At 37.7% G+C, this 72,089-nt stretch overlaps 1 protein-coding gene and 1 long non-coding RNA gene across 2 annotated transcripts; both read left to right on the top strand.

The window, feature by feature from the left end:
* The first annotated feature begins 35,168 nt into the window (after positions 1-35,168).
* Positions 35,169-43,475, top strand: Tmem74 (transmembrane protein 74). The gene is made up of 2 exons (XM_028867954.2): positions 35,169-35,297; positions 37,292-43,475. Exon 2 carries the CDS (start codon positions 37,691-37,693, stop codon positions 38,606-38,608), a length of 918 nt encoding a protein of 305 aa, XP_028723787.1. The 5' UTR covers positions 35,169-35,297; positions 37,292-37,690; the 3' UTR covers positions 38,609-43,475.
* Positions 43,476-55,899: 12,424 nt separating this feature from the next.
* LOC114692274 lies at positions 55,900-64,254 on the top strand. Its single transcript, XR_003734389.2, has 3 exons — positions 55,900-57,246; positions 58,396-58,486; positions 63,924-64,254. It is a non-coding gene; the product is annotated as an uncharacterized LOC114692274 (long non-coding RNA).
* Positions 64,255-72,089: the final 7,835 nt, after the last annotated feature.

Raw genomic sequence — 72,089 nt, 5'->3', positions numbered from 1 at the left:
TAATTAAGAGAAAAAGCTCATCATTATGATGGGAGAATTCTAATATTTTTCATTACCTTGAAGTACAAACATCATCTCTGTACTAGTCTTTTCATGTTGCTAAAACAAAATGCCGTAAATGCTGTGTGGCTTGAACACAAGAAATGTAGTTTTTTCATAACTCTGCAGTCTAAAAGTGCAAGGCTAAGGTTCTGAACAATTAGGTTTCTGGTAAGGCTTTGCAGAAGGACACGTTTCCACATAGACAAGATGCACAAACAGATGGCAAAAATTTGAGCACTACTCTGTCTCTCTCTCTCTCTTTTTCTTTTATTCATCTATTTATTTTACATTCTGGCTGCAGCCTCTCCTGCATTTCTTCTCCCAGTCTCCCCACCCATCATCCCCACTCTCCAATCCCCTCCTCTTCCAAGGCAGGTTTCCTATGAATATCAACAAAACGTGGTATATCAAGTTTCAATAAGACTAAGCACCTCCCCTTGTATTAAGGCTGGGCAAGATGACCCAGTATGAGGAATAGGGTCCCAAAAGCCAGAAAAAGAGTTAGAGATAGCCCTTGTTCCTGCTGTTAGGAGTTCTACAAGAGGAGCAAGTTACACCACTGTAACAAATATGCAGAGTTCCTAGGTCAGTCCCATGAAAGTTACCTGGTTGTTTGTTGAGCATCTGCAAGCTGCTATGAGCCCAGGTTAATTGATTGTGTGAGTCTTCTGGGAACATGATGTTTTCACCCCTCTGGCTCCTATACTTCTTTTTCCTTCTCCTTTGCAGGATTCCCAAACTCTGCCTAATGTCTAGCTGTGGGTCTCTGCATCTGCCTCCTTTGGCTAGGCACCAATCTGCTCACAGGAGATGACCAATTCAGGATATCTATCCACTATTGCCAAGAGTCCAGGCTGAGGCCCTCTCATAGACTCCTGGGAGATTTTCTTGTACCAAGCTTCTACCCCACCCTGAAATGACCCACCTAGCAGTCCTTCTCAGAACTCTCTTCCTCTGTGCCTACCCCTGCAGCCTGATAGCTCATGTTCTCAACCTCTCCCACACTCAGTCCATGGTATTGGCATAAAAACAGAGAGGTGGATCAATGGAATTGAATTGAAAACCACATGTAAATCCACACACCTATAGATACCTGATTTTTGACAAGAAAGTCAAAATTATACAATTGAAAAAATAAAACATTGTCAACAAATGGTGCTGGATGTAGAAAATTGCAAATAGACCCATATTTTTCACCCTGTACAAAACTCAAGTGCAAATGGATCTAAGGCCCCAACATAAATCCATATACACTGAACCTGATAGAAGAGAAAGTGGAGAATAATCTTGAACGTATTAGCACAGGAGACAACTTTCTGAACAGAACACCAATAGCACAGGCACTAAGTAAGATTGACAATTAATAAATGGAACCTCCTGAAACTGAAAAGGTTCTGAAAGGCAAAGGATACTATTAATAGGACAAAATAGCAGCTTGCAGAATGGGAAAGATCTTCACCAACCCAACATTTGACAGAGGGCTGATCTCCAAAATAAAGAACTCAAGAAACTAGATATCAACAAATCAAATAATCCAATAAAAATGGAGTACATATTTAAACAGAGAATTCTCAACAGAAGAATCTCAAATGACTGAAAAACAAGGAGATGTTCAACATCCTTAGCAATCAAGGAAATGCAAATCAGAACCAGTCAGAATAGCTAAGATCGAAAACAATGAGTGACAGCTCATGCTGGAGAGCATGTAGAGCAAGGGGAACACTCCTTCATTGCTGGTCAGAGTGAAAATTTGTACAGCCACTTTAGAAGTCAGTGTGGCATTTTCTCAAAAAACTAGGAATCAACCTACTACAAGATCCAGCTATACTGCTCTTGGGCATATACCCAAAGGATGACTAATCATACCACAAGGACAGTTGCTCAACTATGTTCATAGTAGCTTTATTTGCAATATCCAGAATCTGGAAACAAACTATATGTCCCTCAGCTGAGGAATGGGTAAAGAAAATTTGATACATTGATACAATGGAGTATTCGTCAACTGTTAAAACAATGGCATCATGAAAATTTCAAGCAAATAGATGGGAATAGAAAAAAAAATCACCCTGAGTGAGGTAACCCAGACCCAGAAAGACAAACATTGTATGTACTCATTCATAAGTGGGTATTAGTTGCAAAATAAAGGATAACTATCTACAGACCCAGAGAGACTGTCTCTTTTTTAAGGACACAAATCTTTCAACCTTGTGATATCATTTAATATTAGTGATTTCCTTAGAATTTCCAACAGAAAATATAGACAGTAGAGGTTTCAGTCCAATGAATTTTGGAGATGTAAACTTTCAGACCCTAAAAGTCAAACAGATTTTAATTTTAAGTTACTTAATTCAATCAAATGTAGTTAAAGAAGAAGAAATTTAAAAAAAAAAAAATCTCCATTTTTGAAGCTATGGTCTACCCTTGAGTTAACTTCAGAATGCTGGGGCTTTGTTTCAAAGGAGCCAATTTTGTTCTCAAACACTAAACACAAGACAGTTTGCAAGTAAGATTGCTTTGCTACTGCAGGCCCAGTATTCTGCCAACGTTGCTTCCATTTCCATTACAATGATGGAGTCAGATATATTTATTTCCAAGTTAGTTCCAACTCTAAGTGGAGAATTGTGGATCTTGAATTTTGATTCTTTGGAATAATTCAGTAGATCACTGACCTCTGTGCAATCCTTGTCTTCAACCCTTGAGTCCAATCACTGAGTCCAGCTCAGAGGTCCTCACTTCTCCCTCCATCAGGATGAATTTTCTTTCACAGTATTGGTTTATATCGAGTTATAGTGAGATTATCTCCACCCTTCATCATAGTGCTAGGGCTTTGGAAGAGGCAATGTCCTCATGCACATTTACTTCCATCTTGCCTGGAAACCAGAACCACAAAAATTCAAGAGTGTTATTTACAAAGACATGCCTTTGAATGCCCATAAACTCCTTCAGGGTAATGCCCACTACCTTTACATTTATAAAACTGGAAATTTTTTTGGAGTAAGAATGACATAGACAAGAGGCCACTTGTCTATGTCATTCTTACTCCAAAAAATATTCTCATTTATATCTTCATTTACTGTGACTCTCAGTAATCAAGAATATTTTCCATAGCACTCAATCAACTGGAAATGGGAGGTAACTAAGAGTTATGAATGTTTTATCTGGGCCTAATGACACAGGACTCTAATTTCAGTTACTTGGAAGGTTGAGGCAGAAGGATCACAAGTATCAGATCTGCCTGGGAGACAATGTGAATTCATTAATTCATTTCTAGAGAGGACAAATTAGAAAGATCTTTCTTTCCTCAGAATAAAGTAAACAAATAAATAGGGCTGGGAATATGGTTCATTGGTAGAGTACTTCTAACCATATGCAAGTCCTTGAGCTTAATCTTTAGTACCACAGAGTTTCAATAATTATAAATTATTTTCTTTCATCAATCAATGATTTTTGTAATTTATTAAGAAATAGAAATTAGTTGGGCTTGGTAATGAGCGCATTTTATCCCAGCTTTCAGGAGGCAGAGGTAGGAGTATCACTATGTGTCCAAGGCTAGCCTGGTCTACATAGTAAGTTCTAGACTGGCCAAAGCTACATAGCTTGAACCTTTCTCCAAACAAAGGAAAGGAAAAAAAGAGAGGGACAATGATAAGGAGTTTGAACAATGGCACACTAAAAATCTACCTAAAGTAGCAAGACATAGAGTAAGTATAATCCAATTAGACATTGGGATGATTGCAGGTTTGGGGCACTAAACCCTAGAAATATTGGCAGATTATGTGAAATATTTAAACTATGTGAAGGATTGACTCAGCTGCACAAAAGTGCAAACACAAAAGTATACAATCCATTTTATATAGCTACATACATGCAGGGTACATCATATATGGCCCTTTAAAACTAATGCAATGACAAGGGCCCTGCCCAAATTGGAAATACACCATTGACATGAACAGTATGTTAAAATCAGAGGAAAATGTGTCTTGTGGGTTTTAACAGGAAGCTCTAGCTCTCAGAACAGAGGATAATTTCTAAAGAATAGTATTGAAAACACATTCTTAAATGTTCTGATAAGCTATGAAGAAAAAATTTTTTTGTAATACTCCATGATTTTAGGAGTACTCCACGAGAGGTCTCAGTTAGATTTTCTTTGTATCCACACAATGTTTAATCCATTTTAAACTTGTACCCAAGCCTCTGACCACGCTTCCTTAGCACAGAGGACTCACTGTCTTTGTTACTTTCCTATTGCTGTGATAAGACATCATGACCAAGGCAATTTATAAGAGGAAGTGTTTACTTGGGGTTCACAATATCAGAGAGTTACGAGTCCATGACAGTCATAGCAGGGACCATGGTGGCAGGCAGGCATGGTGCTGGAGCAGCAGCTGAGAAGTTACATCTTGAGACACCACTATGAGACAGAGAGAACTAACTAGGGATGATGTGGGCCTTTTAAAACTCAAAGCCTACTTCCTGTGACATACCTCCTTCAACAACGTCACATCTACTTATCCTTCCCAAATAATTCCACCAACTGGGACCATGAATTCAGTTATAGGAGCCTATGGGGGTCATTATCACGCAAACCACAACACTACCTAAAACACACTATTTAAAGAAATCAGTCTCATGTTAATGATGGAATAAGCAAGCCTCCAGATTTTTCTTATCCTGACTTCTGACATGGCTCTGAGAGATGGCTGTCTGTCTTTCACAAGATGGTCTTAACTACTTCACTAAAAATATTCTGATTGCCATAGGGTCTTAAAACTAATGACTGATAAGGGATATGGAGGCTCAACTATTTAGACACCAAGCAGAGCTATCTCTGGTAGACTTGCCATTTCTGCTGCCTAGCCTACATCACAGCATGAATTCTTCACTTTATTTCTCTCCTTACCTCCAAATAGAGCTGATCATGACAGAGATAGGAGTTGTCTCCCAATTTTCATTAAACATATTATGTTTAGTATTATGAAAAGTTTTAGGTGGAAATATTTCAGCTTATGCACACTTACAGGATGGTATAGTCAAAGCATTATGTTTTAGCCGAGGGAATCACTTGTTGGAGGAGATTTTTAATGGTTATAATGAAAGCATGATGGCTAGAATGTGGACTATGATGCAACATGGAAAGTATGACAGAAGGACAAAGTCAGACGCTGGACATATAATATTTGTAAAGACACAATATCATCCAAGCTATCTACTACAACATTATTTTTTGGTTAACAAAAATTTATTTTGTTTTAGCACTTCAGGAGCATTGACTACCTATGGTTAAATAAGAGATTAAGGGAAAAGTAAACTAAGAAAAGTTCTATAAATTATAAATTCTTAAATGAAATGAAACAATTCAAGGGGGAGCAATGTTTACCCAGCCCAGAGAGTGACCAGATTAGAACATGGAGACTATTTCTACTGCATATGGTGGAATAGTATCACCAGTAACATGCTTGGTGCCTAGGAAAATTCTGACATATTTAAAGAGCCACTAGAAAAGTTAGGTGTTCGTAGGAAATGTTTAAAACAAACCAAATAGGGATGCTCAAAGCTGAAGAAGATAAATTACATAACAAAACTGAAACTTACAATTATTTTCTGTTCAGTCAATATGTGTAAAGTTCATGTTGAACATTGTTTTAACTAAATATTGAGCTACTTGATGAGCAAAAGGAAAGAAAAGGGTAATATGGGCAAAATCATTATTATATACAATGTTAAAATATAAGCTTTTGATAAATTGAATTTCAGTGCATTTATTTGAGCAAAGAACAATTCATGTGTTGGGCAACACATTACATTTCACAGTTCTCCATCATCAGTATGAACAGGGATGTGTGGAAGCCACACAGAGATGTCATGGCTTGTGCATCAGTGTGCACTTGACCTATTTGGGAGTGTGACAATGAGCATCTGCATTATTTGTATTTAGATAAGATCTGGGACAAAAGTGTCAGGCATGTAAACAGTCAAACAATTATTCGTCATTTGCCAAGTCTCATTTTATTGATTTTTGTGGTTGTTGTTGTTGTTTTCAAGACAGGGTTTCTGTGTAGTTTTGGTGCCTGTCCTGGATCTTGCTCTGTAGACCTCGAACTCACAGAGATATGCCTGACTCTGCCTCCTGAGTGCTGGGCTTAAAGGCGTGCACCACCACCGCCCAGCTTCATTTTATTGATTTTTTAGCCAGTTTCAGGAAATGTTTTTAAGTTAGTTTCCAGTGTGCTTACAGAGGAACTCTGAGTTCAGAACAAACTCCAGGCTAATGACTATCTGTATTATTTTTCTATGATAACAATAATCAAAATGTTTTATTGATGAAGAGAGATAGTACACTATGTATGCATTTCATATCAGTAATAACTGCCTATAAAATAAACTAATGAATTAAAAGCCCTGGTTCCTGAAGAGCGTACCAGGAAAAGATCATTTTCATGCATCTTAATCTATTTGCAATTAATGTTTTACAACTATTTCTTTGCACACATAACACTGATGAAAATAATTCTGGGCAAAAAAATTGAAAGGGGTTTTGAGGGATGCCCAAAAGACACGAGAAATTATTTTCAAGAAAGACTGAAACAAAAGTCTGAATATCTGAGAACCAAAAATTTCTTTGTAGACTCGCTTCTCATCACAGGATGTGTGTATAATGTAAGCCATGGTAACTATCATTATTGCTCATATCCTAAAATTTCTCCAGAGAACATTAGCTTTCTGGCAATTCACATAAGCTAAATATCCTGAACTTTCATTCTCTGAATTAATGTTCTCCCCAGAAGGAAATATCTATGATGCCTTCATTTCCAGAATTTGCCATATTGTGATCTGCTTGAAATGTCAAAAGATATTTAAAATTAGGATTGCCAAGGGAAAGGTTTTAAATATCTGATTACCAGACTCCACATTAAACTGCTATGTAATGAAAAAATAGATGAGTCATCCGGTTTTGGAGACTTTGTAGGGCTTAAAATTTTTATTTGGCTTTTTGGATGACTTACTTTTTCTTTCCTTCCCTGACCATGGATGACCTCTTGAAAAACACCAACTTCATAACTGTCTCAGCAATTACTCCAGGAACACAGGAATACCTACTTAAATACCTACTTAAATTATACTTTTTATATAATCTCTGCTTGATGGATGAACTAACACTTTTTACTAAGTTTTATCTAAAGTATTTTATCTAAAATATTGTTTAATGTAAATGTCCCACCATCACAAATATCCTAAGCCTGATATTATAAGATAGAAACATGTCTCCATACAAGATGGGAACTTTAATAAATTTAACCCAAGTACATCCTTAAGTTTATGCCAAAAGTTGAAATACAAAAATAAAGTATTTACAATTAATATTTTGTTCTATTCTGCTATTTAAAAATTTGTCATTAATACTGAAAAATTGTTACGAAATACCATTTGCCTCACCTTCCAGGTACTTTAAATAAACTTTGACTAGAGGTTACATAAATGTGAGTGGTCAGATTAATATTGCTGCATGCTTATATTAGTCACTTTTCTGTTGCTGTGATAAAATATCATAAGCCAAAGCAACTTGTAGAATCAAGAATTCATTTTTGGCTTAGGGTTCCAGGCGGGAGAGTTCATAATGATAGGGAAGGCATGGCAGCAAGTTGTCGGATAGGAAGCTGAGAGATCACATCTTCAACCACAAACATCAGGCAGAAAGAGTGAATTGAAAATTGACTGAGCTTATAAACTCTCAAATCCTTCTCAAATACTTGGTGGATCAGTTGCACATCCCAGGACATTCCCATGCAGCATCACTACCTGGGGACCAAGCACTCAAACATCTCAGTTTATGAGGGGCACTTCTTATTGAAATCTCTATGGTGACAAAACACTCCCAAAATTTAGCAGATAAAAGTCAGTTATTGGCCTAGAAGATTGAATTTTGGATATAGCCTTAAAACCATAGTCAGTAAAAACAAAATAGATAAATTAGATCATATCAAATTAAAAAAATCTGCACAGCAAAAGAAGTAATAAAAAAATGAAGGACGGAAATAAAATTTGAATGGAATATTTGTAAGGCATATATCCAAAATAAATAAAGGACTTAAACAATTGAATGGTAGATAAGAAATAACAACTTAAAAGTGAATGAAAGATTAGAATAGACATTTATCAAAAGAAGACATACCATACAAATGGCCAAGAGAGATAAGGGGAAAAAAAGTTCAACAATACTAATATAAGAAAATGCAAATTTATAACAATAAGATACCATCTTACACCTTTTAAAATAGCAATAATGTTGCCAAGAATTTGGGAAAAGAAAATTGGATATTGTTGATGGGAATGTAAAAGTAAATTAGCTCAATTTAATCGTTCTACAATGTAGGAATATTGCAAAGAGTCATTTTGTATGCCACAAATATACACTATTCTTTTCATTATTTATTTTCATCTTTTGAGTTTATTTTTATTTTATGTGGGTGGGTGTTTTACTTGCATATATGTATATGAAATACATGCATACCTGCTAGTTGTATAGGCCAGAGGGGGTGTCAGAATCCCTGAAACTGAGGTGATAGATAGTTGTAATTCATCACATGGGTGCTGGAAACAGAACTGTGGTCCTTTGTAAGAGCAGCAACTGTTTTTTAGAGCTAAACCATCTCTCCAGCCTTTATATACTCTTCTTATATCTCAATTAAAAAATAAATAAACTTTTAAGATAGCTATGTAATTTTGCTTAAATTTTTGTGGTCATAATTCAATATGAGTTTGGCCGGATATTTCTTACTTAGAGTTTCTCATATAGTAGATCACACTCAAGTTAATGATCAGTTTGTGTTTGTACAAAGGTTCATTGAAGCCCAACATTGCACATCTAACCCCTTAGCAAGCAATGGATTTAAGCCTTTTCCCGTTGTTCCTTGTTCAGTTGGAATTCACTGAACACCTCTATTCGACCTATCCAATATACCAGCCAACTATAGTCAGACTTCTTTGCAGAGCCTTGGGACTACATATTTTCCAACAAACAGTATGGAAATTGTATTGGGGTTTTACCCCCTATCTTTGGAAGTCATTCAGTGTGGAGTCATGGAATCAAAGGAGATGTTTCAAGCTCTGTGACCCCTATTTGGTTTTGGGTTCTGTACCCCAATATATGCAATAATGTGTTTGGAGGTCTTGTTACTTCATCTGAATGTAACACACACACACACACACACCTCCAAGTGATGCACCCTACAACCTGACTCCACCTATATTGGGATACGTGAGTCCCCATCCTTGGACATTAATATGAGTTTCCCTGGCCCTCATAACAATCAAGTTTAGACAATCTCTATTCTAATATATTCCCAATATCATCTGTGTCTGAAAAACATAAGGGCAGATCCAGCCTGAACTAGTTTTTGGTGTATAGGCAGTAAGGCAAAACTATGTCCTCTAGGAACATTTTAGGGAAAGGTCTATATTTACAATTTCATGCCTATGCATAATTGGATATGCATATGGTTCAAAGCAGATGCACTATAGGAAAGAACATGTGCACAAAAAGTATTATAAACCTAATCTATCAATTAAATAGAGCACCACCCAAATTATACCCCTTAGTAAACCAACTCTTTCTTCTGCTGATCCTCATAAAAGGAATCCCAAAAAAGTAATCAGGGCCCTACAGCATTTCCACTCAGGGGTCCTGCTGTCAATCTGTGCATTCTCTCTCTAGCCGCACTATTACTATGCTCCTTGTAAAGTGACCCCCTTGCTGCTTTTGCAGATCTGTTTGAGCCCTGTCTTGGTTGGGGTTACTTTTGCTGTGATGAAACACCATTACCAAAAGCAGCCTTGGGAGAAAATGGTTTATGTGGCATATCATTCCATATTACAGTTCATCAACCAAGAAAATTGGGACAGGAACTCAAACAAAGCAGGAACCTGAAGGCAGGAGGTGATGAGGAGGCTGTGAAGGGTGCTACTTACTGGCTTGCTCTCATGGCTTGCTCTCATGGCTTGCTCAGTCTGCTTTCTGATAGAACCCAGGACCACCAGTCCAGGGATGGAACTGCCCACAATGATGTGGGAACTCCCCCATCAATCACTAATTAAGAAAATGCCCTACAGTCCTGCCTATAGCCCCATCTTGTTGAGTCAGTTTTCTCAACTGAGGCTCCTCCTGTCCAGTGACTCCAACTTGTGTCAAGTTGATATAAAAGTAGGACAGCACGAACCCTTATTTTCAGTTTTTTGGCTAAGTGAGCAAGAACTTTGAAACACTTGGTCAGAGCCTGATCACCAGTAATAGTTTCACTTCTAGTATGTTCTACTTGCTAATGATGATAAATTACCCTTAGTAACTCAAGAAGTATGTAATGAAGAGCCTACTTCCTGGTCAATTCAAAACACTTATGACCATACTTTTATTACTTATCTAAAATGTCTTTATTATCATGACACGTGACAGAATTGAATAAGAACTAAGGATTTATCAGTGGGCAAATATTGAAAGAAAGGAGATATATGTGAGCTGGGGATGTGATAGAGTTCTAGACTACCATATTGTCAGTATCTGATTTAAATCACCAGCAGCCCCTCCCCTCCCCCAAAAATCCCTGCAAAGTCAATAATATAATGAAATTGTGGGAAAAAAATTGAGCTCTTCTGGCTCTATTTTCTCTAAAAATAAAACAAAACAAAAACCCATTTTTTTTTTACTCTTAACAGAATTACTTGGTTTAAATATAACAAATAGTGTTGCTAGCTATAAGTAAAAGATGATGTAGTAGAAATCTGGAACTTATTCATCCTGTGTAATTGAGACTTTATACCACTTGACTGGCAACTTCCTATCCTCTCTCTTTTCAGATCCAAGAGACTATGAAGCTCTCTGCTTCTATGACTTTGATTATTTTGTGTGTGTCACATAAATAATTCTCATGATATTTGTTCTTCTGAAACTAGCTTATTTCACACAGCACATGTCCTCAAGGCTCATCCTGTTGCCACACACTGAAGTATTTCTTCTTCTTTTAGCACTGGGAACCAATCTCTTGCATGCACTTAGGAAGTTTTTATCCACTTATCCAAATATAGACATTTATATCATTTCCACAGCTTGGTTGTTGAGAATACTGCTACAGTGAAAACAGCAATACTAACATCTCATTTCAGTTCTTTTGAATAAATATCCAGAAGTGGGATTACTGGGTTACATGGATGACTATTATTTTTAAGCTGCCATAGAAAGTCTAAATGCTAGAGTCAAATTATCACAATAAAACTGATAATGTTGTGGAGTTGCTTTGTTTTGTGGGTTTTGAGAAAAGATTTCACTATGTATAGTTCAGGCTGGCCTTGAACTCGTAATTTTCCTGCATTTATCTCCTGGAATCATAGACTTATTCTACAGTGTTTCAAGGTTTCCTAATAAATTAGCCCTCAGGCTCTCTGCATTTTTTAAGAGTTTACTATTGTGCATTTGAAGTAGTCTTTCACTCCTGAGTGTTTGCTCCTCTTTGACATGTTAACGTTTTAGCAGATATGACCATTTTGCTAAGTAGGTATATAATGGAGAGTTTTCATCTATCTCCAACAACATTCATTAATATAGCTTTGCAGATACTCTTGGTACATTCCTTACTTCCTTTCTTCACCCCCATTATTTTCATTCCTTTCGTATCTTTTTCACGTTTTTACTCTTTTCACTTCTAGGGAATAGAGGGATGAATAAAACTCATTCCTTGCTCTATAAGAACTCACATTTTGATCATGGGTGATGGGAACAAAAAGTGACAAATGTTAGTTCAGTGATGTGTGCAGAGGCTAGTAGAGTACTAAAGACTTCTTGACAACTAACCTATTCAAAAGGGAGCAGTGAAAATTTCATGCTCAATTCATTTTTTTTTAAAAGACAGAAGACATTCAGAGTCTGAGGCACATGGCTATCACATCCACACATATCTGGATTGTGAACTGCCAAACAAAAATGTTTTATGTAATAGATCATGACAATAAAATTCTTTTAAGTTAATAGTACCCACACTTACACAAATATCTGACAATATGTATTAGTTTGAAATCAACATATGTCTCACATTGTTAAACTGTTGAATGTCTGCCTCTCTTCAGTTGTAGGAAAGAGAATATGAAAACCCCTGGAGATATTGAAAAGTGCTAACCCACTCCAGTGATTTCATTCTCACAGCTCAATTAAAGGAGAAACAGCAAGCACATCTGGTCATGATATTTAAAATATTTATGAGGACAAGAGCCCTGTAAGAGTGTCTTTCACTCTTAATTCATGGCTAAATGGAAGCAGAGGTTTTTGTACTCTTTGCTTCCTTATAATTTCTAGGACAAAATGTGCCAACTATTTCCCATTAGGGCTAGCTTAGGTGTCAAATGAATGCTTCTACTTTTGATGATTTGTGGGTAGTTTCTTCTCACCCCGAAAGAAGTTCCATGCCAACTACTGAGAGAAGGCAGAGGAAAGAGAACTTTCCATTTTATGAAAGACAACAGCATGCTTTACGCAGAAATATCAGGCATTTAAGTGGATTCAGGAGAACCATTGAGTTAATTTTAGGACATGTTTAAGACATCTTTTAGAGAAATGATTTTAGTAGATAAATGATTTTAGTAGATAAATATAAGAACCTTAACACAGAAGAAGAATTGATTATAGACTGAAATGCTGGAGCTCCTTTGGCACTTTTGGGAAGACAGAAAGGGTAAGGAAAATGTGTCTTCCACAGATACTCTATACTCTATGGGGAAACACTTGAAAATAGAGATATTTTCATGTTCTTTTGTCTCTGAATTCCCAGAATCTAGCACAGAGTCTGACCAGAGTGTACACTCAATAAATTTCACTCAATGTCTGAAGCTATAAATGTGCAGACTGCAGCATCATCATAATAAAAGTTGCCAACTGTAGTTATGCAGAAGGTGGACAAACAAGGTTTCTTTAACTTGAAATTGGAGATCTCATTTTCTTTGACAATGTGCAAGAAATATCATCTAAATGTGATTGTCATTTTAAGTCTTGAAGAAACGCATGCAATATTCTCCAATGTTATGACTATGAAGACTATGTAAGACTTTAGAAGATGATTAAAATAGCAAAGCGAGGGCTCTGCTGTGTTAAGTGGTTTGGTAATGAGTTACATAGTCTGCCCCCACAATGTGGGAGAGATAGAGTAGTGCTTTAATGAGCCACTTAATTATTTCTAAAGTATTTTTGATAGATGTATGCCACAGCTTAGCAGATGTGACAGTGACATTGATTTTGCACAGTGTCAGATTCTGTCATTACATGTTTGAGAGTTCTTTACAGTGATTTCCCCCAATGTTTAGTCTTTATTTCTATTGCTGCTTAACAATACTGACTGAGTTTCTAAAGGAATGATTTGATCCTGTAGATGAAAGTGTTCAGTGCATTATAATTCTCAATAAATACCAAAGAAAGGAAAAATTTTCACCGTGTATGAGTACTGGCTCTGTCCCACAGATTTAACATTTCATATTGCCATTTGGTTCTCATTTTAACAAAGCATCAGTCTGTGCTAGTTAGTGTTTACAACAGTCACTGCCAGGTACCCCAGTTACCCTTTCCTGAGAATACTGACGTCAGGATGCTAATAAGAACTTATGGAATTAACTTTACCTTACCAATTTACAAGATGTGAATGTGGTGTGTGAAGAGGTCATGTGGATACTCATTGAAAACTTGTTCCCTCATTTCTCATGTGGTTTATCATTTCTCATTCTCTCATTCTGAAACTGTTGTTGAATTGTTCTTTTTGGTAAGTCACCATTTTTCTTTCTGATGCATCCAGCAATGTTTAATTAGAAGTCATTAATTTGCAACTCTTTCAGGCTATGGTTGTAGCAAAATGAGAGAAGTATATGAAATAATTGATTTCAGTCTGGTTTAAAGTCTTCTTCTTTTGCCTTACCTCCTCTTCAATGTTTCATGTATCGATTTATACATTTATTCTATAGACGTTAACTGAGCCATATTAATTCGAGTGTACTTATTGCCATTCGTTTTCTTGCATACATTTGCTTCTACTTAACCATATAAAACTATTAGATTATAGTAGGCTCCAGGGCAATAAAGGTCTTTAAATACATATTCTATATATGAAAGTCGGATAAATTTAACCTAGTGCTACCTCAAGGAGCCTGACGAGATTTGTGTGTTTTTACATGTGTCAGAACACCCAACTCAAGCTGGTTACCCAATGACTTCGGTCAAGAAGCTCAAAGGTAAGAGAAACCTCAAGAGTTGTTGTCTTAAACCTTTGCTTCATTTCTTAGTGATTCTTCAACTTTTTCCTCCTCTTGCATGCTAATTTTGCTCTCAGGGTAACATATCCCACGGAATATGCAGACAGAGACTACACACTTCTTTGCTCTTTGCGCATTGGTCACAATGAATTTTTACCTTGACTGAACTATTTATGAACTAATTATGGCTAAGGAAGTCCCTTATTTGATATGGCTTATATTTTTCCATTTCTTTTCTGCACCAATAGCTATAGTATGTAAAATGTGGTTAGATTTAATGATTTGTGCCTTTTAGCAGAAGTACAATCAATCTCCTTCAAACATACAAGATTGCTACACAAAAATGGAAGCAGGCTACCTCAAGGGAAATCCAAGTGTGGCTAGAAAAGATGATGGTAGGAAATTGATTTTGGTAAGGCAATCCATGCATACGTGACTGGAGTCCATTGATTGCACTATTTCCTACTTTAGGTTCAGACTCAGCACTTTACCACATTGATTGCAAAAATGGTCTTAGCAACATGACTTTGTAGCAATCCATCCCATCAAGAACTGCAGTTTATTCCTCTACCCCTTGGATCCTAAATGAGCTGGTGATTTGACTTGACAAAATAAGGTACTGGAAATGGCTATGTATCAGTTTTGAGTTTGTTCTTCAACAGCCTTTGGGTCACTGTTTTAGACTTCTACTGCTACCTTGCAGTGGAAGAAAGACAAGTCTTCTCATTGACAGACCAATGAGTGACCCAGTATTTGACTACAGAGGTACAAATTAGCCTAGTCAAGTCCAAAAGGCCTGGTGGGGAGGTGAAAGCAAGGTTTATCTAGGGCCACTGCTTTGTCTTTAGTCTTTAAACAATAGATTCTTAAAACCCAAAGCAGTATTTATATCAATCTTGGTAGCAAAACCAAATCTAGACTCCAGTAAAGCTGGTGACATTGGTTATGTCAGCTATTGTGACCTTTGAGACATTTTGCTAAAGAAGATATTAAGGTGTGTGATTACAAGTGTGCTGGCAATAATGTCATTGGGGATTTTACATATGTGCATGCAAAGCTTTAGCTTTACAAATGACACAAAGGGAAAACATTTAAAATAAAAACAAAAGCAAACAAAAGGCCAGGTGTTCAATAATAGGTGAATGGAAAAGAGAAAATGTGTTATGTATACACAATAGAGTACTATTCTAAGCCAGAGAAAGAATTCCTGTCATTTTTAAAAATATGGCTGAATCTAGGGGGTATTATGTTAAACAAAAATAAGACAGGAACCAAAGGATAAATTTCCATAATTTCAAATTCCTACAAAATCAGAAGAAAAAAAATTCAGTTTTACAGTTGGGAGTAGAATAGGGACTACCAGAAGCTGAAGATGTGAGAGTATGGAGGGTGATCAAAGAGTGTAAAATACAGGGATAAAGAGTGATTTCTGAATGCTGGTGTTCCCTTGCTGAGGTGAGTAACTATAGCTGCTAATAATGAGTTATATATTTCAAAATAGCAAGAAGGTTCTGAATATTCTCTTCACAAAGAAGTGATAAATTTTATCAAAATTGATATGCTCATTACCCTGATTTAATCATTGTCATACAATGTGCACATGTATTAAACTTTATGCATGTATTATATGTACAATCGCTATGCTGATTAAGCATGAAATAACATTTTAAGAACCCTATTTCACTTTTTATCATTGCATTAATTTGTTTTGAGGTGGAGGAAGTGGGCATGTGTGCACCATGTCAAGACTGTGGAGGTCAAAAAACAACTTTTGGGAATTGTTCTCTCTTTCCATGATGTAAGTCTTGGGAATAAAACTCAGGTGGTTGGTCAAGCTATCTTACTGGCCCTTTACCTGGATCTTCAAAAGTTGTAGATTCAAAAAATTCATCTTGTATTGAAAACTTCTTAATCTGTTTGATTTGTTCTTGTTGTTGTTCTTTGAATCTTTCTATCCACTCATGAAGTATTTTCCCTAATCATCTCTCCCTTTTGCTTTTGGCATCTTCTCCTCCTTCTCCTCTTTCTTCCCTTCTATTTCCTCCTCCTCAAACACTCTCTTCCACCCTTGTTGGCTCTCTAGCATTTGCCTTTCTCCAATTATTTTTAAATATAGCACAACATAACCTTTCTTGGCTTTTCATTTCATACTTTTTTTGAAGTTATTTCAAGTCAGCTTTATTTTACTTTATATTTTTGAAAGATGAAAACAGGGGGAAAGGTCATGAAGACCACCCAACACCTGCCAGTAATGCAGTTTCTCTAGACCCCACGTTTCTTCTCACATTTCTCATCCTGACACTTCCTCAGACAGACAGTGCATTGAAGACTAGATGAGTCAAGCCACTGGCTATGTGCACCCCAACGTCTTACTGTCTGGGTGATGGATGTGTTACAGGGATACATTTCACAGAGATAGTTTTCCCAACTCACTGTTGGCTACAGAGTTCGTTTCCTACTTTTATGCATGACCAAGCTCAAGAAATTGAAAACCATCCCTTAACATCTGTTGTCTTAAACGTGGAGTGGAAGGTTGAACATCAAGGGCTAAATTAGTACGGAAATTCTCCCCTTCTCCACAGGCAAATAAGGAAAACACTATGTCAGTTGTGCTTTGATATGAGTTAAACAACCAGGTCATGCTGAGAAACAATGTAGTGATCAGGGCAGAGAAAGTTGCTAAAACTTTAGAGTAAGCCACCACCTAGCAAAGGCAGTTAGCATGTAGGGGCTCTCTGGACTGACAGCTTTGAGGGGTAAAATTTAGAGCTATTTGTCCAAGTGGAGAAGACAGATTGGTAAGAGAACTTACTGACAAGTGGGAGATTGTGTTGCATTTCATAGTTCATGAGACTAGAGGCCATGCTGGCAGATAAGGAAGAGACAAGTCCTGGGTGGGACAGCCAGACAGTTCTCAGAGAGGAAAAGCTACTTCACAGACATGGAAGGATGTCAACAGGACGGAACAGAAACAACATCAAAGGCAAGCAAAGCACACGATTAAAGTAATATAGTCACCTCAAGGAAGCTTCTGGAACATGTGGAGCACCCAGGCTGAGAGCAAGTCTTGCTATGAGGCTGAAGACAACAAAAATAACCAACTCTCTGAGAAAAGATACACCTCGGAAGAGAGATTAACTAAAAGTTCACAGACAATTGTAGTAACAGAGCAGTAAAAATTGGTACTGTTTATGAAGTTGAGAACATATGTAGTCAATATCCATGGAAATTTAAGGGGGGGGGGCAACATATTTATAAGGACAGACACAGACGGTGAAAAAAAAGGGGGAAAAAGTAGAAAAGATACTTATTGAAATTGTGAAAATAACTGATGGGCTAAACAGCTAGAACAGTCAAAAAATTAATTAAAAACTAAAAGTTATGGAGTACAACATTTCATTGCTAGATGGATGTTAAACACTATTGAAAGTTCTTTGATTATTTTTACTTAATCTTCCTGAGTCATAGTCAGATAAACAGTATGATTATTACCCACCCCTCAATTACAATAAGGAAATTAAACTATGACACTTTCATATAAGTTATTCAAAGTCACAGAGCTACGTGACAAACACCAGCATAGTAGTGTGCCAGCCAATTCCAAGGCACTCGCACTATCCACCAAACTACATATAGAGGAGTGAATATAGCAATCCCTTTTATGTATGAATAAACTGACGGACATTTTGAAAGGAGTAAGAGTTGAAGATAGAAAGAATAAATCTTGGAGTTCTAGAACCTACAGAAATACACTTAGGGGTGTAACAATAATAAAAAGGAAGCAAGAGTTAAATGAGTAATACTTAAAATTTTCTAAGGATAGGAGACAGACAAGAGTTTTCAAAGGAATCTGAAGAGATTATTAAGTACTAAAGAAGTCAAATTTGGGCAATGACAACTAGATACACTATTTCAAGAACGATGTTGTCATGACCAGGTTTTATTTTCATAAAGATCAGTCCATTAGCAATGGGAGGTATTAAATACTCGGGATCAAAAGCAAGTTGTAACCAACAGATAACTGCAGTTGTACTAATGAGATGGTTAGAATCTACACTAAACAAACAAAAATAGGGAAAAGGGTTCAAGAAAGGTCAGCTGGCCGGCGGTGGTGGCGCACGCCTTGAATCCCAGCACTCAGGAGGCAGAGGCAGGAGGATCTCTGTGAGTTCGAGGCCAGTCTGGTCTCCAAATCGGGTTCCAGGAAAGGCACAAAGCTACACAGAGAAACCCTGTCATCAAAAAACAAAAAACAAAAAAACAACAACAAAAAAAAAGGTCAGCTGACACTAGGCCCTCCCTTAATAGAGAAATGCTGAAATCTGAGTATTGTAAAGTCTAATGATATTTTAAGAAAATATTTTTGGGGCCTGGAGGGATGGCTTAGTAGTTAAGAGCACTGGCTACTCTTCCAGGGAATCTAGGTTCCATTCCTAGCACCCACATTACGGCTTATAACTGTCTGTAACTCCGGTTCCAGGGGATCCAACACCCTCACACAGACATACATGCAGGCAAGACACCAATGCACATAAAATAAATTTAAAAAGAAAATAGTTCTGATACACTTAATGATGTAAGGTTTCCCAAAACATAATGGGTTACATGCAGAGATAAGACTGAGTAACCTTATAGCAACATACAGTAAGTCTTAAGGGCCCTGAAATGCACAAATCTAAATATGAAATGTTCTTCTCTGATATGACTTTGAAAAGTGTTTTATTTTGCAACACTGTGTCCCAAAGTTGATTTTATGTAACAATAGTTCTATAGTATGCTGAGTAAAATATGAAAAGTTCATAGTCCTAGAGGCTTGGGGAAAAACTAAAATCGCATTTTGGTCTTAGGGCATAAAATTATATATAATTAAATCCAAGCATCTCAGAAACACTCTTTAATAAGTTGTACTGAAATTTTAAAATGTGGGACCACTCCCTCGAGTATATTTTACATATACCCCCTTGCAATATTACACAACATAAACACACACACACACACACACACACACACACACACACACACACACACACTTCTCTAAAGATGTATGTTGTGGAGTATTATTTTAAGGCCTGTTACATTCGTTTATGCTGTGGAACATTTATTTAATGATGCAAATATGTGTTATATTCTTTTATGTTGCCTTTGTGTAACTCTGTGAAGCTGTGTTACTTTGCTTTTCTAAAACACCTGGCTGGACTAATAAAGAGCTGAATGGCCAATAGTAAGACAAGAGAAAGGATATGTGGTGCTGGCAGGCACAGAGAATAAAAGAGGAGGAGAAATCTGGGAAGAAGAAAGAAGAGCAAGAGAAGGACAGAGTGCACCAGGGGTCAGCCACCTAACTACACAGCCAGCCACAGAGTAAGAGTGAAAGTAAGATTACAGAAGTAAGAAAAGGAAAAAAGCCTAGAGGCAAAGCTGGATTTAAGAAAATCTGGCTTGAAGCAAGCCAAGCTAAGGCCAGGCATTTATAAGTAATAATAATCTCCCTCGTGATTTATTTGGGAGCTGGTTGGTGGGCCCCACAAAGAGCAAAAAAAGCAAAGAGTCAAAGAGTAAAAACAAAAACAAACAGAAAAAAAACAGTAGACATAAGTTTATGAATTTATAGGAACACAACCTAGACACTCATTCATTTAATGAGGTCCATTTACAATTATGAAATAAAGCTATAAAATGTTATGCTTTTTTTTATCTATACCTATTTTATAGGAAAAAAGAAAGGGTATGAGAAGAAAATGCCCAAAGAAAGACAGATTGCTTTAAGTATGGAAAATAATATCCAATGGATTAATAGTAATGATACTTATATGAAAAAATAAAATATTTATCACTTTAATATCGAAAAGATGATAAGATACATGCAAATTGTATAAGCCACTCTCTTTACTGGCCAATGAGCAAAAAGGGACCACTTTTTCTGATTTTCTTTTTTGACTACTGCAATTACAGAGCCAAGACACGCAGCTGCACTAAGCCTCAATTCTTTGCATGAGGATAAAATTTGGTTTAGGATCATATCTGAGGGTCCTGTGGATCAAAGTGGCTCCACTCTAGGTTGTGATTCAGTGACACGGGCTACTTTCAAATTGTGGCCTCAAGGCCATCTTAAAGTCACATAGAAAAAGAATATTTTAGGATGCAGATTCTGCAAATACTTTAATTCATCAGCCTTTAATAAGTTCACACTCATTATTCCCATGCCTATTCCAATGACTAGAACAACACACTTGAGCACACAATTAAGCATGGAGCACATCCAGTCAGCATTGCTCTGCATCTTCTGAACGTATTGATCTTTCTGCCTTTACTTTCAGTGTTGAAGAATGGACCCAAAAATTTGTCCATGTTAGATAGGTGCTCCATCACCGTACTATGCCACCAATCCCACTCCCCTCTCACCATTATCTCATTTTCCAAAGTAATATGTTTTTGCTCCAAAGCCGATTTTCACATAGCCTTTACGGCCCCATCCTGATTAAGGTTTTCAGGATGTACCTTTTTCTTGTAACTCACCTGTGTCTGTATATTTAAACTCCATTTCTGCTATTTTGAGCTTGGATGTGTATAGGTTATATGATGATGTTAGGCTAGCTCATCTTCAACTTTTTTCTCCAGTATAACTTTTTTTTAAAAAAAATTACAGTAATATTTTATTATTCTCCTACTTGAAAGCCAACGACTGTGCTTTGTAGGTTTCAGGGTCATGCCTACACACCTTATCTTAGAAGTCCAAAGACGATCTGTCTGCTGCTGACATTTGTACTCACATTTAATGTCCTGTTTCTTCCTTTATGTGTCTCGTTAAATGTCTCATTATGAGGAGACCTGCTTTGTTCTCCTGATTTAAAAACAGTTGTTGTCTAGTATGTCTCCTGTCTTAGTTAGGGTTTCTATTGCTGCAAAGAGACACTATGACCATGGCAACTCTTATAAGGAAAACATTTAATTTGGGTGTCTGGCTTATAATTTCAGAGGTTCAGTCCATTATCATCATGTCAGGGAGCATGGCAGCATGGTACTTGCTATATCTTGATCAGAAGGCAACAGATAGTAGACTGTGACACTGAGTGAAACTTAATCAAAGAACACCTCTTAGCCCAATCCCACAGTGACACACCTCCTCCAGCAATGCCACACCTACTTCAACAAGGCCATACCTCTTAATGGTGCCACTCCCTATGAGCCTATTTCTTTCAAATCACCACATTCCACTCACTGGCCCCCAAAGACTTGCAAGCATATCATAATGCAAAATGCATTTAGTCCAACTTCAAAAGTCCCCATAGTTGATCACAGTCTCAACAATGTTTAAAAGCCCAAAGTTCAAAGTCTCCTTTGAGAGTCATGCAATCCCTTAACTGTAATATTTTATAAAATCAAAATCAAAAAACAGATCACATACATTCAACATATAATGGCACAAAGCATATATCACTGTTCCAAAACATAGGGAAGGGACCATGGTGAGGAAATACTGGACCAGAGCAGGATTGAAAACCAGCTGGTCAAACTCTAAACTCTGCATCTCCATGTTTGATGTCAAAATGTTCCTCAGATCTCCAACTCTGTTCAGCTTTGTTGACTGCAGCATACTCCTTTCTCTTGGGCTGGTTTCACTCCCTGTTAGCAGTTCTTCTTAATAGGTATCTCATGGCTCTGGTATCTTTAACATCTTGGGTTCTCCAAGGCAATCCAGCCTTCACCTTCACAGCTTCATGCAATGGCCTGTCTAGGCCTCCATTCAGGGACACCCCTGACACATGCCTGGCCTTAGCAGCTTTCCTTAGGTTCCAGGGAAATTCCATAGCCCCTTTCTTCTATCCTTAACTCCTGAATCACATGGCCAATGCTGCCAAGCTCTGTTGTATACTGGGGCTGGGACATGTTCTCCTTGTTCAATTACATCTTCACCAATTTTCTGTTCTTCATTGCCTAAGCTTTGCTTTCCTAAAACTGGATCTCTAGATCAGGCTGGCCTCAAACTCAGAGATCCAACACCCTCTGCCTCTGGAGTGCTGAGCTTAAAGACGTGTACCACCACACCCAACTCTAAGCTTTTTCTTTAGTTCCTCTTCACAAGTTGGAAGCTTAGCTGGGTGGCATCTTTCATTTAACTTCTTTACTGGTTCTTGGGGAGTTTCACATCATGTACCCCAATTATACTCACCTCCTGGTTCCCCCATATCTGCCCCTCACTCCCATCACTGCACCATCCTCCCACACAAAAGAAAACAAAACAAAGCAAGCAAACAAAAAAAAAAAAAAAAAAAAAGAAAAAGAAACAAACAAAAACACTTCACTTCTCCTTCCTTCCTCTCCAACACATCTTTGTTCATACTGGCGGCACTGGGGGCCTCAATGTGTCATACACTATACCCTATCAGCTTTACTAGCAAATATTCATTGCAGTCCATCATCACTGGATTGTCACCGAACTCCTCTGGGATGTCCAGTGGCCACCCCCAAGTCTTGGAGATCCTGCAGGTATTGTTCCAAAGCACCAGTCCTTTTTATTATCTCCTTGAACATGGGATTTAACTGTATTCCACTTCCTGGTGCCCATTTTCTCAATCTGTACTTTTTATGTTTTTATTTGCTCATCTTTCTCCTTTTCATTATAAATATTTACTAGAGGTACCACTAATAACCGCATGTCAGAGTCTGTACTAGGCTGTTTTGAGGTTTCCTCTGCCAATGCAATTAATCCAAAACTCCAAAACTCTTCACTTTAGCAGACTCTTCAGACAAGGGCAAAAAGCAGTCACATTTTTCACCAAAATACCACAAGAATGATCTCTAGGAAGCATACTAAAATTCTTATCCACTGAAACATCTTGAACCAGCTCTTGGCCTTTCAAATAATTCTTAGCACCACTATCTTCCATGTATGGCCCATTAAGCTCTGCTTAACACATCCCACTGCTTTCCCAACCCAATGTACCAAGATCCAAATTCCTCCAAACAAAAACATGGTCAGGCCTATCACAATACCTCAGTCCCTGGTACGAACTTCTGTCTTAGTTAGGGCTTCTATTGCTGCAAAGAGACACCATAACCATAGCAACTCTTACAAGTAAAACATTTAGTTAGGGTAGCTTGCTTACAAGTTCACAGGTTCAGTCCATCATAATCATGTCGGGGAGTGTGGTGGCATATAGGCAAACATGGTGCTGGCTACATCTTGATCAGAAGGCAACAGGAAGTGAACTGTGGCACTGAGTGAAACTTAATCAAAAGAGAACTCAAAGTCTGTTCCCACAGATACACATTTCCTTCAACAAGTCTACACCTCCTAATACTGCCACTCTCTATGAGCTTATGGGGACCAATTATGCTCCAACTACCACATTTTCCTTTCATTATCTAGTTCTTTTACTGTAATGTTTATGCAATAATGTTTTGCTTCATATTAAATTTATGGACTTGTCATCAGAATGTAAGCACCTTAAGAATTGGGGGAGGGGTGTCAGTCAACTCAGCTCATTATTATATCTCCACGCTCTCAGCACAGAAACTGTTGACAATATTTGTTGAGTGGATAACAGAAGTATTAAATGCTGTTGATGAGCTTACAAAGAAATCAGTGCAACAACTGTCTCATAAACTCAACTGTATCTTCAGAAAAATATGTTGTAAAAATGCTCGTGCACTGGGATTGGTAGCATATATCTTTAATCCCAGCACCCAGGAGGCAGAGGAAAGAGGATCTCTATGAATCTGAGGCCGTCTTGGTCTACAGCGAAAGTTCTACACAGAGAGTTACATAGTGAGATCTGATCTCAGACAAACAAGCAGCTATGAGACAGAGTTGAAATGCTTTTACATAATAATAGTTAAAAAAAATCTTTGGCAATTAATCATAAGAGGTTACCCTGTTCATCAAAATATCAGGACAAGAAGGGAGTAGTTGTTTAAATAAGTAAACAGAAAGGCAATCAAACATAAACAGATATTTCAAGACAAAACCAAGCATAGATTTCTGTCTGCGTTGGCAAACTCTAGGTCTTCATGTGAAATGATGGAGATGAGGGATGGGATGAGAAAACAAAGTTTTGTTTGGAAGAGAGGAAGAGCTGAGAAGTCACAAAGGAAATGAAAAACACACAGGGAAGAACAGAGAAAAGACAAACAATAGAAGAGTAGGCTTAACACAGCTTTAGCCACACAGCTCCCAGAGGAGAGTCTGTGGTGGGGGTGGGGGGTGGAGGAGCACTTCCAAATGCAGTTTGTTTATTCCTTCCTGAATGGTTCTGGGGTTTGAGCTTCCTGGAGAGGGGTGTTCAATAAGAAGATACAATCCATTGAGAAAAAAATTATATGCATATATATAATACACACACACACACACACACACACTTTTCAACAGAATATAAACAAGTTACATAAAACAACAGAAGAGTAAATCACAACACAAAACAGATACAAACATTAAAAAGCAAAGTTCATTCTACCCAAAGATCATAACTCCTCAATGACCATGTTCTAAGAGAGTGTGGTTGGTAAAGTGAAATATTTCAAAAGCTTTCTGGTTTAAAAAAAAAAGTCTTAGGACTTCAAGATTGTCGGAAAATAGTTAAAAGAACGACCCATAGTGAACAATACCTTGGAGAACTGTGGAAGATGCTCCAAGAAAAAAGGCAGAGGGCCTTTACCTCAGGGACATTTTGTTTCCAGGATTGCTCTTGGACATGATGCCTCCTGTGATGAACATTTACATCCAATTTATATTTATTTTATGTTTTTATTCTCATTGGCTGTCAGAACATAGTTATAGAACCCAATCTGGTCAGTGTCCCTGAATCTGGAGATGGCTTTCGTGCTTGCCCAGATATAATCTATAGTCCATGCCAGGCATTGTGTTTAAGTTGGTCTGTCCTGAGAAAGTTCTAGGAAAGGGCTGCTCTGTTAGTATTTAGTGTGTGCTTACTGACACTCATTTACATGTTTTTCTGAACTTAAACAACTTTCCCTGGACCATCGTTTCCTGAAACAGCACACTGAAACAGAACTAAGGTTGTCTATAGCATTTGACTATAGTGCGCCCCATTCTTTTAGGTCCTCAGAGAGCCAGTCCAGTGGACAGGAGCTGCACAGGTTGATGAAAGTTGGCAAAGATGATACAAACCAACAGGTGAATTCAATCCATCACCTGGACAGGAAGGTCAGCAACTTAGAGGGGAAAGCCAGGAAAGCAGATGAAAAGAAAATCAGCGATATGAAAGAAAACCCTGTTAAGGAAACAGATTTTTGAAAAAAAACTAAAATGTTGGAAATGAAAAACACATTGAATCAAATAAAAACACAATAAAAGATGCCATTAAGTTTGTTTTGTATTGGCCATCTACTTCTCGGCATGGGGCCTACACTTAATAGAAGCTTGTTTCCAAAGTGAGACTTCCTTGGAGAAAACTAAATGTTCATTTGCAAGCAGTTATCAATAGGAGATGGATCCTGAGTTAGGGGTGGATCATGTGTCCACTGTTTTTTCTGCTCTGGGACCCGATCTGTTGCAGACCCACACATACTGAACATGCTGCATCAGTCTATGGGAGTTCACGTGAGCTCTGGTCATGTTAATTTAGAGGGCTTTGTTACTCAGTGTCCTTCACCTACTCTGGCTCTCACACTGTTTTTGCCTCCTCTTCTGCAGGTTTCCCTAAAACAGTAGTTCTCAACCTTTCTAATGCTGCGACCCTTTAATACAGTTTCTCATGTTGTGTGACCCCAACCATAAAATTATTTCTGTTGCTACTTTATTAACTGTAATTTAGCTACTGTTATAAATCATAATGTAAATATCTGATGGTCTTAGGTGATCCCTGTGTAAGAACCACAACCCAAGGATTGAGAACTACTCCCCTTAACCCTGAGGATAAAGACACTGGAATTAGGACTCAGTTTTCCAAGATCTCTCACTCTCTGTATATTGTCTGGCTGTGGGGCTTTGTATTTGTTCCCATCTGCTGCAAGAGGAAGCTTCTGTGATGGTGGCTGAGCAAGGCACTGATATATGAGTATAGCAGAATGTCACTGAGAGTCATTTTATTGCTACAGTCCTTTAGTAGAAAAGTAGTATTTGGCTTTACCCTAGGTCCCTAGTCTCAGATTCTTGATCACAGGTGTGGTATAATAAACGCTCTTGTTGATTGCATCATGACTGGTTGTCTTTTGGGGACTTCTTTGGGACCCTAACAGAGAGGAGGGAAGCTTGAAGGAGAGGAGGGAGGTTGCTAACTTGCTTTGCTTGCTCTTTGACAGGCTTGGTTGGTCAGTTCCCAGGGAATGCCTGCTGGAACTGGGTGCTGGGATGGAGGAATAAGTCACAGAAGGAAGGCTGGAAGAGAAAATCTGTTTGACCACTTGAAGATGGGGGAAGAAAGGAAGGGGAGTCATAACATGTGGTGTGCTATAGAACCGGGAGTGTGATCGTGGAATTGACTTTGGAGAAGTGAGGATCTATAGTTAGCCTGCATTCTTTTCTGGCTGGAGTGGTAAGAGGGCTCCCAGGGAATGCCTGTTAGAGTTGTGGATTATGAAAAAGGATGAGTATGGAGGAAAATTGAAGGAGAAAATTTGTATGATCAGCTGAGCTGGAGATGGAGGCAGAGAGTTTGGGAAGGCTGTAGCAGGTAGTTTGCTATAGAGCTGGGAGTTAGATTGAGGGAATGGATTTGGAGGTGAGGAGGAAGAGGTGAAGATATGCAGGTAGCTTACCTGTTTTCCTTGCCAGAATAGCCTGTGGGTTTCCAGGGAAACCCAACATATTTTAAAACAAAGACAAATTAAGGCAGGTCATGGTCACAGAATTAGCAGAAATATTATGTACAGCAGCAGAAAAAAGTTTTGATTAAGAAAAAAGCACAGACACAAATACATTTTTTGAAAGAAATAAATGAACAAAGAAGAGATAGAAAGGAATACACAATATCTAACACAGTAAACCAGAACTCCTAATACTAGTCAGGAAGAAAGGAAATGGCATACAATAATTAAAACAATTAGAAAAACCATCAATAAAATTACAGGAATTAACAAACATCTCTCAATGACAACCATCAAGCTAAATGGTCTCAACTAATCAAAAAAAGACATACAGACTGTCTAACTGGATTAAAGAACTGCAAATACATACCCATAGAAAACAGTGAATCAAGTGAATATAACCCAGAGATAAACTACTGTTGCTGTTTTGTTATCTCGTTAAAAAAAAAAAGACTTGAAATTAAAATTGTGAGAAGATAAAGCCACTACACAATTTATTTTATCTTCAGCTTCTTTTTCTGTAATTATTTTTGCAGACACACACACACACACACTGCTCAGTCTGTATAATGTTACCTATAAGTGCAGTGTTTTCAGGGCTGACAATGCAGTATAGGATGACCAATTGATGTGCTTTTTGCCAGGGAAGACTATTTCTTCTGTTCTTAGCATTCCTTAGTTGCTTGCAGTTCTTTGTGCAGGGTTAAGACTGTCTGAACTTTCATAAAACAAAGACTAATGGATATTAAATCTCAGACAGGTACTGATATAATAATAGTGGTTAATTTTAATATTCTACTACATAAGTCACATAAACATTCATAGAAAGCACACAGGTCCCCAACAGCTAAAACATTCCCTAGCAGAAAGAACAAAGCAGAAGGTATTGCCATACTTGGTCTCAGATTCTATTAAAGAGCCGTAATAGCAAAGTTATCCAAGTACTTTTCACAGAAAAAGACAAATGGAATAGAATAGAAGATTGAGAAATAACTCCACAAAACTAAAGCCACCTGATGGTTCATAAAAGTATCATAAATATACATTGGTTAATAAAAACCGATAGTATAAAAAAAAGTTGAGAAAATTGAGTCTCCCCAGTTTAAACAAGATTTCATTATTCACAAAGATCAACTCAAAATGGATCAAAAACTTTAATATTAGACCTGAAACATTGAAACTGAGTGAAAAACAAAGCAAAACAAAACAACAAAACCACAAAAGCTTTGCAGATACCACAGAAGTGGATATTTTCTGAAAGCCACCTCAGTAGCAAGGGAAATAATGCCAAGAATTGTCCAGTGGTGTTGTATGATGTAAGCAGCTTCTACATAACAAAGGGACGACCATAAGAATACAGAAGGAGCTTGCAGTTTGGAAGGGGAAAAAATTGTCACCTACTCATCAGATAGGGGATAGCTAGAATATATTAAAATAGCAACTACAAAATACCATAAAATCAAATCACCTAATTAATGAATGGATTCATTTACTGAACATACAGTTCTTGACAATGGGAAATGCAGATGAACAGTAAATGTTTTTAAATGTGCTCAATATCACTAGCCAGCATGGAAATGCAATTAAAACTTCACTGAGATTCTATGGCACTCCAGTCAGTGTGGCTATTATCAAGAAAACAAAACAAATTACAACAAATGTTGGCAAAAAGATGGGGAAATAGGAATCCTTGTTTATTGCTGGTGGGAACGTGAACTAATCCTGTCACATGGACATTAGTATGGAGGTCCCTCAACAGGTATAGGTATAGGTATGTACCCAGCTATAACTCTTGGTACATACTAGACAGATCCTAAAATCAATATACCACAGCAGTGTTTGTATATCTATGCTTATTACTGCTCTACTCACCACAGTCAGGAAATAGAACCACCCTATATTTCCATCACTAGATAAATGGATAAAGAACCTATTGTACATAATAAATTTTATGCAGTTGTAAAGAAAAAAATGTGGCATATTCAGAAAATATTGTATGACTGGAAATCATTATGTTAAGTAAAAATACCATATGTGGGAAGACACGTACATGTTTCTCTTGCATGAAGGCCTACATGTAAAAGTGTGTGTGTGTGTGTGTGTGTGTGTGTGTGTGTGTGTGTGTGTGTGTGTATAAAATTACAAACCAAAGAGGGCTTAAATAAAAATTTTTCCTTCTCGCTGTTTCTCTTCTAGCTGTGAGCTTCACTTCTTTATTCTACCATGCTTTGTGATGTGCTGGACTAACATAGGACCCAAGGTAATGGGGACCGCAATCACAGACTGAAACCTCCAAAGCTGGATCAACAAAAACCGACTCTCTTTACAACTTAATTACCTCCAGTATTTGTTACAGTGATAGGAAGCTAACAGAGTTCTGCTGTGCATGAAATCTTCAGTCTTTGTTTTAGGTGAGAAGTAAAGGGAATTTTATATTATCTGCTTACATTAAAAACAACAGTATGTTTCTTCTTCGCCCCCAATACAAATAAATGGTGAGGAAAATGAACTTTACTCCTTGGACACAAGAATCCTGGGTTCTCAAGCCTTTTTTAAGTTATAAATACATTTCCCAGTGTTAAACAAGCCGGGCTGTCTCCAGTTTTTCCTACTAAATGACACTTCTAAAACACTAACTTCTGGAATTCAAATGTCTATTGTTGAGGAACATCATTTTGTAGTTCTCTCACTTCTCGTGAGCTGTAAATTTACTATTAAGGCACTTAGTTCAGGGTCTCAATGTTTCTAAAATTTGCTTAGAAAAAAATCATCTTTATAAATACAAGCAAACTTCCTCTGTACTTCATAATTATGGTTGTGAGATTTATCCATTTTGGATACAACTCTAGTTTACTCATTGTATGTATTTCAATGTGCAAATAAATATTCTGTAATATATTTATTTGTCCTGTTGATGGTTGACAGTTTCTTGCACAAGTTTTGGCATTAAACCATGTACACACATTCCTATAGAGTAAAATCTAGGAGGATATTTCTGGATCATGTTTAACTTTTGTAATTAATTGAGTTTTCAGAAGTGATTGCTTCATTTTACATCTATCCCCCTTATTCAGAATATATGGTTTTGTTTGCTTTGTAAATTACTGAAATCTCATGTTGTTCATTGTTTTGACATTCATTCTGGTGGATGAATGTATCGTTTCACTGTGGCTTTAAATGTCAGTTTATTTCTTAGTCATGATGCTGTTCCTTCTCTATACATGTCTTGAACACTAATACCAACCTGTACATGATTTAACTTGAGGTATAAAGCTTTTGTAACACCAAACAAATCTTTCTCCTATTACCCTTTTATAGTGACATACAACTCCTCACATTCCATCCGCAATTCTGCCAGACAGCATTATCCACATCTATATCTTTTATTTAAAAATTGATAGGCATAAATTAATACATATGAATTATATGTTCTTATATATGTATGAATTCATATAATATGTAACCTTTAGATGTTGGTTTTCTCTATGGTTAATTTTTTAAATTTGCACACTGTTAAAACTGGTTGAAAATGATGCTTTCATTTTGGTGGATGACATCTAACTCTCTTCTGCTAGGAAAGTTGTTTCCTAGCATTTTTTACTCACTTGGGTTAAATTTTAGGGAAATTCATGAAGAGGGGAGCATTTCCTGTGAGGGCCTGACTGACTTCTGGTTCACACTTCTAGAAAGAAGCATTTCAGGCTTCAAACCAATGTTGAGGGAATAGAAACGATTTATTATAGCCCCATTCCTTGGTGAGGTCAAGACCCCATCTGACCCTCTCCTTAGCCCCATAGTCTCCCCCTGTCCCCTCTGGACACATCTAACAATCCATGTAAAATTAAGCTCTAGGGGCTTGCTTCCACCTTCTGACCTTTGTCCTCTGGACTTTAGTCTAATAATGCAACTCTAGTAACTTTGTAAGTATTCAAGGTTCTCATATTTTTCTCCAGATTTTCAACTTATACTAAATAGAAGTTGAGTATAAACTTCTTGAATTTCTGATACTCAAATGTTTCTCACAGTTACAGCTTTCTTCAATTCAGCCAGTGTTTAAAAAATTACTGAATAAAAATTGGGAAACGTGGCTTCTTTTCTTGAAATCTAAATTAACTCAAGAGAAGGAGGAGGAGAAGATGGAGAAGGAGGAGGAGAAGGAGGAGGAGATGGAAGAGGAGGAAGAGAAGGGGAGGAGGAGAAGGAGGAGGAGGAGACTTTGAGCAGCTAGGGGGAACTCTCTCTGTCGGGAAAAACACTGACTCTCAGAATCTGCTATTGTCAGCATCAGCCACGGGTCTTATTTAACAAACACGCACAGCTACTGTAAGCACATGTATTAAATTTACAATTTAATAATTTTTTTAATTCATAGAGTTTTCCTAATAAATGAAATCTCACTTTAAATTCTGGATGTCATCACTTTCCTATAACTTAGAAGCATTGACTTGCAGTATGAAATTAGTCATACTCCTTGGACTATTTCCAAACTTTAACTATCCAGAAATCGTCTTTTTCCCTTTTCCACTGCTCAGCATCTCATGAAAACATTAAGTCCTCTAAGGAAGTTTATGTGCAATTAGTCCTTATCGTTTCGTCTGAGGAGAGAAAATTTGATGACTTCCTTTGTAATTACTACAAGAGGACAGTTGTTAACAGCCCCAAGGACTACTCTTAACTTAGTCAATTTACTCAGAATCTATTTTATTACTATTTAATCTAGCATAATAATGATTGTTCCTTCAATACCAGAGTAAATATGAGACATATTAAGATTTATGTAAAATAGAAATCATTATATAGATTCTTAATGCCATGACTTAATTAAGGCCAGTGGCTTTGTAAGCAGATACTGTGGATCTCCTGCTGTTGGATATATGCTGGATTATGTCATGCTCATTGACTAACAAAAAAGGCTGTTTTTCTGGGAAGCTATGTTTTATTTTGGAAGGAAGAACACATAGAAAGCAGTGTCAAGTATACATGAAGTACTTTTTCATATGTAAAATGTCAGTTTAAAGGAAAGTGAATTATACCATTATAGTGTCAAATAGGAAGAAGTTTAGGATGTTGACTGAGAAAGACTCTTGAAAAGAAGTTCTAGCAGGCTTTGGGGAATGTTTTAGATATGGCAGTGCATGATGGAGACTGGGTGTGGGAATGTTTTACTAGCCAGTAAAATTTTTGCAAAGCTTATCTTTCAGGAACTCAGTCAACTCTCTTTTGCTATTTTTCTTCACAACATTCTGAAGGAAATTTTGTGGTATATTGACAAAAAATCAACTTAATTTTTGCTTGGATTTACCTAGTTTATTTTATGTGTATCAGCATTTTGCTTGCATGTCTGTGAGCTACACGCATACCTGGAACCTGTGGGGGTCAGAAGGGAGTCAGGTTTCCTAGACCTGGATCTGTGGATGGTCGTGGGCTGCCATGTGGGTTCTGTGAATTGAACTCTGCAAGCACAGCAAGTGTGCTTAACCACTGAGCCATCTCTACAGCCCCTAAATTAACTTTTTAATGTCAAAGAAAATGTGGAGTCTAATGCTTTGTTTTATTTTATGTGAGTGTGATGATAATGGGAAATGAGAGAATAACTGATAATCATCTCAAGTCTCAATTGAGTTTTGTCATCTGACTTCACTGAATGAAAGAGAAAGACTGAACTTTCTGTATTGTGTAAGATGTTCAACATGTCAATAGTGATCTTAGGTGTGCACAGTCGCCATTCAATGTTCAAATGCCTAAGTCATAGGTTAAACAACATTTAGTAGTTACTGTCAACAAATGTCACAAGATAGTGGCTAATAAATATTTAAAATCTGAACCTTGACAAACTTACAGGATATGGATTCCTCTGGAGCTGGCCTAGATGGGAAATACCTCATGTAAGACATATAGATTAGAATTAGTTCATCAGGGAGACCACAGAGGTTGCATAATCCAATTAAACAAATCCCTCCTTTAACACTGCTAATAAATGCCTCTACCTTTTTTTTTTTTAATGAAGCCTCTCTAGCAGTATATAATTCACTTTCTGAGACATTCCATGCCAAACTAATAGAATGACCTTATTTGAATCAAATGCCAAATCAGTCTCTTAATTAAACCTGACAGAACTTCCCAGTCTGTGTGCCCCAACATCTGAGGTGCACCAGTGTGTAAGTGAGGATAATGGCTTACCTAATCCATGAGCCCACAAAGTTTTCCTGTAGGCTCCCAAGATGCGGCAGCCTAGGGGTGATTGTCATGAGGAGCCTTCTATGTTTACATCTGTGTTTTACCTCTTACACATGACTTCCATGAAAAAAAAGCCCTGCACTCCTTACAAAGTATCAGCATCTACAGTGGTAACATATTAGCACTAATAGATACTATTACTGTCATTGGTTCTAATTTCCCTTATAAAACCATGAGGTGGAATACATTTGATGTTATTAACTTTAACCTAAAGCTAGTTTATATACTGCCCCAGTCTCTTCCTTTGGTTAAATACCCCAAGTCCCCGCTGCACCTCTTTATCTAACAACAGCTCAAGATATTTTTGACATCTTAGGGGTCCCCTTGTGGACACCTACAGTGTGTCTGGGTTCCTTTTCCAATATATAGTACTGACAGGTTCCCTCATAAATAAGGTTGTCAAGTGTGTCTTGGAAAGATGAGTTGGAGAGAGGAACAGAGAAAATGTATTCTCACTGGGAAACAGAATAGTGAGCCAAGCAAGTCATGGCGGTGCATTTCCAAAACTAATAGTGTAATGAGTTACAATAAAATTGTGGGACAAACAGATTTCAAAGAGGCTGGATTTTAAGAAGTCTGTGGAGTCATTGGAATGGCTTTTGTCACATGTTTGTGAAGTAAAATAAATAGGATAGTTATCATTTGCTGTGTCACTTGAGGACGCTGACCTGTCTCTCAAGTGACTGCAGCATTGATGTGAACCTCTTGCAAGCAGAAAATGCCACAGATCATGTCATCCTTTGCTCCTGAGATGGAATCAATCAATGATCGTAAATCACTCCAGAGGAGGTGCGGGACAACTGGAGATGGTCCACAAAACGCACATTTCCAAGATGTGCTGCTGTAGGATGTTAAAGCCTGCTCTTGTTAAAAAAAGGGGGAGGGGGGTTGTTACCTAAAGAAGTTGGCTTGTCCTATCTTGAGAGCCACAACCTCAGGAGTTTCAACCATAAATTTTCCTAGCCAAACCTGACCCTTCTCTCGCGCTCTGCCCACTCGCAGTCAGTTAGTATAGCATAATAATTAGAATTTATTGAATACCAACGGTGTGGGTTTGACTACTGTTTTATAATCCAGATATTCTGTAAAGTTGAGGACTGTTACAGTACCTCTAAAGTTGAATGCCTTAAATGAGCTAAATAAAATATGTAGAAAAGGGCCTGGCAATAAAGAACACTGATTTTGTTCTCCGATTTTCTAATTTCGTATACCTTCAGCAGATACAAGATGTAACAGTAAATGCAGGGGTTAAACTGGAGAACAGGACACTGTTGCTCTTGGTGTTCACAGTGCTGCCTATTTTATGGGAAAGGGGATGACTTTGGAACCACACTCTGGATACTGTTTCAAAAGCTACTAATTATTGAGTTTGTAATCTTGGTTGTGGGCGGGGAAGCACTGAATCCCTGTGGATCTTCTTCCTCGTCTTAAAAAGAAGACTGACAAAATCTACTTTGAAAATGTGTTTTGACTATTAAATATGACAAAGTATGCAAATTGCTTGGCACACGGTTGCAACTAAAGGTAAAGCTTGTTTCCCCAGTCTTCCTCCTGAATCCTGTGGCTGCACTTGAGGCTGGGAGGATGGGGGTGGCGGGGCGGGGCGGGGATGGGAAGGGAAGGGAAACACACTCATCTTAGAGAGGCCAGAGCTTGAAGGTCCAAGCAGGTAAATGCGTGCGTGGATGGAAGTAACTATTTTCCAGAAGAACAAAATCCTGGAGGTACGGGACAAAGCGAATGGGAGGAATGTAAGGACCTCTTCTGAACTACATCTCCCGGGATGCTCAGCAAAAGGGAGCACCCCGCCCCGCCCTGCCCCGCCCAGCCGGACTCGGCGGGCGCCGCCCACCCAGCGGAACCCAGCAGGGAACACTGGCTACAAGTGCTGCGGCTGGGGAATAGCGGACTTTCTCAGGGAGCCACGCGGACGCGAGTGCTGCTCCCGCTCCAGCTTCACCTGGTAGCCGAAGCAGAAGGTGAGTGGCAGAGAGTGGGATGGGGAAGAAGCAAGCGGAGTGGAGAGAGAGAGAGAACCGGAGCCTGGAGCTAAAAGGAGCTGGGGCACGCATCCCCACTCCCCGCTCTAGGTGCCTGCAGGACCTCAGCGCCCGCAGCCAGACTGCAGGTGCCTTGATGGGCCAAGAGTTCGCCAGGAGAACTGATTGATCCCGCAGCCTGTTGGGGGTTCCCCTGCCGGGTGCTAGCAGCGGGTCCTATAAACCGAGTGCAGTGCGCTCATCCTGCATCCCGCATCCCACATCCTTGGGTGGTCTCCTGCGGACTAGCCTTGTCCCTGTCAGTTCTGTCCATATTTTACTGCCTTTAACTGAGGATCAGCGGACTAGGGAAAACGCTGCCCACTGCTTTGGAGGTGCAATCTCATTAACTGGGCTTTTAAAGAGATCAGAGTGGGGAAAAATAGGGGGAGGGAAGAAGAGACCTTTGGCTGGTCCCCTGAGATTATCCGTCATCCACTGAGGCTGGAAACCTGAGAATACAGATCTGCAAATCAACTCTACAGTTAGTGAGTCTCTAATAGAGCCCACTCTCAGAGAGAGAGAGAGAGAGAGAGAGAGAGAGAGAGAGAGAGAGAGAGAGAGAGAGAGAAGATTAATCTCTCTGCTTTGTTATAAATTGGAAGTCTCGTAAGGGACCCTGCCGATTTTATCTAAAGGAGTCTAATATGATTAGTTAATTGTGCCAAAGGTTAATCAGAGCGACTCATGCCTGAGGGATCCATCTGTGTTTCTTTTCGGTAATTGATGAAACCGGTTCCCATCACTTCTTTCAATGAAGGATTCTTCAGTAGGGGCTTGTCCACTTGCTGAAGGAAAACTGATTCAGTTATGGTTTTTTGCACTTAGCACTGTGGGTTTGTTTTGTGTTTGTTGTTGGTTCACTTTTTGTATTTTCAGTGGACACGAGGGTGGGGGACTTGGAAGTACAGCAGAAAACATGTCGATTTTCGTTTTCTGTGAGTTGCTTGGCTGTCTTAGGCGAGGCTTGCTTGTGTACCTCTGTTACCAGCTGCTGGAGTTGGGGATTTTGATTCATAATCCTCCAGCCACGGGTTAAAGTTAATCACCACTCTGGACTGAAATAAAAACAAAGGGAGTCCTTCACTAAGCCCCCTGTATTTATTGAGAATCGAGAGTGAATTTTTATTCCCCAGGAAGCTAGCAGAGGGAGTAGTAGATGGGCAGATGGATGGCTTCCTGGCTTTCTGTTCAACACAGAGTTCCATGGCATCAAGGCGAGCAGAGGTGAGGGAGTGCCGTGGACGCAGAGCTTCAGCTGTAGCTCTGGAAACTGCTTCTGCCTTCTTTGTCTCCATTCAATGCTATTTGTTTATCATTCTTTTTTACCCCCTCAACTTACTTGTACATCGAGTTTGTAAACACGTCCGGGGAGCTACTACTTCCTTGTGCTTGTATGTTAGCAAACTGTAGGGCGGAGAAGTAACTCAGACCCACCGAGACTTTGTGAGTGGGAGCAGCAGGCACTCGATGGGAACATGTAGTACATACATGTGAAGTGGACTGGCTCACTGTGTTTTGCAGAAGACCGTAGTGAAATGTGTAAACTGCCCCTGTGGAACAGGGAGTGGATTTAAACAGAGTAGAAGAGCATATGGCTATATTAACACAGGGCCCAGGGCTGTGTGTAGTCAGTTACTAGATACATGAATAAGAGAATCCCTAGTCCTGATTCCTCTTTTGGTCACTGGCTGATTTAAGTCATCCTTTTCATTCACTTCATAGCTGCTAAGTCAAGATGCTGATTCAACCACACCCAGCTGATAGGAGCATACATTCATTAAAGCTAATCTGTATTAGAATCTATTCCGAACTGGAGTGTAAACATGCACTCTAATTGAATTGTTAAGGAGTCTGCACTTGCTAGAGAACTCCAGAAATCCGGCAGCTCTGCTAAAGAGGGCTCTGCCTTTCTCATTTGTGTCTTTCTACAGGAAACTTGCCTTCTCGTTTGAGGGATTCTGTCACGGGAACGTGTGAGTCCCTGGATAAATTTGGCTTGGTGACGGCAGTGTGCTCTCTCCAGAGATACTGCCACTTCCTCCTTGCTCCTTTTCTCCCCTGACCTGAGTTTCTCCCTGCTAACCCTGTGACAAGTCAGAAGATTTGCCCTTTCCACGCTCTTCTGCCACCTGGTTCCCTTTCTTATGTGTGTCCCTCTCATGAGGAGCTGAGGCTAAGGTGTCCTTAACCAGCCATGACTATAAAGGACATGGGGACCAGAGGAGCAGGCCGCTCTATAGCACGGGCTTAGATTCTGCTGGGTTCTTATCTAACTGTGTTGCCACTGGAAGAATTTCTGGAAATTGCTACAGGAATTCTAGCCAGCTCCCATGGAGCTCCACTCCATGACTAAGAGGAACAGACCAGAGGACCTGTGCAATGCTGTGGACTGGAGTTCAGGAGGGACTTTTGGTGACCAGGGAGAGGAAGCATCCATCAGAGAGGCTCTTGGCTCTCAGAAAAACTCTACATCCACACCAGGAGCAGCTGTAGTGGAAGTGTCTAGACTTAGCTCTTCTCCAGCACCCCCAACTTCCTTGCTCCAAGACAATGCTATTCAGCCAAGCTTTTGCCCACCAGGACCTCCTGACTCAGGGAACAGCCAAGTAATGGCAGACCGTAAAGTCTGCAATTGTTGCAGCCAGGAACTAGAAACGTCTTTTACTTATGTGGATGAGAATGTCAACTTAGAACAGAGAAGTCAGAGATCCCCATCAGCAAAAGGCAGTCATCACCCTGGCGATCTCGGCTGGGGAAACCCTAACGAGTGGTCCCATGAGGCTGCCATGTCTTTGATATCTGAAGACGAGGACGACACAAGCTCAGAAGCCACATCTTCAGGGAAGTCCATAGACTATGGTTTCATCAGTGCCATCTTGTTCTTGGTCACTGGTATCTTGCTGGTGATCATTTCTTACATTGTCCCTCGGGAGGTGACAGTGGATCCCAATACCGTGGCAGCCCGGGAGATGGAGCGCCTAGAAAAGGAGAGTGCGAGGCTAGGAGCACACCTTGACCGCTGTGTGATAGCTGGGCTCTGCCTCCTCACACTCGGGGGAGTCGTCCTCTCATGCTTGCTGATGATGTCTATGTGGAAGGGGGAGCTCTATCGTCGAAACAGATTTGCCTCTTCCAAAGAGTCTGCAAAACTCTACGGTTCTTTCAACTTCCGGATGAAAACCAGCACTAATGAAAACACCTTGGAACTCTCCTTGGTGGAGGAAGATGCCCTTGCTGTACAGAGTTAATTCTGAACTTCTTGAGAGACAGCTATATGTTTGATGTGAAAAAAATTAAATCGCCGGTGTCCTTTATTTGTTTGGCAAGAAAAGTTATCCTTTGTTGTTATTGTCATTTTCCACATCCCAGAAGCCAGCCAGTGTTCTGTTTCCATGGATCTTTTATTAAGAAAACCTGTGTAAGATGTAAAAGAAACCATGGCCATCTATTCCTGACTTACTGCAAACTGAAAACTAATTCACCTGTAATGACTATGAATTTCTATTTCTATAGCAAAATACTTCCACTGACCTAATATACAAGTGTTTTCTTTTTACATAAACATGGATATTATTATTAGGTACTAGAAGGGCTCCCGCACAATGGTATCATGTGGCAATCTATTCTGTGAAACACAAGCACTAATTAAATAGCAAAGCTTACGTTTAATTCCCAAAGTGCTTTTCCATTTTCTTGCTAAAATTTTATTCCTGTAATTTGACTAAAGACTAAAATGTAGACTTTGGGAGTGTGAATGTTTTGAAACTTAAAGATAATGGTTATTTTTTAAAAGCTATAAAGTACTATATTTTAAAATATTACTGTGTTTAGAAATGACAACTATGTCATTAATATGTACCTTCTTACAAAGAAAATGATATAAGTCATCTTCAGACCCATGTGAGGTTAACTGTTAACATAAGGTGTTTTCCTGAAGCCTTTTTTTTCCCCAATGAAGTAGAGTAGTTGTTGATACATACTTTGTTTCCTTGTGGATTTGCCTTCAGCCTGATGACCTGTGCCCTTGAAATCTTTACTTCTCATACATGTGTGGCAAAGGATTACACTTTAAAAACATATCTTCTGGGAGCCAAACATTTAGACAGGTCTAAGTCATGAGCAGGCCTGATATGCTCCCCAGGTGATGTTTTGTGGTGGTGGTTTGGAGAAAACCTCCAGTATAATTGCAGCTAGACTCCTGGGAACTATGCCTAGTATAAGTCATTACTTAAAAAGTCCTTAAACCTATAGCCAAAATCTTATATTGTAAAGAGAAAAATCAAACTCATTAATTTAGTGGGAGTTGTGTTCATCACTATCCTGACTCCCCTTGACAAGGTCTAGAGATCATCCTGAAAAACCTACTTCGGACCCTTGAGGACCATGTTCTCCCCTCATAAAGTGAAATGTTTAGTCTATGAGAGGTTCTGTGGACAAGGTGGTCAGGAAAGAGATGGAAAATGCAGCCCAAGCAAGATCTGTATTGCACTGATGTTCCTTGAAGTGACTCACACCCTTGCACTTAGGTGTTTTATTAGTATAAAATGAGTTCATTCTTAAAGAGGACTGGAGCCAGGAATGGATGTGAGTGAAAGGATGAGCTAGTGAGAAAGGAATTTTGTTGGAGATTCTTAAGCTTAACAAAGTCTAATGTAGACACCTGTGTTGTTACTGAGGGCTGTGGGTGAACTATATGAGTTTGTGTATCCATATGAATGAGTTCTTGTGGATATCAGAGCAATTTGTTGAGTTACCTTTATTACAAGTCAAAGGAAAACACAGTAGTGGAGGATGAGGTAGGGATGGCAAGTATGTCACAGAATTCTTAGGGAAAAGTAAGAAAAGTGTGGAAACTGTGTATGTAGCCCCATTGCCTCACACTGTAAGAATAAAGCGCTTGACCATGAAGTGCTGGCTTACTGAGACACGAAGCATGAGAAAGAACATATATTTTGATTATTATAGCTAGTCTTTTGTGCTTTGTGTCTCTGTGACTCTCAGGTCATATGTGCTGAAGGCAGCTTCCCAGAAGTTTAAACTTTACCTTCTGGAGGTTTATTCATTTTTGATTCCTAGTTTGCTTGAGGAACCACTTTGGAGATGTTGCAGTAAGAAGGGAGTAATCTATCCCCATGAGTGAGTAGATCTGAGCTGGGTTCAAACTGCAACAACAAAAATTGTAAAATAAAATTTAAACCAGTTTAATCCAGGCCTGGTGAGTCATGCCTTGATTCTGACACTTGAGAGGCTGAAGCAGGAAGATCAATGCAAGGTCAAGGCCAGCTTAGACTACATAGTGGGTTCCAAGACAGCCTGGAATATAGAGTGAGACTTTCTCAGAAAAACAATAAACTATTCATGTTTATTTATATGAGATCTCTGAATTTTGTTTTTATCTATTTGTAAATCATAATTAATTAGTTTCATAGCAAATAAAACAGCACTAATTTGTGGTTCAATTTTCCGTTCTTGATGAGCTTGAAATTAAACATGAAGGTTGTCCTTTCAGTTCTATAAAACTAATGATAAGAAAAAAAGCCAGAGTTCTTCAATACAAGAAAAGTTAATGAACTCACTATGCTGCTAAATGGCATAGATATACTCTAAAGGCAGCACTTTTTAAAATGCCTTTTCAGAAAAGAAGATTCTAAATTGAAAGTAAGCAAATAATCATTTCCACGTTATCTCAAACTGCTCAAACACAGACAGCATGACACCAGGTTCTGGTGATACAAGGGAAGGCCATTACACCCAAAGGGACCAATTGAGAAAATCACCCGGACGCTTTCTTTAGGCTGTGCTGATGTAATTCTAATAATTACCTTTATCTGCTTTCTCCCAGGCATAATATTTGTGTTGCCCTCACTCATTCTGTTAGTGCCTGTCTTTGAGATGATTTCTTGATTTTAAAATGAAGCTGAGGAATATGGACATGGCTCAGGGTACAGCACTTGCCTAGCATGTGTGAGACCCTGAGTCAAGCCCTCTGCACTGCAAGAAAATAACAATAAAGATAATGGTAATACCGACAAAGAAACATTCTGAACTTTCGGCACCATTTATCTCAATACAATCCAAAGCGGTTTGGGTACTAGAATTGCTTTGGCCTGGCCATGTGAGAAACCAGACATTGAATAGACTGAGGCAATGCTGTTGACCTTGGGCTTTGTGGCGATCTCTTCCACATGGTGCCAGTTGTTATCCATGGAAGCTTCATGCAATTAACGGACAGCGTAGGCTTCCTAATATTTCTGATAATCTGTCGCCTTGGGGGGCATTGGAGACTGCTGTAGAGTTTGTGTGTCTCTTTGGAATGCTCTTTCCCTGCCAGCCGTTTGGAGCGCCTGATGGGACCATGCAATGTGACGTGCTGGCCCTTCATGTGAAGCTGTTGTCTTTCCCACCTTCTTGCTAGGTATCTGATCTATGATTTAGAAGTACAGCAGGCAGCTGGGAACCATCAAGTTCTCTCTGGCCTGGGTGTTTTCACCCATGCAACTGCTGGGTCCCTTAACTCTGTAATACCCAGATATTTACCTTGATATCAAAAGCTTAAACTACCTGAGCTCATCATTTCCCTTTTTAAAAATCTGTTTCAAGCCCAGTTTGACCCTGGCTAGCTAGCACATGTCCTTTCAAGGCTCAAATGTAAACAAACTGCCATACCAACATTTTTGTGCCTCCCTTCTTTTGTCCCTAGAGTGAAATCAAATTAGTGAAAGTGCACCATGATAATTTTATATCAAGAATTAAGGATGTGAACACACACACACACACACACACACACACACACACACATTCTTTCTTTTAAGTTTCTTTACAATAAGAAAGCATTCTAAGCAATTACACAATGAACATTCTGGTCTTTGTCTCTCAAGTGTGTACACATATATGAAACTCTTATCTGGATTAATGGTCAGAGCAACAGGGAGAACACCTATGTATCTGTTAGAAGATTTTCCCAGTCTGAATATCTGATTCTACTGCAGCAACTCAAGCTCTCACAAAAATGTGGCCTGACAAAAGAATCACAATGCTTGGTTCCCGTGTGGCAGCAAGATGCAATGTCATCCCCTAGATCTAAATGCACCACAGAACAAGACACATCCTTACAGTTTTCTGGAATGGCTTCAGCTTTTCTCAAACTGGGCATAAACAGTGACCATGATGAGAATTAAAATGAAGTCTCAATAGGCTTTTCTCAGGATCTCGTAAGATGGATAATTAACAGTGTTGACTTGCAGGCTCTTTTCAGCTATATCATTTTATGGTCCACATAATATTCTGTAAAATCTCTCTTTTAGTTTTTTTTATGGGCATATAACTTTGGAATTGACTTGCCTCACTGACGTCAGCATTATCAAAAGGGAAGGTGCTAGTGCAAACACACTGAATTGCTTCCAAAAATCTATGACTTAAAAGCATAATCATGGCTTTTGTTAGTTAAGTATGCAGGTTGCTGTGTAGAAGCCTGTATATATGTTAGGGTATGTTTTATAGGTACAGAACCTTAATATTCGTAAGCTATTGTTAGACTAATTGTCTTATTAGAATTTGGCATGCCTTAACGTTAATTTTGTGAATAAGAAGTCTTCCATGGGTAACTAATAAAGAATTTGGAATCAACCTCAGAATGAAATGCTGTAAGAACATAAACCTGTTTTGTTTGTTCAGAGCCCTACAAATGCTTTTTGATTTATTTTTAACCTTTCAATTATAAGCTCATAAGTGTGTGGAATGTTTATAAATTATTTTATCTTGAATTAATATTTTCTTCCCTAGAAATGTGGACAGCACTGTCTTTGGCTCCCAAGTGTAGCAGGTCCCTGTGGTCTCACATTTCACTGCTCTGATTGCTTCTTACACAGACTGCAAACCAATTTGAGTAAGGAGACAAAGATGGATCTTCCTCCGCTGTGTATGTCTCTGTGATTCTTTCCTGGCTTTTCATCCTACTGTTCTTGCCAACTGAAAGTACTTGATGTTGATTGTGTATTTTTTGATATTATAAAGGCAGTCATGGAAGATGATGGGCTTTTTTCTCTTGGCATTTGCTGCCTTATATGGTAATAATGTGTCCTATCAATTTGAAATAAAAATATTTATTGAGATGTTTTTACTGTGCTCAGCTTTTATTGAAGTCTAATATAATACATATTTGGTCATTTAAAATTGTTTTTAAAATTATCTAAAGAAAAAAATAAAGGTAATATTTACCTCCAAGTCAAGTGTAGCATTCTTCTTACTACCCTATCATTGAACTATGTCTTATTAATTTTGCTTTGTATGTATGAAATAGTGAATGCTATGTAGATTTCTCTAAACTACTTGGTATTGAACTTAGAGTATGAATTACATGATGTTTCTTAAGAACACTCATCTGAAAATCTAAGATTGTATACCTCAGCCAGTATAGCTCAGTGCCTTGACCAGACTAGGAAATCTAAGTAGGGGTTGCGAAGTAAAGAAGAAAGGACATGCATAAAGACATACGTATAGACAAGCTGGGGTCTGGTGGGCTACCTGCACTTCGATGGATAGAGTGACACAAAATATCAAAACAACCCAGAACCTCACCATGTCTGTTGTGTCCAAAAGAAGGAAAGGAATTAGCTAGTCCCTATAGGAGGACATTGTGAGCAGTCTCCAGCTGTAGGCATCCAGGACGAGGAAGCTGCAATTGCTAGTTTATACACACACTAGTTAATCATTTGTAAACACTAGTACTTGAACCAAGAACTTTGCCTTTTGTGTGTGTGTGAACACTAGTACTTGGATCAAGGCTTTGCCTTTCTGATCTTGATCACGGGAAAGGCTTTCCCAGTTTCCCATGGGCCCAAGTCCTTGGTCCTTGACATGCCTGTGCCTATGTCAAAATATGCATTCATTTAGGACTTCTTTCACTCCTTATACATTCTCTCAAGGCTTCCTTGTATCCTCATAAAAGTAAATATTGAATTACATTATATTTTCTCTTTTAACCTTTTCAACTGAATGTTGAATGATAATAAATAAATGATATCTATTTCCTTTTGTGTTATTAAGTAGAATTGCATCCTTATTATGTATAAGTGTTGTCAAGGTCATTTGATTCAAAAAAGAGAATTGGATGTAAGGACACACACACACACACACACAATTTTCACTGTTTTAAAAGAAAAACCAAATCAAGATTCTTGCTTATCATTAAGAAGAAAAATCTAGTTATTTCCACATATAAACTTCTAGAATGCTGTTTGCTTTGTTAACTAACTATGATCATGCAGGAGGAGTTAAGAAAGAAAAATTCCATAGTCTTCTTGCAATATAGTCCTTGCAGGTCACAGAAGTGATAGTCTCAGGGTCTTGGTATGATGTTGCTCCTCTTTATAGATGTTACTGTTAACAAAACCGGGGAGTAAGGGAGTTTGCAAGGTAGCAAGCAGATAATCCATCCCCATACAACTTATCATCTCAGCTGGATATAGCGCCCTGTGCAAGTCAATAAACATGGTTTCATTACATGCTGAAATATGGGAGAGTTGGGACTATGCCAAAAGCCGTTGATGACTGATGTCATTTCTAACATCTCTGTCTTTTTCAAGCATATTACATCAATAAATGCAAAATCCTTTATGCTCTCAAATGACAGCACCATCTATTTAATATTTTTAGAGTAGGTCAAAAGAATGTTTTTCTAAAGACTCTCCACAGAAGACATATTCTAGCAATTTTTGTGAAAGATAATTAAAAATGTAAGCTATCACAGTTTTACGATTTTTTATATATATATGATTTTGTTGTATTATTATATAGCAATCTGGGTATGAAGCTAGTGCCTATGCTTTTAGCTCATGATTTTTTTATCCTGCCCCTTTCCATTCTTTTCCTTTTTTTCTCCTTTTCTTTCATGACCATAGTCATGCTTATCATCATTTTACATACAAGTGTCATACTAGAATGACTCCAGTGTGTCATGCTTCCATCATTGCTAACATCCCTCTAACATTTTTCTTCATAAGAGAAAAAAATGTAAAAGATTGTCTTTTGCTTAATTCCAGAGTATCCTGTGTAGAATCCTTTGTATTCATATTCCCCAGATCTTGAGTAGTTAGAGCTCCAATCATCTGTTCTGTGGCAGAAAATCCAGTTATTCTTTGAATAGAAGAATTTTGCCATATGGAAGTTGAACAAAGTTCTTCTGTTTGCTTGAAATCCCCTATGTTCCTCCTTCTCCTCCTCCTCCTCCTCCTCCTCCTCCTCCTCCTCCTTCTCCTCTCCCCACTCTTTCTTCTACATTTGCAGTATTGAAACCTAAAAGATTGTGTGGCATTATCACTCTGGCAAAAGACTTCTCTTCATTTACCCAGACTGCAGAGTTCATATACTTCAATTTATCTTTGACTTTTATTTTACCTTGACAAACTATCAAAAACTGCTTTGGAATACAAATGATATTAAAAAAAAATTGCAGTTCCAGGACAGCCAGGAATACACAGAGAAAGAAACAATAATAATACAAAATAAAAATAAATAAATAAGAAAGAAAAAAAGAAAAAGAAAAAATTGCTACGAATTGATCTCATTTTTTTTCCCTGTATAATTAAATAAACTATTCACCAGTACCCACTCCTGCTAAGTGGATCTATGGCAGGAAACCAGTGCAGCAGAGCAAGAAGAAAGCAGAGCCTGCACCTGCCTTCAACAATATCTTCTATAAATGATGAGTTCAGAAGAGAATTCCCTGGATGGAATGAAAGGGGCTGGGACGACCAGTGCTAGACTCTAAATAGTGAGACACGAGGCTGAAAGACCAAGGTTCAAAACTCCATCACATGAAATCTTATGTTATAGGTCATTCTGGAGTCAGAACTGATGAGTACAATCTAAAAAGAGAATCATTAAGCTGAGAATGGGAAGCTCTCGAGTCAGAAAGATAATTCAGGTCCGGAGAAAAGAAAATTTGATTGTGAGCATGGGCTGACAGAAAAGAAGTGATGCAAACACAGGTATTAAGAAACTTTACTGTCAAGCCATGGCCTTCTGCCCATTTGGACTTCAGAAAACAACTGTTTACCAGTGTTATGCTAGTAGGAAGCAGACTGGGAAATACATTCGGCCTTCAAGTAAAGCTGCTCCTAAATAACCATATAGATATGGTTCTAGAGAATTAAAGACAATAGACTTCCTAAGGCACCTAGAAAAACAGTTGGCAATCAAGTGCATTCCAGAAAGCAGAAAAGGGCCAGATAAAGGAATTACCCACACCTCACACAGAAGAGCTGCAGAGATCCTGCCTGGCAAAATCCCAGCACTTTCATGACCAGTAACTATGAGAAGAGGAGTTCTCGTGGTTGCCATGTCCCTGTTCCATCCTCCTGTACTTTACATGCAGCATAACTTACATTTTGTTTACAGTTTGTCAGATCACATGAAGAGCCATCTCAACCCTGTGAAGAAGATTGTGCATTTTAGGGGTGTTAGTTTAGGAAGTGTAAGCAATATGAAGATCGGACTTTAACTTGGGGATTGGGTCAGCCCAAAATGTAGAAAAGACACATCTTCCCGCCCCCCTTTTAGTTGTACAGTTGTTGCCACAGAGCTTCTGTATAAACCAGGACTGTATTCCCCAGATTCTTTGCACTTAGATGGGTCCAAATGACTAACTGTGAACAATGATGTGTATCAATTCCTTGCTAATGTGGTTATAAACCAGCTAGTCACTGCTCATGTTCCTCTCCAGTGTGGTCACCGGGTGAAGCTTTCTGTGACCTACAAGACTGCATTGACAATGAGAGTCCTCCATTGCTTTGGTTAGGGAGATGTTTACCCCATATTTGCTCAGGAGGATCTGTTATCGTGTGTCTTCCATGCCCACTCTAGTTGTCAATAGCTAGCAGGAATATAGAAAGGCTTGGAGAATTTTGTGGGAGATATTCGCATTCATTTGGTCAGCTGCCATTATTGCTAAGATGAATTGCAATGGAGGCTGTGTTTGTCCAGGATTATGTCCATGAAGAAAAAAAGGAGATATGGGTGTGGTGAATGCCTAGTCTCTGACACAATGTACGGCCTGTCTAGAGGTAATTTCTTGTTAAATATTTATATTTCTAATGATTATTCTTCATTTTTGCTTATGAAAATATCCCTCTAGGTCACTAAGAACATTTGACTACTTTTTGTCTCAAGTGAATTAGATTAGGTAATGCATGTTGAAATCTCAATTTATAGCATGTTCGGTGTAACAATTTGTATATAGCTATGTAATAAGTTATCCCAAAATCTAGTAGTTTAAAAAATAACCAAGCTTTTATGACTAACAATTTCTGTTGGTTATGCTTTTGGGACCAGCTGGATTGTGTGGTTCTGGCTCAGAGCTGATGCAAAGTTTGAGTCAAGATGTGTAGAGCTTCAACCTTTTCTTTCTTCTCTCTCTCTCTCTCTCTCTCTCTCTCTGTGTGTGTGTGTGTGTGTGTGTATGTTTGTGTGAACAAATAACCATGATAAGTATGTGCATATTTGTGTGTGTATGCATGTGTGAATATTGTTACATGTGTGTCACAATGTATGTATGGACCTTAGCGGTTGCTCCTTGCCTTCCACCTTGTTTAAGATAGGCCCTCTTGTTTATCGCTGCATACACCCTGTTACCTGGTTCCCACACTAGGTTTACAGACTGCCACCATTGTGTCTGACTTTTCCATGTGCTCTGGGTTTTGAACTCAAGTTCTCACACTTGCTGGCAAGCACTACTGAACCATCTCCCCACTCAAGTTCCAAAGCAGTTAGTGTCCTTACATGGGTGACAAGTCGGTGCCTGGGACCTCAGTCTGATTCTGCACTACAGGGCTACAGTGACTTCACTTATATGACTTCTTGCTTTCATGGCATGGCTGCTGTTCCTCTGAAGACAATGATCCAAGATGGAAAGAAGGAAACTAAAAAGACTGATTTTTGTATGGTCAAGTTTTAGTCTAAGGAACTGACTTGTCTATGATGTTCCAGTCATTAAAGCTGATCCTCTATCTATCCCGTAGTTCAGAAGACAGGAATGAAACACTATGCTTTGAAAAGAGGAATATCATAAAAGATTTGTAAGTATGTTAAAAAAAATCTTCACATTTAATATTTTGACCTTTTCTAAATCCTTTTATCCTTTTTATGTTATTAATATATTACTTTTTCACTTAACTATTACTTTAATAATTCTATTTTAATTCCTAATTATTGGAAAGATAATTATATCTTTTATTTCGTATATAGTAACAACATATGGCATTTGATTTTATAAAAAGTCAGTACTGACTATGGACCTTTCAGACAAAATCAGGCTATCATATTGAAATGGAAGAAGTCCGATTTTAGTGGGTGGACTAGAATGAAGTTAATTAACTTCCCCAAATGCAGAGCTGTTCACTCCACTTCAAAAGATAGGATCTATATCATGATATGGGGGCTCTGGTTCTAATCCCCTTCCTTTTTAGTCATAAATCTGATAAATATTCAGTCAAAACCTCACTATTATAGTTATCTGTTATATGAGAAATCATTCACACAACTAATTAAAATAGTGTATTAAGTCTAGAGAATTGACATTTAACAATAAAAATCAGTACTAGTGAAAAACCACTTGTTCCAGGCCAGGGGTCAGCATTTACTCAATTAATCCCTAGAACCACGATATGAGCATACTTTTTATGCAGATCTGATGCAAAAAGTCATGTTCTTTGTGCTTGTGATGGGCTGCCATTTACATGTATAGTTCTGTTTCCTGGACTGCCTGACCTTCCCTGTGCCAAGCCCTTCTCCACTGAGAACTCACAGCTTTGGGATCTCCTTTCTTTAGATGACTAAGCTCTCAGTTTGTGTTCTAGAGTTCATTCACTGTCATCTGCCATATGTTGATCACTAATTGTTTCATGCTTTATTTTTTCCCTTGTATTATTTGAAATTTTCATACTATATATTTTTAACCTTGTTTTCCCATCCCCAAACTCCTCTCATCTCCTCCCCACTTTAGCCATTTCTGTTCTGAGTAGATTTAAACCCTGAGAGGGCAAGGATCCTCAGTGCTAATGAGCCCCTTATCCTGATTTACAGTATGAGAAATAACCCAAAGAAGAAACATCTTAGGTCAAGTTTGAAAATGTGGCCCAAAGAAAAACACAAAACAGCTGTAAATTCTACTTAACAAGCCGAAGGCTAAGCTATAACTCTGTAACAATATTAAGTAGCTTATGATAATTACTACACAGAAATATTCACTTGAGTGAAAAACAATAAAATAAAAATATTAAACTGATTCAGATTTTACCACCAAATCTGAGACATTTTAAGCTAGTTATAATATACAGAAATATTTTTAAATGTACCATCAAAAATGTCAAACTAAAATATTAAAATAATAAAAATCTTACTATCATAGTTAGAAAATGTCAATGTTACTGTGAAAAATGTTACTGTAACACTTCATAGGAGCATTAATGAACTTCATTCTGGAACATAGTAGTGCATGTTTGAAACCATTGAAATATCCTTTCTCCCAAACACCCTCATTTAAAAAATATTGAAGAGAATAAATAAAGGTTTATTTTTGAGGATACTTGTTACTACATTAGCTTTTAAAAAAGGAAAAACTGAATCACTCACCACTGAACAATAGGGAGACTGCTAAACTCACAGGATGGGGCTCTGTGCATTTGTCAAACAATTGTAAATATTTTTTAATGATATGAAGAAATATTCATAAAATAACATTAAGTGAAGAAATCGGTGATGTTGAGCGTTTCCTCATATGGCATCCTTCCAATTCCAAGCTATATATGATTGATACGTGCTTAAGACTATGACACATATACAATAAAATGGAAATAGGGCTGGCTCTAGAATGAGTTTTTTGTTTTTCTTTTGTTCTATGTTTTAATTTCTCTTTGTTCTAAATGTATTTTAATTTTTCAATAAACATTCATGGAACTCCCAAAACATGCCACTATGAATTCAAAAGATTTACAAATGTGAGCACATTTTCACTTAATTCTCATAAGAAGCCTGTGAGGTAAAATACTATTGTCACCTCAACTGTGTTGATAATGAAACTGATTCAGTGTGAGATGTAAATGTGTCCCCAAGATTCTACAGCTAGTAAGCCCTACAAGCATGAGTTCATGCACTAAATAAACTGCAGTGTGCTTAGCAAAGGTGTTTGAAATTGAGAAGAAAAATAATGTAGGGAAAAACATGAATTATGAATTAATCAATTTTTATTTCTGTTCATTATTAAAAGGATTGTACAAAATGAAGAATTCAGTTATCCATTAAGAAAACTATTCTGACATCCAGGAAGGCTACAATTGTCAGAGCTACAAGAACGGACACAGGGAATTGATTGTGGCATTGCTTTGTTGCTGAAGAGTTCTGCCTTCATGCTGAGGAAGGATGGCAGCTCTCAGTCTCCTTCTGCCAGGCCTATGAGTCAGTGATTCATGAAATCATAAAGCAAGGCTGGATGACCTAATCTGACCTCTAATTGCATTTATATTCTCATCCTCTAATTAGCCAGACAGAAGAGGCTGCTCTCTGTAAACTTGACACGTAGTTTTGCCTGCAGCTTAGCAGAATGAAAACACACAACCTATGAGGGGAGTCTACTCTTACCTTTCTTCTCAGACTTGAATACTCCAACTGAATAAAATATAGCAAGAATGACATGTCAGCACATTGTCAGGTAAGTATAGGAATTACACCATATAAATAGCTGCCATGAATAATTTAGCTGGAACTTGATCTGCTGTGAATAGTATTTCAGTTTCTCTTCCTCTTCTGGGGCTTTTACAACTTCAGATTTTGTGTCATAATATATAGCAGGGGATGAAGAAATAGCTGTTGAACAATAAAAATGTTCTAATCTGACAAGACACCTATAATTATTCTGAGAAATTAGTAATATTGTTGGCTTTTATCCAGTGACAGCAACAGCAATAAAACATTGGTAGAAAAATTACAGTTCTTTCCTCACTGTACTATTAAACTTTCCCCATTTTATGACAGTGGGCCACTCAAGGTTTTGTTTTTTTTTTTTTCCCCACAGACTGACCATCCTCTCCATCTGTTCTGTATCCTGGAAAATTCACAAAGTTCACCTATAAGCCATTCAGTAGATGGTAATATATCTGACAAAGTCTATGTGGAAGTACAAGTTAAACCAGGGGAAAACTGTATGTGAAAAGTTGACCTTACAAACTGTGAAAGAACTACAGCGTGATGTGGCAAGGCTCCATGAACCATATTTGTAGGAAGCTGTGATGCCAAGCTAAGAAAGGATGCTGGAAAGAAGTTGGGAATTATCACAGAAAGTACAATTTAGATAGCTTAGTCACTTGCTCTTGTGTTAAAGCTGAAAGGAAACTTGTCAAACTTAAAATGGAGTTTGAACAAATATTTTTTTAATTTATAAAATTGTAACTATATATCATGATGTTCAGAAACACATATACACGGGGGAGGGGCAGGTTAAGTAATCCAGTTCACATAAATCCTTCATCTAGTGACGAAGTTTTCAATAAAAGCATTTAAAATCTACTGGGCAATTTTCAAAAAATACATTAATAGATACAGTCACTATCTTTTACAAGAATTTGCTTGAATTTATGTTACTGAAGTGTAATTTTGTTCTTTAGTCTGTATCTCTACTACTTCATATTCCATAACCTCTATAAACTACCCTTCTACTCTCAAACTGAACTATTTAGCTGAAAACTTTCAACCATTTTCAAATCCCATGTATTAAATACTTGGCTTATTTTGCTTAATACAAAAATCCTCCAGCTTCATATTTTTGTAAATTCTGAGATTTCCTTTACTGCCCCGGAATAACATTCCACTGTGTGTGTGCGCCACCTTTACATTCATCAATTAATCAATAGGTGGACATATATGTGCTGGGATAAGCTGATAGGAACAATCCTGCAATGAACGTGTGAACTGTAGATACATGTTTCCCGTGTTGACCTCATTTCATTTTTCCCCAGTAGTGCATCAGTGACCATATGATTGCTCTACTTTTAGATTTTCTTGAGAAACTTTAGTAAGTGTTTCTACAATAGATGTGTTAATATACCTGATAGGATTCCTAGCCATGCCCACATGACCGCACATGCGCTGGTGAGACGCTTAGTCATTTCCGGGCCGAACGTCCTATGTAATCCGTGCACTGCCTGGTCGTGTAATTTGCGCACAGCGTGATCATGTAATCTATGTACATGAGTGGCATAGCCACGTAAGGCCATATGCGCATGTGCAGGGGAGGGGGTCCGTAAACGGCAGATCCCAAGTACCCTCCCCCTTCTTCTGGCACAAGTCTTCCAAATAGACCCAAGCACATTCTTTTCTGTTCCTCCCTTCTAATAAACTCTTAGAGTGGGTTTTGTTGTGCCCCATGACTTTTCTAGCAGAATAAACAGTGCATAAAACTAACAATCCTACTAATCCACAAAGGTGAGGAGGCAAGAGTGCTTATATCTCCATGTTCTTGTCAACAGTAGTCAGGTTCATCTTTTTTCTAATAGTCATTCTAACAATTATCAGAATTTCCCCAAACTCTTCAGGTCAATTGTTCTTAGATGCAACATAACTACTATGCACCTTTACTATAAAGATGAAGAAAATATTTGTTTGGCTTTGACCTACAGCGAGTGGTATTAGAAGCATGGGCTAAGAACACAGTCTACATTAACGCTCCCCCAGAGCACATGATTCTTGTATTTAACTGAAAACAAAAATAATAAAGACAAACCTAAAGCCTCCTTTGTGGTCAGGGAAAGTGAGTGGGAAGGCACTGGGGAGAAAAAAGAAGGATGCAGATAGAAAAACACTCAGAGAAAAGACACAAGAGTGTGGCTAGAGAATAAGGAGATAAAATGTAGCTGTTGGGGAAAACTGAACTGCAGGAACTTGAAGACCATTGATGTTGTATATTTCCTATTACACTGGCCCTCTTCCAAACTGTCCTGTATATCCCCCTTTATGCCTTCAATATTTTCACAGAACCTAGCCATATCATATGTAGTCTTCTGGAAATGAACTTTGCAGAAGTCAATGACAGAGCATGAAGAATGGCAGGCCCCTTAGCATTGAAAGCCACTTGGCAGAAATTTAATGGTTTATCAATGACATTTATCTTGGAGATGATGGGAAAACTATAAAGATTTTATTTTTAAAGTAAACAGCCTCACTGGGTTTTTATAAATTTTATTTTATTTTTAAATTTTTCATTTTACATACCAACCACAGTTCCCCCTCCCTCTTCTCCTCCTGCTCTCGCCACCACCCATCCACTCCTAAGAAAGGGTAAGGCTTCCCATGGGGAGTCAGGAAAGTCTGGCACATCAAGTTGAACCTCCCTAGGTTTAATTTTTACAAACAGATGAGATTGCAAACGTGGATAAGAGAAGTTGGGGAACAATAGGAAGAGTCCAAGAAAATGAAAGTGAAGCAGACATTTAAACACTGAACGAATAATATTGATAATTAATTTGAATGGAGGTAGAGTATATTAAGAGCAATTGCTGAATAAATATGTCACTAATCAAAGTATGCAAAGCTTACAAAAGAGCATTACTCCTGGTGGGAGAGATAGCAGTTTAAGACTTCTGAATGAGGATATATAACCCTCAGTGCAAATGAGTTGAATTCTGGGAAGAGATAGATGGTCATATGCATGGTGCAAAAGCTATATGGTGATACAGTAATAACTTGTAAAGAGAAAGTTTATTTAGTTCTTAATTCTGGAATTAAGGAAATTCCCAATCCCTGCTCTTAGGTCAATTATCCAGTCCATGACATGAGAACACTTTTCTAAAGTCATAAAGCATGGAGGCATATTAAATAAACAAACAAACAGATCCACCAGCTCTTGAACATCTCTCCAGGAGGTTCTACCCCTCAGCATTCCTTCACCAAGGAATTGAGAATGTCCATAGTATTGGTGACAACAGACCACACCATCTGTATACTACAGTTTATTAGTAACATGTTTCTCTAACTCTTAAATATTTAGATGTTTCAAGCAACCTCCAGGCAAGATTGCTGAGTCTCCACTCTTTTGTTGTTGCATTCCCTGATGAATGCTTAGGATGTTGATATTTGTGTGTGGATGAATGGAATCCCAAATGCTTCAGGCTTCTAGTACAAGAGGCTAGAAGTATTATGCAAGTGTCAGGGGTTCTTTAGGGCTAACACAGATGATCTTAGTATAATTCCATGAGTAGGGGCCACCAGAAACTTTGAAAAGTGTAGCTTTGAAAATAACCTTGACTGTGTTCAGGCACTTAGAGGATTTTCAAACCATTAAATGTAGGGGATACAATTTTGAATTAAAAGCCTTAAAGATTTACATTGGTAAATTATTACCCCAGCCAAAAGAAAACAAACTCTTCATTGTTTACACAGAGTACATTGTAATTAAGCCTGTAAAATACAAATGGCATAACCCAATAAATGATAAAATAATATTAAAATTATGATTCACTGCCTCTTTCACTGAGCACCTTCAAATAATAGCTATTCTGAAACCCTGCTGGATGAGGTCATCTATTGCTGTCTATTTAAATATTGGAGGATGCCAGTAAATGCAAGCATTTTCAATGTTAATTAGGTTATGCTAATGTTATTGAAAATAATCTGTCTGTGTACTTCCTGCTTTTCCTAATGCTCTGATGTGGAATACAAAGGCTGGTCTCTGTAAGCTTTACTGTATTTAAAGAGAAAGCCTCCACCAAAAGAGGTGTTGAGCAGAATTCTTGGGAGGCAGTTTTAGGTAAGAACACTGTTTTCTAATTATTATGTATAAAATGCCATAATTAAGGATAGAAACATGGAAGTTAAATATACTTAGAGTCTCTCTCTCCCTCTAAGAATTGTCAAATATGCAACAAATCTCAGGCTTTTATTATTGTACCTAAATATTATGACTTACAATAGCAAGTGAATTTAAGATATTTTCTATTTTAACATAAATGACTCCCAAAGAAAAATGGTTTACAAAAAAACTTTTTTTTATTCAGATTTCCCCATGAATGATGTTTTCTAGTAAGCCACAGCTGACTGTGGGACTACAATTCTAATTGACAGAATTGACCGTAAGTCCCATAGGTGGTTGCTCATGGTACTCAGAGCCTCTCTGTCTAATACATGCTATTTTGTAGGCATCCTATATTTGTGTTTGTAAGATTCTTCCAGGTGAAATTTAATCCAGAATTTTAAATATGTTGGTGCATATGCATATGCCATGTCAAATTAAAAACCAAGCTTCAGTATGAGATGAAATTGTCTGCCTGACCTACTTATATGTTTATCAAATGTTTTCACTATAGAACTGGCCAAGAAAGAAACTTAGATGTGTTGAAATTAGCTTCCAAAAGTAGGTCCATTCACTCCCTTTTGAATCCCTTTTATCTCTGTTTGTTCTATTTCATATCCTAATCTTCAACAATAACAATAACAATAATTCTAAACTCTCAAGACCTTACATATGTTGAATTGTCTATTGCTTGGCGAATTCATAACTGCCTCTTGAGGCAGTCGATAGTGCCGGGTGCTAAGGAGCTTGACTAAGAACTGCAGTATTCCTGACATCTGAAGAACATAGTACTCTAAGTAAGGCAGACTTGTCTGGCCTGAAGCTTTATTCTCAGGATTAGCTGACCAGATCAGATGTAGAGATGACTACTAAGGCCATTGCCCATGGACAACAAACCAAGATATGTCATCTTCCACTCTTGTGCTTAAGTATTAACAGAAGCAAATCAAGAAAAAGAGAACGTGTTGAGATTGTTTGAATCAAAGTGATAATCATATTGATTTGGTGTGATGAAAATCAAATTGGAAGAGGCTAGAAATCCTAGACACATAGAGCCCTAAAAATATGATATGGCAAATGAACCATGACTGATAAACTTAGCCTCATTTCGTTCTTATAGATTTTCTGCAGCTGGAGAACACAAGGGAGTGAGTTCATCTCTGGCAAAGAAGAACCAAGCTCACTCTTAAAGGTGCTTTACATGGTGAATAATGATTTAAAAACCAGACACTGCCTTTTTTTAGTAGCTGGGACATTGGAAGCAGAGATTAAGCACAGGGCGATGAGCTGGGTGGAGAGGATATATCTTTCTTGAATAGTAATTCAGATTTATATTCCCTTTGTTAGCATTCAGGTTTGACCTCCACCAAGCTCTGTGTAATAAAGTAGTAGGACAACATAAGGAAATGTCCTTTCTGGCACCAGTATAATATAGAGGCCTCGTGACCTTTCCCTTCAAACCAACTTGGTCATGAAACTGGAAAGCATGAGAAGTTGTTCTCATCTGAAAGTGACTCCTATTTTGGAATAGGTATGGATGTATATGGAATCTAGGCATGCTGGTTTTTATTCAGTCCTCAGTCAGATGTGTTTCAGATGCAATCACTCTAGCATTTTATTCTCTCTGTTTAACCCTTCCCTTCCTGCTCATCTATCTAGGGAAGGGGTGCTATTTTTTTTAATCCCCAAACATATGAGGTTTTATTTTTATGGGCTCTTGTTTCTCTAGATTAGTATCAGTTATAGAAAATGTCAAACCTATTGGAGTTCCTGGAGGTGGCAGGGGAGTTCTAAGTCTCACAAATGTCACCTGCACTGTTATCTCAGCTTCTGTTCTCCATTGCGTGCCAACAGTATTCTATGTTACTGTCACTCAGACTTAATCTTCATTTCGACATTGTCTCTCCTTAGTGATGCTGTGGAGATGGGAGAGAAGATGAGGATCTTCTGAAATGTTATCTGCTTTCTCTGTGTAGGAAATGGCAGTTTTTGGAGTTTTGCTGATTTTCAGGCATTTCATGTTCTAGAGATTATGCAAAAGGGAAAACACAGGTAAAAATTCACGTCTTACCAGTTGTTTTTCCCCTCATAACCTTTGCTAAAATTCTTTTACATTTTTTCTCTGGTGATGTTAATCTGTGTGCATGAAAGAACAAGTAATAATCAAACTCAATACTTTTCATAAGAGAATATTCGTTGTGAGGCTAGGAAAATGGTCAGTAGACTTACACCTACCAAAAGAATGCCTTGAGATCACTATATTTTCTCAAGTCAAGAAGTTTGTCCAGATGCAGACACCACTAGTTGAAATAAAGGTTTTGGCAAAATAGTTAGACCTTGTTCCAGAGAAGTGCCTTGCACACACACTTAGAATGCTAAGTGTTTATATATATTTATTTCATTTGGCTCAAAAAATATTAAAGGTAAATATTCTGCCCAAATTGTAACTAAGCACTTTCTGGTCAGGCCAATGGATACCAAATTCAAATGTCATGGTCATTGTTTCTTTTATAATATACTGTTGACAAGATTTTTAAAAAAATATTAAATTTTAATGGTGACTACTAAGAAAATAATCTCAGTGCTTTAGTGTGTAAGTATAATGTTATACTTCTGGAAAGAAGTTTTAGTGCATTGGAGGTACAGTTTATATTTTTCAGAATTCTCTTCACGTCAGCTGTTCATTTTTACCTAAAGTTTGTGATTCATTGCAACTGAGTCATGACTTATATTGGTTACAATTATGAGTATAAAAAGTAGGAGTGTTATAATGGAGGGAAGGGTTCATTTCCTAGTGTTATCAATGGGAGAAGGGTTTTACTGACATTCAGCTAGGTAGATGGGACAGTTCATGCCAGAGAAATATGGATAAAGTGAAATGGAGCGTTGTAGTTCGGATGATAAATGCCTCCCTAGGATTTTGAGAGCACAGCTATTGGGAGAGGCTGAAACTTTTAGTAGGTTCATATTGTGGGATATCTCAGGCCACTAGAGACATGCCCCTAAAGGAGATTCTGCCATCCCTGTTTCCATCTTCTTGTTTTTCATTTCTTCATTTTATTATTTGTTCATTTATTATTAATTTATTCATGTGAGTGTGTACATGAGATTCTTGGCTCAAATTTAAGGCTTTGTGCATTTTATTCCAATGCTCTGTCACCAATCTATAACCCAAGCCCTTCTCTGTCTCTTGACCCTGAGGTATCCTGTACCATTGCTACCCACCATATCTATCAGAAACTCAAAGCAACGAGTGTCCTTAATCTTAGACTGGAGCATCAAGAGCTGTGAAGTAAGTGATCTTTCTCTTATAAATGTATTGTGTCAGGCAGTTGACTATCATAATACAAATGTAACTAATATAATGAGAAAATATAGAGAGGATTGTGGAAAGAAAAAGAGAAACCAGTTTAGAAGAAATTTATTCATATGGCCTTTACATTCATTTAGTCAGTTTTATAGATTGACTTATAGTCTAGTTGTATTTCAACCTAAGAGAATATAAAAGTAATCAAGACAATATCAGAAGCTCAGGATCTTCCAGGAACTTTCATATAGAAGAGGATCAGGCATAAACAGAATAATCACCCCCAAGTCCCTTATGATTGGTGGTAACTGCAACAAAGGAAACCGATGGAGAGATGTAAGAGAGTACCAGAGGGGAGGAAATGTGTGGAGGGAAAGGATGCTGCAGACAGTGTGCAGTGAGGTTTTCCTTCATGAAGCATAGTTAATTCCTGAAGTCTTCAGGAAGATGATGCTTCTTTTGTCAGTACCAGGGAGAGTGAAACACTAGAGAATGGCTTCCAAGATTCATGGGCTTTGGTGCTGATCAGTTTAGAAATGTAGAAGGAATTATACAGCATCAAGGCTTCAAACAGGGTCTTTCTTCCAAACACCTTGCAGAAAGGCACCAAGTGCTTAACTAGATCTGTTCATGTGATTATCTGATGGCAAAGGAGTGGCTGACTAATTTCTCTTCAAAAAAGACAAGATGGTATATTTGTACTAAACCCTTGAAATATACTTTGTAAATGAACTGCCTGACTTTATAGTATTTTGGTTGGTGTCATAAATATTCTTATGAGAGAACTACATAGGAAAGAAAACTCAGTTCCCATGAGAAAAGGTTTAGAATTGTATGTAAGTTGATGGATACGGGAACTGGATGGGGGAGCATATTTTAAAGTGTGGTAACTGTGAGCAATGTCCTTGGACATGAGGCTATTAGTCACAAAGTTCAAATGATTTTCCTTGACAAGAATTGGAAGTTTAGCTGTGATACTAAGTTTACCCCATCTGATAAAAGGACACTATCTTTCTTTAAAGTTTGTCCTATCCACAGAGGTATACCTTTAGCTCTTGTCCAAGAGCACCAGACAAATGATTTTTATGGCTTGTGATTGATAAGATATACATGTATTACAATCCTGCTATGATCCAGCCTCCTCTGGGTAGATCCTCTGTAGAACGATTGCCTCATTCAACCTTTATAAAAACTGTACAAAGTCAGTTCTACTTGAATGGCAGAAACATCTTCGGGAGAGAAAAACAAGAAAACAAAATATAAGATCAAATAAGAGGCTAATCCTGGACAAGATCCCTGCTTTATAATTCATAGAACCAAATTCCTGATCATAGTATCATTCTGCTTTTCATCCCCAGGGTATAATATTTTTTCTGCAACTCTATGTATGCTTATTGAATTGATGGAGGAATGGACTGACAGAGTCCTAAAAGCCTAAATAGTATAAATGAATTCATCTATGTTATCTTAGAAAGGAAGAAAATAGGGGATTTCAGCAAAATCAAAATATTCAATTTCAACCTTTAAACAAATGCCATTCTAAGAGGTAAAGAATAGTTGAAAAGCTCCCAGGAATGGTATTGGGCAGATGGATTTCTTCTCAAAGAACCTCAATATTCAGGGAGGATGTTGAGAGAAAGACACACACACACACACACACAGAGAGAGAGAGAGAGAGAGAGAGAGAGAGAGAGAGAGAGAGAGAGAGAGAGAGAGAGAGAGAGAGATGAATGATGCCCTGGGCATTCATTTAGTCTGGGGCTCCAAAGGCCATTGTATTGCAGCTGCAAAGAAGAGAACACTGCCGTCAGGAGGCCCCTTTAACTGAAAGTCAGCCTCCAATAACCAGTCCTGGAGAAAACAGTCCCCTTGCCCTTCCCCCAGCCTCCTGGCTTCTTATAGACTCAGTAAAAGCTTTTGGAGTTGTAGTGCTCACAGGATATTCCACTATAGATCATGGTGTAAGATTACATCATCGCGCCCTCCGCAGGTAATGACATCTTTGGCTAGGGCTCATATCAGACACCAGTCATCACACATGACATTGCTGCAGTCAGACTACAAAGTGACACGAGAGAACATTGAGAAAGGGCAAAGGGATAATTGCATCTTTTCTAAGGAGATCTTCAGGCACTCGGCCAAATAAAGGTTAAGATCAGTTAATGATGCAGGCAGAGCAAGAAGAAGCCACAAGCATTTGCTGCCTCTCACACTCCTGCCAACAGATGCATTCTGTCAAAACCACAGTCAGAATGGCCTTGCTAATAATTGTCTGGCTCTGCTATTGGCAGCTCGTCTTCTAAGATAGCATCACTGAACAGTGCAGGCCCTGTGACCCAGCATTGCTTCCCTGGTACACTTGGCTTTTCAACTGAGCTTTTCGGCCTCAAGGGACTAAGTGACCCTTGCTCTACTTCATTTAAGCTGTTTAGGGGGTTCTACTTGGATCAATCAAAGGGCTGTCAGACCCATTATGGGGTCTAGATGTCAATATGTTCTGAATGTTGAAGTGAAAGCTTTCTAAGCAGTGGTTTATCTCATGCATATAAGATGATTGAGCCATGTGAAATCACCACTCTTAAACGTCAAAATAAATACCGATTAAACCTGATGTATTTATAATATCCAATTTTGATTGTATAAAATATATGTGATGAAAATTAAATCTAATTTCACCCCAATCTTGCAGATCTGCCAAGGGTTCATGTGTTGAGTATTTGATTATGGGCTTTGGTGCTATTTGGAAGTGGAAGAACTTTTAGGAGTTATTGTCTTATGGGAGAAAGTCATTTGGGATGTACCCTTGAAAGGTAATAGAACCCTGGTCTCTGTTATTATCATATATTGATTGTACATAGTAATTATGAAGAACAAGCTGTGGTCTCCTCACTAAGAGTACCTTCAGTCTAGTTTAGAGACAGATAAGCAAGTCAATGTCTAAACCATGATGAAGGCATATCCAGGGCCTGGTTTTAAAAATAATATTGGAAGATGGCCCTGAGGCCAGAGCCCACTATTAAGTCTTCCATAGCCAGACTACAAGCTGTATAACCATGGAAGTTAAATAAAGAGTAAGGGATTAGGGAGAAGGAAAAAAATCTCCTGAGGAAGGAGAAATAGAATATACAGTTATGGATAAATGGGGGGGGGTACTGGAAGAGGCAGATTAAACAGATATGGGAAGAGAAGGGAGGAAAAGGAGGGAATGCAAGGAAGTTCTGCTTATACTAAGGACCATTTGAGCATATGAAAACCCACTACAGTAAAAGAATCTTAAATATACATATACATATATATATATATATATATATATATATATATATATATATATATATGCAAGAAAGCTAAACAGAGTCTCCAAATAAGTTGAGGTAGAAAAAGCCTCAACTACACAACTCTTGCCACTAAATGAAACCTCCATTGTCAGGAATGGGTTACATTGCATTGTTGGTCAAAGGTGCCCCATGAAACTCCTCAAACAACCCAGGCTGTCCACACACTGGCGATAAGGCTCTACTGCTGAAGACAACACCTACACAAAATATTGAACACAGAGAAGTTGAGCTGGTGCCTACCCAGGGCTTCACCTCTACTGAACAGTGTGTGCGGTACTAGAAGGTGCTCTGTACACTGCCAGATGAGAAAGACAAACACCAAATCAGCTCCAAACCCTTCGATCTGCAGTGGTAACCTACATGCAAGATATACTCATGCAACAGTGACACAAAAGTTGTGGGAATAACTAATCGCTACATGATTGCATTTAAGGCCAACTCCATGAGATAGAAATTATACCCACATTTGAGACCCACATTTGAACAAAGTACAGAGAGTGAGAATCCTTGGATCACTCAGTCCTAAATGGGATGTCTCCATCAAATCCCTCCCCATAGGGTTCAGGGAACTCTGGGAAAGAAGACGCTGGAAGATTTTAAGAGTCAGTGGGGACAGAAAACACCAAAGAAACAAGGGTTTCTCGGCACAGCAGGATAAAGACACTTATGAAGTAACAGAGAATATGGCGGCATATAGAGGGCGGTATCTGTCTGTGCCGGATGGCTTCCCACTGTTGAGAGGGGAAGTGGACACAGCCCCTATTCCTAACCAAGAACTTATCTCCAATTGATAACCTCTCACAAAGGAAAAATTAGTTTTCTCAAATGAAGTCTCACTTGATATACAAACCATGCTTAAAGGTAGGCCTCATGCCCAGAGTCAATGGCCAACAACCACAGCAACAAAAAGAAATCAATGGAATTTTGGGAGATTTTCTTTTCTCTCATAATGCTTTGGCTGGGAATTTTTTTAACCTTGCTGGTCTTCTGCTTTTATTATGGTTTCCTATCTAGTATTTTTATGGGATTTCTGTGTATGCAAATGTATATGTCTCTGCATCTGTATGTATTTCTTGTACTTTTTCTTTGGTTGATTTTTTCCCAAGTTTGTTTATTTTCTTATTCTGATTTATTGGGTTTTATTTTAACTTTTTTCTAATGTCCATTTGTTTAATAATGAGAGAGAGAGAAAGAAAGGGTGTGGATTTGGGTGAAAGGAGAAGTGGTAAGAATTTGGTAGGAGTTGGGGGAGGGGAAACCATTATCAGAATATATTGTATGGAAAAAAAAGCTATTTCGGGTTTTTAAAAAAAAGTAATATTGGGATCTAGAAGCCTATATAAAGTTAAGGACATGCCTATTTCCTTACATAGCAGCCATTTGGAATTCTTTATAAGCTGAGAGGAAAGATGGGCAACTCAGAAGATAATCTGAGGACAGAGAAAATAGGCATCACTCATGGAACCGAGGAAACAAACATCAAGGCAATCATAACCTTTGTGGGTGCTGAAAGGCCAGTTCTTGACAGAGAGCTGGAGAAGTTCTTCTCAGGGAACCAGAGTTCTTCTCTTGGAACTGGATTTATTCCCGGGGAACCTGAGTTCTTGACAGGTATTTTGTTATTTGGCGGTTGGTTTTGTAATGGGAAGGCTATGCCTCTTCCTGTAGAAAGCACATACTTTTTATTATTTTGAAGGACCTCCATAGATGTTTATCATGGCTATACTAATTACATTCTCTTGAGAAGTACTTAAGGGTGTTCCTTTCCCACACCATCGGCATCATATGCTACTTGTTTTCTTTCTTTCTTTTTTTTTTTGGATTTTCGAGACAGGGTTTCTCTGCGTAGCTTTGCGCCTTTCCTGGAGCTCACTTGGTAGCCCAGGCTGGCCTCGAACTCACAGAGATCCGCCTGGCTCTGCCTCCCGAGTGCTGGGATTAAAGGCGTGCGCCACCACCGCCCGGCAACTACTTGTTTTCTTAATGCTAGACATTCTGACAGGGATGCGATGGGATCTCAAGTTAGTTTTAATCTGCATTTCTCCAATGCCTATGGACTCTAAACCTTTACATGTATTTTATGGCAGGTCTCATCTTGTCCATCTCTCATTTTGCTTCCTGACTTCTGTAAGGTGAGCAGACCTCCTTCATCACAGGTGCATTCCATGTAAACTCTACTGCCATACGTGCAAAACAATGAGCCAAACAATCATGGACTGAAACCTCTGAGTCTATTAGCCAAAGTAAATTTTTTCATATCATAGCTTGCTTATCTCAAGTTGTCTTTTACAGTGACATAAAAGAAAGGGGTTGATCACAATTTCCAAGTTTTTTTTTTCCAGATGCTCACACGAATGTGCTCTTAAGCATGTATGATTTTTATGCCAGTGAAGTCACATCTGCAGAGCTCCATCTTGTACCCTGATAGGTCCACTCAGTTTACACTGGAGACCCTGGAAAAATAGCTTATTTATTTAATGGTTGTAGGTTCTTCATTATATGAGTTCTTTATTGTGTAAATTATTGTAATTTAATCCTTTCTAAGTTGTTTCAAATTTTCTCATTATAGACATTTATAGACTAAATCCTAGTAATATAATTGTTGGATGATATGTGCGTTTGTTTTAAATTTTGACTAATACCTTCAACTCTCTCCCCTACGATATTGCAGTTAAGGTTTTTTTTTTTACCAAGAGCATATGAAACTGTTCACATTTGCTGGTAGTTAAAGCTATCCCTCTTTATAGAAATCTTAATAAAGTGTTATAGGATAGAATTGTTACCCTTTGCCTTTCTTTAATGTCACATAACTTTTTATTCCTATTGATATAAAAGCTTGCCGAAATTCAGTTTAGCTTTCCCTGTAACTGTTTTCTATACTTTTATTTTGAATACATGCATTTTAAATATTACAAATATTTCATACACTTACTATAATAATATTGTTTATTTTATTTGTGTGTTTTTAAGCTTTAGATGAATGATTTAGTTGGGTGGTATTATCATTTGATAGCTGTATTTCCTTCAAATCCTATTTTTCATAATTTATTCATATAGCTTCACTGGAGTCCATACTTTCAGCTGTAATTAAGTATCTTATACTCGAATTAGCTGAGAACTAATCTTTGATCTGAGAATTTCCGTAATGAGCAGAAACTATCTTCACGTGCACCATCACACATCCTACAGGACAGAAATCACGTGGGTGCTGCTATTTCTCCTCATCCTCCACAGCACCCAGTACTGTCCAGCTGGGACATTTGCTCATCTGGTATCAGTGTAATTATATTTCCTTTTGTCTCAGTTTCTTTGCTTGCTCTTTTCCACTAGCAAGACTGGGTTGGGAATTTTTTTTTTTTTTTTGGTTCTTCAATTTATTTAAAAGTACTTTTGGTGTGTTATTTGTGCTTATGGTTACAATTGTATTCTTTTTATACAGAGTTTTTTAGAGCAATTTGTCCAAGTTATTCCCAGAACTGGAAGTTTGTTAAATTTATATGTGGTTTATTATAAAATCCATTATATGATAAGGCCTTGCTACTGATACCACTGTGAAAGAACTGAATCACTGCTCTGAAATACATTCTAGTTTTAATTTTTTGTTTTTCAATATTCAGTGAGACAAAAAAGTGAAACTCTTTTTTAATTGTATAAGTTGGAAAAGAAACACTAAATTCAGCAGAAAAGAAAATACATGCATTTCATACATAAACAATTGAGTGGTAACTGAGTAATAGTACATATATATGAGGGTTTGCTGTAGCCCTTTTTCCATGGAGAAACGTTCTCTTCATTTTGATGCTGGAGTAGGGTGGGGGCTACTACAGGGAAGGTTTGACAAAGAAGTCATAGAAGCTTAGTCCTTGGATGCATTATTCATTTTGGTACCATTATCTCTGTCACAACTATAAATTTTAAAAGTACATATATGGCTACTTCTTAGAGGCATTAAAAGTAACTTATTGTTTTTTTTTTTTTAAAGGAGAAGCAGTTTATAGCACAAAGCACTTAAGTCAACTTTATTAAGGTCTTTTCTCCAATAAAAGTAAGTACTTCATCTTATTTGCAGTGTAGAAATACTCTTAGCAAGATAGCAAAGAGTTAATGCTCAGAATATTATAAGAGCTAAATTGAGCATCATTTATTTTCTTATTAAGAGCTGTTTATGCTGGAATAAATATTAATGTGCCGAACCTGACAAAATACAGTATTTGAAAAGGAATAATTGTATACTTCCTTACAAAGATTCCACTATAGGAGGGTTACATGCTTGTTATTAAATTAAACACAACAAGAAACGTTATGACCACTCAGCCTGCATAGTCCTAGTCAGGAATTATTGCCTCCTTTTGCAAACAGAAAGAAATACTGTCTCTTTAAAAGCTGAGCTTCTTTATAAATCTCAAAATTGGGAATGAAGGAACATAATTACTCTTATCTTATGGTTTTGCTTCTTTGGAAATGGCCTTTTATCTTCTAAGGAATGACCAATAGAATTACTGAGCTCTGTGGTTCACAAAAGACATCTACTGGGAATAATAAACAATGTTGACATGATAATACTAGACCATGTACTATCACCAGGTCAGAGAAAACGTTCTCTAAACTGACTTCCTTCTTGGACTTCCATAAAATTTGTACCATATGTCTATAGACTCAGTCATCGTCAATATAGCAACAAAATGGTGGCTCATAACTTTGGGACTTTTTACTCATTCTAAATTAGAAAAGGAAAGAGATAAGCAGAGTTCCTGTGTGCCTTGCTAACACAGATGGATACAAGCTGAGCAATTTGTTCCAGAATTCTGAAGACAGATGCTATGCTATCATCTCCTAACAGATTCATCTGAATTGTAGGAATGATAAAATATCATTTCTCTATCAACAGGTGGGTTTATAGCTCTATGTTCTAGGATTCTGCTTCCCATTAGTCAGAGGTAGATAAAATGCAAGTTGTGTGAAAGTTTAAGGATAGAATCAAACATCTGTGAAAGCCAGAAATAAATTAAATCTAAACAAACTAATTCTCAACTGTACTTTAGTTTTCACTGCATGGTATTTCTCCAGTATTGCTTTGAAATAATTATAAGATATTATCCTTCAAATTTGGGATTCTTTTAATCATTAAATGAATGGCAAACACACAGAAAAATAGGCAAATACCTTCTCTTATAATCTTTAATTCTTGGCAGTATGTATTTTTCTTTTTTTAACCTATAATATAATTCTTAAATATTAAGTTCATTTTAATGTGGTAATAATCGTATACTGATATTAATAATAACTTCCAATTGTGATGCCTATTTTGCATAGACATTTCATTTTAAATTAATTTCTCATTTATTTAATGATTAAGTGAATCATTAGCAAAAAGTTACAATTATAAATTTTATTTAATAGCTATAAAAAAGCAGAGTGTGAAGTAAAGAATAAAAAAATGGAATTGACTTGAATCAGTTAATTCAAATATGTTCATTAGGATTGGGCCTTTAGGAAATAAAAACCAATGCTGTTAATAATCATTGTGTTACATTGTAAAATGTGCCTTTTAGGGTCAAATTGTGAGTTCATATTGCATAGTTTTAGGTGGGACTTCTATATTTATTTTTTTATACTATGCATTATTTTTATATTATATTATAAAAATAGCGAATCTGAATCTTCATCTTTCTCAAAGATTTTGCGCAGACTACTAAATATAGCACAATTTTAGATCACAATAGATGGAGAAAATAAGACATTCCATTATAAAACCAAATTTACACAATATTTATCTCTAAGTCCAACCCTACAGAAGACACTCAAAGGAATACTGAAGCATAAATATGTTAACAACAACCAAAAAGAAATGGGAAATAAATAATCTCAGACCAGCAAATCAAAAAACTACACACACACACACACACACACACACACACACACACACAACACCAACACCATCACAACAGCAAAATAACATGAATCATCAAATACGGCCCACTGATATCTCTTAACACTAGTGGTCTCAATTCCCCAATAAAAAGACATAGGCTAACAAATGATGCAGAAACAAGTACATCCTTTTGCTGTATCCAAGAAATATACCTCAACATCAAGGGTAGACATCACCTCAAGGTTAAAAAAATGGACCTAAGAAGCCATTTTAATACCTGGCATAATAGACTTCAAATCAAAACTAATCAGAAGAGATAGGGAAAGACACTACATACTCATCAAATGAAAAATCCACCAAGAGAATACTGCAATTCTTAACATCCATGTACCAAACACAAGGGCACAAAAGTTTGTAAAAGAAATAGTACTATAGCTTAAATCACACCTTGATCCACATACATGGATAGTGGGAGACTTTAATATCCCATTCTCACCAATGAACAGATCATTCAGACAGAACTAAACAGAGAAATGCTGGAGAAACTGATCTATAAAATAAATAGACATAACAAACATCTACAGAATATTTCATTCAAACACAAAAGAATATTCCTTCCTCTTAGCACCTCGTGGAACCTTCTCCATAATTGACCACATGCTCAGAAACAAAACAAGATACAAGAGATAACACCCTGCATCCTATCTGACCATCATGGATTAAAGGTAGATATCAATAACAACAGAAAGCTTACAAACTTGTGGAAACTGAACAACTCTCTACTGAATGAGAAGATAGGTTGAGACAGATATTAAGAAAGAAATTAAAGACATTTTGGAACTGAATGAAAATGAATACACAACATACCCAAAATTCTGGGATGTTATATAGGTAGCTCTAAGAGGCAATTTATAAAACTAAGTACCTACATTAAAAAAAAAATGGAGAAATCTCATACTAGTAACTTAACATCACCCTGAAAGCCCTAGAGGCAAAAGGAGAAATCACACCCCAAAGGAGCAGATGGCAAGAAATAATAAAATTAAGGGCTGAAATCAATAAAAGAGGAGCAAACAAAAAATAATTCAAAAAATTAATGAAACAGTGAATTTGTTCTTTGAGAAACCCATTGAGGTTGACAAACCTTTGTCCATATTAACTAAAAGATGTAGAGAAAGTATCTAAATTAACAAAATTGTAAATGAATAAGGGGGGTGTAACAACTGTAACTGAAGAAATCCAGAAAATAATGGCGTGCTTTAAAAACCTGTATTCCATCACATTGGAAAATCCAAAATAAATGGATAATTTTCTCTGTGCATACCACTTACCAAGCTATATCAAGATGAGATAAGCAATTCAAACAGACCTATAACCCCTAGTGAAATAAAAGCAGCCTTTAAAATTCTCCTCACCAGTAAGAGTCCAGGGTCAGATGATTCTAGTGAAGTATTCTACCAGGCTTTCAAAGAAGAATTAATGTCAACACTTCTTGAATTATTCCACAAAATAGAAACAGAAAGAGCATTGTCCAATCCATTTTGCAATGCCTCAGTTAACCTGATGTGGTGGTAATCTAATTGTACTGAAATATTATTTTGATTGTATGTTAATAAATAAAGTTGTCCGGGGTCAGAGCTATTAGAGCCATAGCAAGAGTGTGGCGGTGGTGGCACACGCCTTTAATCCCATAAGATCTCTGTGTGTTCAGGGATACAGTCAGCATTGGAGACATATGCCTTTAAGACCTAGGGGGCTGTACATTCAGACAGTGACGAGGCAGTCATGTGTTTGGGTTTACAACCAATGAGAAGGCAGAACGACATACTATAAAAAAACGAACCGACAGGAAGTGGGTCTCTTTTCGCGAAGCTGGGACAGCAGGAGGAAGGGTGAGATTTTAGCTCTGAGCTCTGACCTCTCGGCTTTCTCTTTTACATTGTTTCTGTGTTTCTTATTTAATAAGACGGTTGGTTACATCTATAACCTGAGACTCAAACCCCATAATGACCCAACAAGGATAGATAATCACAGACCATCTATTTTTATTGAAGAAAATAAATGCAAAAATTCTCAATAAAATACTTGCAAACAACATCTAAGAAGACATAAAAAATATCCACCAAGATCAAGTGGGCTTCATCCCAGAGATGTAGGGATGGTTCAATATACATAATTTAGTAAATGTAACCCAGCATATAATCAAACAGAAAGACAAAAAACACATGATTATCTCATTTTATGCAGAATATGTCTTTGATTAAAAACCAACACCCAATCATGATAAAATGTCCTGGACAGATTAGAGATACAGGAAACATACCTCAATATAATAAAGGCAGCTTGAAGGAAGTCCATAACCATCATCAACTTAAATGGAAAGAAAAACAATTCTACTAAATCAGGAAAAAGATGAAATTGCTCACTCTCTACATACCTTTTCTATATAGTACTTGAAATCATAGCTAGAGCAATAAGATGACTGAAGGATCAAGAGGATACCTATTGGAAAAGACAAAGCCAAAGTATCTTTAATTGTATATTATATTATCTGATAGTATATATAAATACATATAAAAATGCCATTGTGAAACTCCTACAGCTGATAGATACTTTTAGGAAGGTAGCTGGATACATAATTACCTGTCAAAAATGAGTAGCACTCCTATATACAAATGATAAATGAAAAGAGAAAGAAATAAGGGAAACAACACCTTCCACATAAACCTCAAATAATATAAAATACCTAGGGATAACTCTAACCAAGCAAATAAAACACCTGTATGATAAAACTTCAATACATTGAAGAAATAAATTAAAGAAGTTATCAGAAGATGGGCAGATATTCCATGGATCAGAAGGATTAATATAGTTAAAACTTGTCATCATACCAAAAAAATCTACAGATTCAGTGGAATCCCCATCAAAATTCCAACACACTCTTAAAAGGACAATTTTCAGCTTCATATGGAAATACACACACACACACACACACACACACACACACACACACACACACACAAAGCTAAAACAGGAAAGCTAAAACAATCCTAAATAATAAAAGAACTATGGGAGGTATCACCATCCCCAATTTCAAGTTACAACACATAGATATAGAAATAAAAACTACATGGAACCAACACATTGATCAGTGAAATTAAAGTGAAGACTCATAAATCCAAACACCTATGACCACCTGTTTTTGAGTAAAGAAGGAAGAAATAAACAGTGGGGAAAAGACAGCATCCTGAACAAATGGTGCTGGTCAAACTGGATGGGTTCATGCAGAAGAATCCAAATGGATCCATATTTATCACTCTACACAAAACTCAAGTCCAAATATATCAAAGACCTCAGCATTTAAACCAGATAGAGGAAGCTGATTTTGAAAAGAAAAGAAAAGCCTTGAACTCATTGGCGCAGGAAAAGACTTCCTGAACATAACATCAGTGGCACAGGCACTAAGATCAGCAATTAATACATGGGACTGCCTAAAACTGAATATTTTCTGCACGGCAAAGGACATCATCATTTAGACAAAGCAGCAAGCTACAAAATGGGAAACTATTTCTACCAACTACACATCTGATAAAGTACTAAGATCAAAATATATAAAGAACACAGAAGCTATCAAGAAAGCAAATAACCCAGTTTAAAAATGAGGTACAGATATAAACAGAGAATTCTCAAAACAGGAAACTTTAATGGCTGTGAACACTTAAAGAAATGTTAGCCATCAGGGAAATGTAAATTAAACTATTTTGAGATTTCATATTACATCTGTCAGAATGGCTAAGAGCAATAAAACAAGTGACAGCTCATGCTGGCAACGATATGGAATAAGGGGAACATTAATCTGTTGCCAGAGGGAGTGCAAATGTCTACAGACACTATGTAAATATGGAAATCAGTGTGGTATAACTGAAGTTTTTCTCTGGTCTCACCTGACTCCCATGGACTTGTGGTCCTGCAGCTGCTCAGACCCAAATAAATACACAGAGGCTTATATTATTTTCAAACTGTATGGTCTATGGCGGGCCTCTTGCTAGCTAGCTCTTATATCTTAAATTAACCCATTTTTATTAATCTATGTTTTGCCACGTGTTCCATGTCTTTAACAGTCTGTTGGCATGTTGCTTCTCCTTTGGTGGTAGCTGGTATCTCCCTCTGCCTTCTTCTTGTCTCTCTAGTTAGAATGTCCCACCTATCCTTATTCTGCCTCACCATTGGCAAAACAGCTTTATTTATCAACAAATCAGAGCAACACATATTCACAGCATACAGAAAGACATCCATAGCACTTCCCCCCCTTTTTTTAAAAAAGGAAGGTTTTTAACTTTAACATAGTAAAATTACATATAATAGAACAGTTATCAAGCAA

The sequence above is a fragment of the Peromyscus leucopus genome, chromosome 20 (assembly GCF_004664715.2).
Source record: "Peromyscus leucopus breed LL Stock chromosome 20, UCI_PerLeu_2.1, whole genome shotgun sequence".
In the NCBI taxonomy this organism is placed as follows: Eukaryota; Metazoa; Chordata; class Mammalia; order Rodentia; family Cricetidae; genus Peromyscus; species Peromyscus leucopus.
The sequence above is the reverse complement of the archived record's forward strand: the minus strand, read 5'-3'. Positions and strand labels throughout refer to the sequence as shown.

Bases quoted from the DNA above. Each gene is read 5' to 3' on its own strand.
- Tmem74 (XM_028867954.2), top strand. From the start codon at position 37,691: ATGGAGCTCCACTCCATGACTAAGAGGAACAGACCAGAGGACCTGTGC.